This window comes from Nicotiana tomentosiformis, chromosome 8 (genome assembly GCF_000390325.3).
Source record: "Nicotiana tomentosiformis chromosome 8, ASM39032v3, whole genome shotgun sequence".
NCBI lineage: Eukaryota > Viridiplantae > Streptophyta > Magnoliopsida > Solanales > Solanaceae > Nicotiana > Nicotiana tomentosiformis.
Window position 1 is genome coordinate 74,662,744 of NC_090819.1, and position 72,089 is coordinate 74,734,832.

At 38.6% G+C, this 72,089-nt stretch overlaps 1 protein-coding gene and 1 long non-coding RNA gene across 2 annotated transcripts; one reads left to right on the forward strand and one right to left on the reverse strand.

The window, feature by feature from the left end:
* Positions 1–32,745: 32,745 nt before the first annotated feature.
* On the reverse strand, positions 32,746–34,246 carry LOC138897683 (uncharacterized). Its single transcript, XM_070183686.1, has 2 exons — positions 34,070–34,246; positions 32,746–33,069 (listed from the first exon to the last, which is right to left on the reverse strand). The coding sequence occupies exons 1-2, from the start codon at positions 34,244–34,246 to the stop codon at positions 32,746–32,748; spliced, it is 501 nt and encodes a 166-aa protein (XP_070039787.1).
* Positions 34,247–66,689: 32,443 nt separating this feature from the next.
* Positions 66,690–69,416, forward strand: LOC138896887 (uncharacterized). Its single transcript, XR_011410407.1, has 3 exons — positions 66,690–66,989; positions 67,247–67,340; positions 69,046–69,416. It is a non-coding gene; the product is annotated as an uncharacterized lncRNA (long non-coding RNA).
* Positions 69,417–72,089: the final 2,673 nt, after the last annotated feature.

Genomic DNA, 72,089 nt, shown 5'->3' on the forward strand with positions numbered 1-72,089 from the left:
CAAGTCAATCTTAGAGAAATACTTGGCACCCTGGAGTTGGTCAAACAGGTCATCAATCCTTGGAAGTGGATACTTGTTCTTTATAATAAACTTAACGACCCATCTTTCTTTCGCACGAACAAGACTGGCGCACCCCAAGGTGAAGTGCTAGGCCTAATGAAACCCTTATCCAGCAAGTCCTTCAACTGCGCCTTCAACTCTTGCAACTCTACCAGGGCCATCCTGTATGGAGGGATAGAGATCGGTTGAGTGTCAGGCAACGCATCAATGCTAAACTCAATCTCCCTTTCAGGAGGAAGGCCTGGGAGTTCATCTGGGAAAACATCTGGAAATTCATTGACCACGGGAATTGATTGTAGAGTAGGCGGCTTCGCCTCCGCATCCCTAACGCGAACAAGATGATAAATGTAACCTTTTGAGATCATCTTTCTTGCCTTAAGATAGGAAATAAACCTACCTTTCGGCATAGCAATGTTCCCTTTCCATTCAATGGCGGCTTCACCAGGAAACTGAAACCTAACCATCTTCGTACGACAGTCAACATTTGCATAGCATGAGGCCAACCAGTCCATTCCCATTATCACATCGAAATCAAACATTTCTAACTCAAATAAATTTGTTGAGGTTTGACGACTACAAATCATCACAGTGCAACCTCTATATACCCTTCTAGCAATCACAGAATCTCCTATCGGAGTGGATACCGCAAGTGGTTTACTTATCAATTCAGGTTCAACGCCAAACGTATTAGCCACAATGGGTGTGACATATAATAATGTAGATCCTGGATCAATTAGCGCATATAAATCATAAGAAAACACAGACAATATACCTGTAACAACATCCGGAGACGACTCGAGATCTTGTCGACCTACTAGAGCATAGATTCGATTTTGAGCACCACTCGAACTCGGCACTGCACCTCTACCTCTACCACGACCTGTCGACTATTGAAATCCTTGTGTTGGAGGTCGAATTGATGAGGAAGAACCAGACACAGATCCAATCAGCTGAGCCATACCACCACCACCTCTGTTAGGACAATCCAGCATCATATGGCCAAGCTGTCTGCAAGAATAGCACGCATCGGAACCTCGACGACACAGTCCAAAGTGGGCCTTGCCGCACTGATCACAATGAGGTGTTGGGGGTCTTGTCTGACTAGTATCCCTATGATATTGTGAGTCTGATGCCCTCAAACTCTGACCTAAACTAGAATAGGTAAATCGATCATACCGAGGCCTCTGAAACTGTGGAGGAGCACTAGCTACAGGTGACGTCGAACTCCTTGAAGATTAGGGCCTGATAGTGCCTCTGAACTCATCAGAATACCCTGAAAATCTCGCCCTCTTATATTGGCCCCTATCCTGCTCCCTATCTGCCTTTTGCTGGCGTTTACGATCCTCTAGGGTCTGGACATAAGCCTGAATATGGGAAATATCCATGCCCTCTACCAAGGAGGCTATTGTGCACTCATTTATCAGATGTGGTCCCAACCCATTCACAAACAGGTGCACCCTATCACTCATCTCAGCCACCATATGGGGAGCATACCTTGCTAAAGAATCAAACTATACACTATACTCTCGTACACTCATATTACCTTGTCGAAGGTTCAAGAACTTATCAACTCTAGCTCGTCGTATCTCAACTGGCAAGTAATGACGAAGAAAGGCCTCAGAAAATTCCTTCCACATGGCTGGAGGAGCGTTCGGACCCCTAGATCTCTCCCAACTATCATACCAGAAAACCTCTAAATCCCGTAACCGATAAGAAGCCAACTCTACTGCCTCTGTATCACTAGAATGCATAACTCGCAATGTACGATGAACCTGGTCAATAAAAGTCTGCGGGTCCTCTTTGGGGTCTAATCCGGTAAACATTGGAGGGTCTAGATTAATAAAATCACGAACTCTCGCACTAACCGATTTATCAGCAGCACCAGTATTCTGCCTTTGAGCCTGAGGAGCTACCAAGCTAGTCAAAAAATGCACCGCACTACGCATATCGGTGTCTATAGTGCCAGACGGAGGAACTAGATGTACTAGGTGCCTCCTAATATCCTCTAGAGGAGACGGAGAGGTGTGAGATGGCATCTCACTATAAGCCTCACTTTCGCCTGCTTTGGCTGGAGGCACCTAACTGGTACCCTCTCCCACAGTTGTATCAAGCCATTTACTAATTACTTGCTTCCTAGTCAAAGGCATCACTAAAAGAAAACAAGGTGAATATTAGATATGAACACTTATGACTCAACCCTACGCACGATCTAGATTCAGGAAGAAGGTAACAATCCTAGATGTCATGTAGCCTCCTGATTATAAATGTGGCACGCTACACATCCATAATCAAGACTCTACTAGACACGGCTCATATACAACCCCTAGGATAGACCTTGCTCTGATACCAAGTTTGTCACGACCCAATTGGAGGGTCATGACTAGCACCCGTACCATACTTGCTGAGCACCAATGTACATTTTATCTAACCTTCCTTATTATCTTTAAGGGCCGACAAGATCAATATAAATGGTAGACATGGATCATGAACATCCAACAATGAAAGATAATGGCATGAACATACATAACATGTGACGATAAGACTGTCAAGAAATTATATATAAGGTACGGGCTACCATGCTGCCATGAAAGACTATACAACAAAAATGAGCCGACAAGGCATTCCAAACCATACATGAGTCGACACCTATCTATGAGCCTCTAAAAGAACATAAGTGCTGCAACATTACCGGAATAGGGCCTCGGCATACCCATAATGTCTATAACAAAAGTTCATACCAACACCATGACATGTCCGGAGAAGGGATCTCGCTAATAACCACTGAGCTGGATAGCCTACTGTGGTGGGGGAGCTGCGTCAACCCGTCTATCAGGACCTGCAGCATGACATGCAGCATCCATAAATAAAAAGGACGTCACTATGAATAAAGTACTAAGTATGTAAGGCAGGAAAGCATAAGTAAGAATAGTAATGTAAACAGGGATAGAGAATATACAACCTGTGACATCTGGGTACCTCTGAGGGCTACTGACATGGAATACATGATACATACATATATATACATAAACTTTTAAAACATACGCCTCTGTGGGCATCACCATCATCATATCGTACCCGACTTTGGTATACTCATACTACACTTCTGTACATTTTTTGTGTAGGGCCAAGTATTGGAGATATCATACTCGGACAGAGTTAAAGTGTGATCACGAGGATTCAAGATATAGCTGCTTCGTCGTCACAGTCTGTCACGACCCAAAATCCAACTAGTCGTGATGGCACCTAACCCAACCCATTAGGTAAGCCAATTACCAACTATCCAATTTCAATAATAATTATTAAAGCAATTTAAGTGAATAAAGGTCTAAGAATATAGTATACAAGGCGGAAATGAAATAAATACATAGTCTGTTTGAATAATACATAAACAGAGCTTTTATAAATCTAAGGCTACCCTGAACAAAATGCAGCTACAACAGGAACGCATGTACATCTTCAAGTCCCGCAACCATCCAGCGCAGCAACAACAACAGCCAACATTGCACGCAATGTGCAGGAGTGTAGTATCAGTACAACCGGCCCCATGTACTGAGTTAGTAACAAACCTAGTCGTAGGTTGAAAGTAGTGATGGGCTTCCACCAAGGTCGGGTCCAAAACCAATAGTCCACAACAATCCATAACAACAATAAGCAAATAATACCAGAAGTAACTCAGATATAAAATGCTCAGCCAAATCATGTTTCAAAATAATAGTTCTTCCTTTCAAATCCATCAATGAAAACTCAAATCTTTTGCCGGAGTTGCCAAAAATGTGAATAGTTTGAAAACATTAAATTCCTCCCAAAATATTTTCAAAATTAAACAAGATGTTTCATTTTCCTTCCAGATAACCCGTGTAAAAACAAATGCATCACTATGCCCATCTATCAAAAATGTGTGAAAAAATCATGAATGATGTGATGTTGTACAACATGAGGAAAAATACATCTCTATGCTTGTATGTCATGTGTGCATGCTAATGCAATGCAACTCAATGATAAAATCATAAACAGAACCTCGTGCAAACCTCACAGTCACTCGTGCCACTCGGGCATACCTCATAATCACTCTTGCCACTCGAGCATACCTCACAATCACTCTTGGCACTCGGGCATACCTCACAATCACTCATGCCTCCCAGTCACTCAGCACTCGGCACTCGGCACTCGCACTCAGTAGGTACTTGCGCTCACTGGGCGTTTGTACAGACTTCGGAGGGGCTCCTACAGCCCAAGCGCTATAATCTGCACTGAAAACTCACGTGTTGCACGGACAACTCACGTGCTATAATAATAAAGTATGCTGCAGGCGGGCAGCCCCGATCCACACTCATCCTCACAATCAGGCCCTCGGCCGATATCAACATGCTGTGGCGTGCAGCCCGATCCCATAAATATCCTCACAAATCATGCCCTCGACCTCACTCAGTCATAAACCCCTCAAGCCACTCGGGCATTTCAGTAAAACACGACATTCGGCCCAAAACATTTATATGCATCAAAATAGAGTCATAAAACTGAGTTATGATATGCAATGAAATGAATATAACTGAGTATGAGTGTTCAATTTAACACAATAATTCACAGCAATATGACCTTTGTGTGTCCCAATAATACTGGCACATAGCCTCAACATGATTTTTAATATGCTTTTCAGCTCAATTTCTTTAACACATAAAACCACATGGAAAATGCCAAGGTTATTTAATTATAAAATTCCACAGAAGCAATTCTGTCACAATTTCAATAGTGGATGCCCACACGCTCGTCACCTAGCATGTGCGTTACCTCCCAACAATTCACAAAATACATATATTCAGGGTTCATACCCTCAACTCCAAGATTAGAAGAGTTACTTACCTCGAACAAGCCGAATCCAATGTCGAGCAAGCTAAACAATGCTCCCGAATGGATCGAATCTACCACAATTAATTTGATTCAGCCCACACAATTCATAGGAATTAGTTACATATCAAAATGCTAATATTTTCCACAAAATCCGAAATTACGCCCCAAAAATAACCCGTGGGGCCCACATCTCGAAATCTGACAAAACTCACAAAATACGACAGCCCATCCAATTACAAGTTCAACCATACTAATTTCGCTCAAATTCGACCTCAAATCGGTATTCAAACTTGAAAATTTTGTTTTGTGACATTATTGAAATTTCCTTCTATTTCTCTTGAAGATTCAGTAATCTTATACCAAAAATGAAGATGAATTCATGAAATATAATCACAAGAGAGTGAAGAACACTTACCCCAAGTTGTGTGGAAAATTTACTCTGCAAAATTGCCCAACCCGAGCTCCAAAATCTGAAAATGGGTGAAAATGTTGAACCCTCGAATTTTAAGGTTCTGCCCCGGCGATTTCCGCATCTACGGACAAAATTTGCGCACCTGCGCATCCACTTGTGCGAGCAAAACGCCACATTTACGGACTCCACTCGCCTGCCCAGTTTCCTCTCCTGCGTGCATTTGTCCACATCTGCGCTCACGCAGGTGCGGAATTTTCCATCGCACCTGCAACCAATGCCTCACAGCCCTCTGCCCGCATCTGCGCTCCTTCTCGCGCAGGTGTGATTCCGCACCTGCGAAGCATCTTCCGCACATGCGCACCTCGCTTTAGCGCACCCCTTCTTGCACTTGTGAGCTCGCACCTGCGACTACTTTTTCACAGGTGCGATTACACCAGAAGGCTTCAGTTCCAGCAGTCTTCCAAATTCATAAATCAGTCCATTAACCATTCAAAACTCACCCTGAGGCCCTCGGGTCCCCGTCCGAACATACCAACAAGTTCTATAACATAACACGGACCTACTTGAGGCCTCAAATCATACCTAGCAACTTCAAAAATACGAACTACACACGTAATTAAGCCTAATAAATTTCCAAATTTCCAAATTCTACAAACGACGCCGAAACCTATCAAATCACATCCGATTAACCTCAATTTTGCACAGAAGTCACATTTCACATTACATACTTATTCAAATTTCCGGAATCAGATTCTAACCCCGATATCAAAAAGTCAAACCCCCGGTCAAACTTTCCAAAAATTCAACTTTCGGCAATTCAAGCCAAATTCCACTACGGACCTCCAAATAATTTTCCGGACACGATCCTAAGTCCAAAATCACAATACAGAGCTAATTAAATCATCAAAATTTGAATCCGAGGTCGTTTACACATAAGTCTGCATCCGGTCACTATTTTAACTTAAGCTTTAAACCTTAGAACTAAGTGTTCCAATTCCTTCCAAAACCTCACTGGACCCGAACCAATTACCCCGGTAATTCACACAACAACTGTAAAGTACAATTTGAGCAGTAAAAGAGGAAGCAAGGTTGTAATATTCAAAACGATCGGTCGGGTCGTTACACATTCCCTTGGAGTCTTTTTATTTTATTGTACTGTTAAATATTAATCAAACAGTATTGATTATTTGATCCTTGAGATCATTTCATGTATTCAGTTAGAGTTCGTGACTCGGTATTACCAGTCTTGGGAGGTTGTTTGTAATTATTTTCGCTGTTAGTTTCTACTAAACAAATGGCTTGGATTGTACTTATAATCGGCTTACTTAGTCTTAGAGACTAAATGCCATCATGACACCTATGGTGGAATTTTGGGTCGTGACAAGTTGGTATCAGAGCTCTAGGTTCATAGGTTCTACGAGTAATGAACAAGCTTAGTAGAGTCTTTCGGATCGGTACGATGACATTTGTACTTATCGTTCGAGAGGCAACCGAACAATTAGGAAAATTTCCACTTCTTTCATTCTTATCGTGGGATTTGATGATTTTGGAATTTGAGCCTTTGTATCTCTATTCTCTCACAAATGGTGAGGACACGCGTTGCCATGTTAGCTGAGAAAACTCCACGCATACTGCTAGGGTCGCAAGAGGTCGGGGTCGAGGTAGAAGCCGAGGTAGAGGCCGAGAAAGGGCACGTGTCGCAGGTAGAGCACCTGTCAGAGTAACAATTGAGGATCCGCCAGTAGCTCCGGTTGGGGAACAGGTACCATAGACACATGTTGTTACCCCACGGACTTCAGGAGACTTTAGCATAGTTCCTAAACATGTTTGGTACATTAACTCAATCAGGATTGATCTCCATTTCACCAAATATTTCATCAGGATTAACTCAATCAGGATTGATCTCTTACCGCCCTACTCCAGAGCAACATATTCACATTGGTCAGGTTCCGGGTGTGGTGCTGGTACAGCCTGTTATTCCGGTTGAGCCTGAGGTCAGGCCAGAGGCATCAGAAGAAGAACAAAAAAGACTTAAGAGATTTAAGAGGTATATTCCACCTACCTTCAATAGCACAACTACCGAGGATGCCCAGGGATTTCTAGAAAAGTGTTACCGTATTCTCCGCACCATGGGTAGTGTGGAATTGAGTGGAGTTGCCCTTACTATATTTCAGCTGTCAGGAGCAGCATATCAATGGTGGCAAGTTTATGAATAAGGTAGACCAGTCGGTGAAATTCCACTAACTTGGGCTCAAGTTTCAGAGATATGTTTGAAAGTGTTTGTTCCCCAAACTCTCCGAGATGCATGGGCACAGAGTTTGAACGGTTGCGTTAGGGAACTGTGATAGTGTCAGAATATGCTATCAGGTTCAGTGAGTTGGCCTGTCATGCACCTATCTTGATACCTACAGTTAGAGAGAGGGTTCGCATATTCATTGAGGGGCTCGATTATGATCTTAAAATATGCATGGCTCGAGAACTGCAAACTTATACTCTATTTCAACAAGTAGTGGAGCTTCCGAGGAGGATTGAGGGAATTCTAGGTGAGGAACGGGAGTCTAAGGAGGCCAAAAGGTCTCGAAGCTCTGGAGGGTTCAGTGGATTCTACTCTGGAGCTATGATTCATCATGGCCAATGCTCGGGCAGTCGGTCAGCCCAGTCCACAATTCAGAGTACTCGTAGTGCTCCAATAATACTTTTAGTGCACCACCAGCACGAGGTTCTTATAGTGGTTATTTTAATTATCCGGTACAAACTCAGTATGAGGAGTCGCGACCTCAGAGGGATTGTTATGAGTGTGGTGATACTAGGAACATCATGAGAGATTGTCCCATACTTGGGAGAGGCAAATTTTATCAGAACACTCAAGCTATGGGCCCCAATGCAGTTACTACCCCACGTGCATAGCGAGTTAGGGGTGGAGGATAGGCATGCAGAGGGCGCCATAGAGTGGGAGACCCAGCTCGTTGATATATTTGCTATGGTATGGCTGAGGCCACTACACCAGATGGTGTCGTTATAGGTACGATCCCGATTTGTTATAAAAGAATGTTTTTTTTTCTTAATTTGATTCGGTTCTGAGTATTGAGGCGAGTCCTCCTATTATGCTCTGCTTATGAGTGAGCTTCATAATTTTGTGACCCACTTATATGTTTATCACTGTTGGGATATTCGATGATGTTAACCTGTGTCTATCATTTTTATGTTTGTATATTATTGAGGACTATAAGTCTAAAAGTGACTTTCTATTACTCTCTACAGTGGGTTTTGATGTGATTTCGGAATAATTGATTTGAATTTTACGAATTATATGCCTTATTGGTATGGGGGTTCATTATTTATTTTGAAACTTATTTACGAAATTTATTGAAAAGAAGAAAGAAAGGAAATTTAAAATTTCAGTTGGCACAATGTGCAAACTAGTTATGATTCAGAGTTGAGGACGAGATCCTCACAATTTTTATATGATGTCAAGTATTTAAATTGTGCTACAAGACACGGTAGACGTTATATAAGGATGAGCTCCTTGTGGTGAAAATTTATGTGTTTAAATTCTCCCTTTGTAAAATTTAAATTTGTACTATAGTGTTAATTGGAAGTCATGTCGGTTAGGCTTATTTGATAATTCTTTTATATGTTTCTGTACATATTTAGCCATATTCGTGCTGCAAACATTGAGTTTTAGCCTATAAGGTGAGTGCCCAGGTGACGTTAAATGCGACTCGTTAATTCGGATAAATAATTATGAGGTCTTCACGCCTCGCGTGTTGCTGTCAGTATTGCAAAATATTTGATTTTAGATTTTGGTTAATATGAGATTAATTGAGGATGATGAAATTAATTATAAACAACTATTATGACCAGAGATATGATTATGGACATATATATGATGTGTGCGTAGGCACGAGTTGCTACAGGTGGTTGAGAATAATACCGTATGTTAATGTGAAAAATCAGGCATTTAAAATTGATTGGAGTGTAAGAAATTTGCTTTAAAACTTATAAGTGTGGATAAAAGAAATAACCTCCATTGAGATGGTGTTGTCGGACCCCTATTAAATTTACGGTGACGTAGAACCACCCGTGAGTATGTGTGTAAGAATACACTCAGTAATTTAATATCCTACGAATAATTCTTGGCACGTTCGAGGACGAACGTATGATTAAGAGGGGGAGAATGTAACGACCCGACTTGTCGTTTTAAGAATTTACTCCTTGTTCAGGGACTTAATATCACGAGAAACTTCATAATACGTACTATGACTTGAATGTGTGATAGAGTTTGGTTTTTGGAAGGTTAAAAATTAAATTGGAAGAACAATCCTTATTTTTGAGTCTTAAATTAAAAGAGTTGACCGGAGTTGGACTTTTGAGTAAACGACCATGGAATAGAGTTTTGATTATTTCAATAGATTCATATGGTGATTTTGGACTTAGGAGTGTGTCCGAAAAATTATTTGGATGCCCGTAGTTAAATTAGGCTTGAAATGGCGAAAATAGGAAGTTTAAGTTGCAAGTTTGATCGGGGAGTTGACTTTTTGATATCGGGGTCGGAATCTAGTACTGAAAATTTTCATAGGTCTGTTATGTCATTTATGACTTGTGTGCAATATTTGAGGTCAATCTGATTGATTTGATATGTTTCGGCATGAGTTTTGGAAGTTGGAGGTTTTGACAATTCTCACTTTCCAGAGCGACAGTCTAGGAGATGACAATGAATACAAGGAGGAAAGTCACAGTAACACCGAATACACTAGATAATCCCCAATTCTTCATTTCAATATTCTAATACCATTTCCAGTAACCCCACGTTTCTCCCCAAATCCCTTTTCCCTTCCTTTCTGCAATTCAAGTTTCTTTTACTGAATTCTGCTGGTATATCTTATTCTCGAGATTATTTTTTTTTGCTTTTTCCCATTTTCTCGAGAAAGATTACGATGAAAGAAATTTTGTTAAGATTGTGGATTATCTCCTTAATAATGTTTTTGTCATGTAATTATTGGGTCATCGGAGCTTCCAAATCTCAATCAACTGAAGAAGCTTACGTTACTCTTCTATACGGAGATGAGTTCTTGTTGGGTGTTAGAGTGCTTGGAAAGTCAATAAGGGAAAGTGAGTCCACTAAAGATAGGGTTGTTTTGGTCTCTGATGGGGTTTTTCTACGCCAACGACCTCCTTCGAGTTGATGGGTGGATTGTGAAAAAGATTAGTTTATTGTCAAACCTGAATCAAGTGAGGCCGACTAGGTTTTGGGGCGTCTACACAAAGCTAAAACTATTTAACATGACCAAGTACAAGAAAGTAATATATCTTGATGCTGATACTATTGTAGTAAAGAGCATTGAAGATCTATTTAAATGTGGGAAGTTTTGTGCAAACTTAAAACATTCTGAGAGACTAAATTCTAGAGTAATGGTGATTGAGCCTTCAAAAGAGGTTTTTATGGATATGATGAGCAAGGTGACCACTCTGCCTTCTTACACCGGAGATTTGAGCTGTCCGGAGATCAATTCAAGCAAGAAGTCTATTTTAGAATATCGGCATAATTTTAAAAAAAGTAAGTATCTTGCCTAACCTTGAGTGGGAGAATTTCCCCTTAGGCATTGAGTCTTATGTGGAAATTGTGTGATTGGAAGCCGTGTACGCGGGGTGACGAAATTTGTCGAAATTATATTTTATATAATAATTTGGTGTGATTATCACTCAAAATTTTATGTGAATTCCGTGTGTTTGTTAATTGATATTTCCTGAGATTAATTATATTATAAATTTTTCATCTGCAAATATGTAATTAAATAAGTTTAAATTGGGGTATTAATATGTTTATCAAAAGCTTGGACTAAAGAAGGTGTTGTTTTATGTTGATTTAATTTTCTTCCGTGTTGTAGTTTTCGAGGTGTCATATACGTTGTGTGGAGCTTTGGGTTATTTGCTGTGAAATTAATTGATTTTGTTGTATTTTTTGAATTGGTTGTGGCCTATGGGAAATTTTTAATTTGAAATGTGGTTTTGTGTTATCATGGTAATATCCGCGTTAATTGTTGTGTGATTCGGGTTACTGTTATGCGGCGGACAAGGGTGGCATTCCACTGTGATTATGTTTGTTGGGATATTGTCTGGGCGGAGAGATAAGGGTGGCTATAGGAGCGATAAGGGTGGCTATTGATATTGTCAGGGCGGAGGTATGAGGGAGGCTATTGTAGGAGTGATAAGGGTGTCTATAAGAGAGATAAGGGTGACTATTGTCAGGGACGATATGTGATGATGTGGAGTTATTATATTGGTAATTGTTATGTGATGATATGAGATTATTGCGTTGGTAATTTTCATGTGATGTTGTGATTTTCCTTGTGTTTAGTTTTATATCGTGTACAACTTGTCTTGTTGTTTCGGTAAATTTGATAATAGTCAGATATATGTTAAAATTATGGGCCTGTGGATATTGCCGGGTGGATTATGATATGGGCACGAGGTACCGGGGAAATATGATGAATTTATTATTGGCATATGAATTGTTCGTGCAGTTATGATATGTAATATGGGCACGAGGTGCCGTGGTTTTATAATGAAAATGATATTGGCACGCTGTGTAGTTGTGATATGAAATGTGGGCACGAGGTGCCGTGAGTAAATGATGATGATATTGGCACGTGAGTTTTCCATGCGGCTGTGATAGAGATATTGGCACGAGGTGCCTTGGAAATATGAAAGTGGGTTGAGACCCATATTTTTTTATTATGAAATGAGGTGTCACAGGGTGACTTTTATTTGATAGAATTATATTCGAAAGATATTTATTTGAAAGAATTATATTCGAAAGATATTTATTTGAAAGATATTTATTCGAAAGAATTATATTGGAAAGATATTTATTTGAAGGAAGTACATTCGAAATATATTTATTGGAAAGGATTATATTCTAAAGATTTTGATTTGAAAAACTTATAGGTGAAAAATTTATATTTGAAGGACTTAATTAATTGGTTGTACTTGTATTCATTATTTGTTGGGCAATATTTATGTTGTTCTTGTTGCCCTACTGTGTATATCACTGATTGATTATTGTTGCCATCATTGTTATTTATTTACTATTATTTTTGTATACTATATTGCAAAGGTTATTAGACTAGTGAGTGTATTGACTGTACCTCATCATTACTCATACTACACTTCTGCACATTTTTGTGCAGAGCCAGGAATTGGAGATATCGGACTCAGACCGAGTTAAAGTGTCATCGCAAGGATTCAAGGTAGAGTTGCTTCGCCGTCGCAGTCCCTTGGAGTCTTTCCATTTTATTGTACTGTTAATTATTAATCAAACAGTATTGAGTATTCGATCCTTGAAATCATTTTATGTATTCAGTTAGAGTTCCTGACTCAGTATTACCAGTCTTGGAAGGTTGTTTTTAACTATTTCCGCTGTTAGTTTCTATTAAACAAATGTCTTGGATTATAATTATAATCGGCTTACTGAGTCTTAGAGACTAAGTGCCATCACAACGCCTATGGTGGGATTTTTGGTCGTGACATCTGCGGCCGCATAATGCATCGCAGAACCTCTCTCACCAAAATTCCAAGGTTGATTGTGCGACAAAAGTGCGGCCGGCGAAATAGTTGTGCGGTCGCATAGCTGGCCGCAAAATTGACATAAACAATGGCCCAAACAGCTGCCTCACTCTGAGGCCATTCTGTGGTTCGCAAAGTGATTATGCGGTCGTATAATGGGCCGTAGAAATGCCTATTTCTGTCAAATAATTTCCTTCAACTCCCCAGCGCACTCTTCAATCCAAAAAGTCCGAACCGCGGCGAGCATGCTTTCCGCGATGAATTTCTACTATTATTAACTCTACACCTACCCCGGCATCACGGAACCTCGATTTTTAGGAAATATTTCACGGGACCTTACTGATAATAAAACTGCTTTTATATAGGAATTCCCAAGGAATGGTAGTACAAATCATGAGCTTCTAAGATTAGAATTTACAATGGTGGTATAAAATAAATACATCATCTGTCTGAAATGTACATAAACAAATTTTTATAATCTAAGGCTACCATGAATAAGAGGTAACTACAACCGGAATGCGGGTGCGTCTTCAAATCCAGCTCCCATCAATCACAACAACACCAGCATCCAATATCTGCACGCAAAGTGCAGAAGTATAGTATGAGTACAACCGGACGCATTTACTCAATAAGCAACAAACCTAACCTTAGGTTGAAAGTAGTGATGAGCTGGGACAGAGGTCGGGGTCCAACACCAATAGCCAACAATAGTTCATAACACTTTAATAGAATTAATAAAAGAAGTAGCTCTAAGATAAAATGCTCAACTCATTCACAGTTCTAGAAAATAGGTCTGTTTTCAAGTATATTAGTGAAAACCCAAATCTTTTACCAAAATCGCCAAAATATGAGTACATTTATAAAACTATGGTTTTTCCCAAAAAAATATTTCAACAACATATAAGATGTTTCATTATCAAATAGCATGAGGAAAATACATCTTTATGCCTACATGTCAATGAGTATGTGAAGTCATGAATGACGCAGTATCGCACAACATGAGGAAATGCATCTCTATGTCTCCCAGTAACTCAGTCCTCCCAGTCACTCAATACTCCCAATCACTCAGCACTTGCACTCAATAGGTACCTGCACTCACTGGGGGTGTGTACAGACTCCGGAGGGGCTCCTTCAGCCCAAGCGCTATAATAAGCCAATCATGGCATAAATCAATAAAATATGTTGTGGCGTGCAGCTCGATCCCATAAACATTCTCACCATCATGCCATCGGCCTTACTCAATCATTAATCTCTCCAGTCTCTCGGGCTCATAATGTCATGAAATCAGCCCCAAAATGATGATGTGATGAATCAATAAATGGTGACAGAGATTGAGATATGATATGCAAATGAATGCGTATGACTGGGTATGTAATTGCAATATAAGCAAATAAATCAACAACAACAATGACCTCAGTGGGTCCCAACAGAATAAGCATATATCCTAGACATAGTTTCTAACATGGATCACAACTCAATAGATCTAGTACGTAGAGATTTCATGGTCACAGATAAGATCAGGTAACTAAACAGTACCACGAAAATTACATAGTCACATTTCAAATGGTGCACGCCCAAACGCCTGTCACCTAGCATGTGCGTCACCTCAACATAAAACACATAACACGTAAAATCAGGGTTCATACCCTCAGCTCAAAGTTTAGATGTGTTACTTACCTCGAACAAGCCAAATCCAATACCGAGCAGGCCTAGAAATGCTCGAAAAATGCCATCCCGTACGTACCGACCCCCGACGGCTCGAAACTAGCCAAAAGAAACTCAAATACATCAATTAATGCCTAAGGAAACAATTTCAAGTTATAAAGGCCGAATCTTTAATCAGAAGCCCAAAATCGATCCAAACTCCCAACCCGGTCCCACACCTCGTAACCCAATGAAGCTCACACAATTCGACAACCCATTCAATTACGAGTCCAACCATACTAATGTAACTCAAATCCAACCCCGAATCGACATCAGAAACACAAAAATTCTCTTTATAAAGTTTTAAATAAAAATCCTCATTTTCTCTTTAAAATTCATCAACCAATTGCCAAAAATAAAGATGGATTCATGAAATAAAATCAAAACCATGTGTAGAACACCTACCCCAATCCTTATGATGAAACTAGCTTCAAACATCGCCTCAATCCGAGTCCCAAATCTCAAATTATGATAAAAGAACCAAACCTCGATTATTTATAGCTTCTGCCCAGCAGTTTTCACATATGCATTCCCAATGTCGCATCTACGACCACCGCTTCTGCGGTAAATACCTCGAACCTGCGAGAATTCACTGAACACAAGCCCATTGCACATGCGGAATTTCTTCACTTCTGCGCACACACAGGTGCAATGACCACGTGCGCTTTTGCGCCCCATGACACTTCTGCGGCTGAAACCTTGCATTTGCGCGTACGCATGTGCACTACCAAACTCCGCTTTTGCGATCTTCCTCACCATTATCTCCCTCGCTTCTGCGACCAATTTTGCGCATCTTCGTCCATTCTTCCGCAGATGCGGAAGCACCAGAACCAACATAACTTCAACAATACAACATGAAACGAAAATGATCTGAACCTCGTCAGAAACTTACTCGTGCCACTCGGGACCCTGTCCAAATAAGCCAACAAGTCCCATGACGCAACACGAAGCTACTCGATGTCTCAAATCACACATAACAATATAGAAACGATTAATCGCACCTCCAATCGACTTGAATGAACTTTGAATTTTCAACTTCTGAAACATGCGTCGAAACATATCAAATGAACTCTGAATAGACTCGAATTTTGCACACAGGTCCTAAATGACGTAACAAAACTATTCCAATTCCCGGAACCACAATCTAAATCTAATATCATCAAAGTCATCTCCCGGTCAATCTTATGCACTTTCCAAACCTTCAATTTTTCCACTTTCGCCAATTAGTATCGAATCCTTCTAGAAATATCCAAATGCAAATCCGGGCATACGCCCGAGTCCAAAATCACCATCCGTACCTAACGGAACAATCAAAACTCCATTTCGGGATTAAATTCACAGAAGTCAAACTTGGTCAACTCTTCCAACTTAAAGCTTAAACCATGAAATTTATTCTTCCTAATCGATTCCAAATAACCTGAAAACCAAAACCGACGATTAGCATAAGTCATAATACATCATACTAATCTACTCATGCTCCCAAACCTTAGAGCGAAGTGCAAATGTTCGAAATGACTGGTCGGGTCATTACAGTTACATTCTCCCCCTCTTAAACAAATGTTCTTCCTCGAACGGGTCTAGAGTCATACCTGAAATGCCAAAAAGATGAGGATATCTGCTCCACATATTATGCTCCTTCTCCTAAGTCACGTCCTAAATCGTTTGACCTCTCCATTGAACTTTCACTAATGCGATATCTTTCGACCCCAGCTTCCGAATCTGCATGTCCAAAATGACCATCGACTCTTCTTTACAAGCCAAATTATCATCCAACTAAACCAAGCTGTATTTCAACACAAGTGGTTGATGACATAGGCCTTAGTTCCTACAGAACTCATCATGCCCAAATAATTATACATTTCCTATAATACTTCCAGAGCATGAAGACATGAATCACCGGTAGAACTCCCGACAAGCCGGGTGGTAAAGCAAGTCTGTAAGACACCTCACCAACACTCTTTAATAACTCAAATGGACTGATATACCGAAGACTCAACTTGCCCTTTCTCCTGAACCTCATCATGCCCTTCATAGGCTAAACTCTGAGAAGATTCTTCTCACACTCCACGAAAACCGCATCACGAACCTTCCTATCAACATAATATTTTGCATAGAATGTGCTGTACGAAGTAGCTCCTGAATCAATTTCACTTTTACCACGGTGTCGCGGACCGAACTAGTACCTTAGAACTTAGCCTCCCCACACTTAAATCAACTAACCAAAGAATGATATCGTCTCCCATATACGGCCTTATACGGATCTATCTGGATACTAGACTAGTAGTTGTTGTTGTATGCAATCTCTGCTAAGGGTAGAAACTGATCCTACTAGCTTCCGAGATCAATAATGCATGCCCTAAACATACATCTTGGTAGCATCTAGGTGAATAGAATTCCACGAGTTATGAGCTTCCCCGAGAATCAACTCCCCCAAATCATCCATATTAAGAACACAAATCTGACCCTGAAGCCATAATACACTGTCATCACTAATAACTACCTCCTTAGCACCACACCATAATATCGTGTCCTTGAGGACAATCAAATGAGTATTATCATACTAGAGAGCCTTAAGGTGCTCAAACAAGGACAACAATGCACCAACACAAGAAAGAACTCTATGAGGCTTAGATATATCCAACCTCATGAATCGGTTGGCCAAAGACTGAACATCCATAGCCAAAGGCCTCCCTACAGCCGAAATAAATACCAAACTCCCCATACGCTCTGCCTTCCTACTCAAGGCATCCGCTGCTACATTACCCATCTCGGGATGACATAAGATAGTGATATCATAGTCCTTCAACAACTCTACCCATCTCCGCTGCCTCAAATTTAAGTTCTTTTGCTTGAACAAATGCTGAAGACTCAGTTGATCCATGTAAACCTAACAAGACAAGCCATACAAATAATGCCTCAAAATCTTGAGCGCCGGCATAATAGATGCTAACTCCAAATCATGCATTGGATAGTCCTTCTCGTGGGTCTTTATTTTGTGTGATGGCGTAGGTGAATCACCCTACCATCCTGCATTAACACATAACCAAGACCAACACGCAAAGCATCACAATAAATAGTATAGACCCCCCAATACTGAAGGCAATACCAAAACTGGAGCCGTATTCAAAATAGTCTTGAGCTTTTGAAAGCTCACCTCACACTCATCAAACTAATTGAAAGGAGAGCCCTTGTGAGTCAACTTAGTCAATGGGGCTACAATAGATGAAAATCTATCTATGAAGCGACAATAGTAACCAGTCAAACCTAAGAAACTCGTGATCTGTGTAGCAGTAGAAGTTCTAGTCCAATATTAACTGCCTCAATCTTATTTTTGTCCACCTAGATCCCATAATTATACACCTCATGAACAAGGACTGGCACCAAGTCCAACCAAAACTCACTCTTGGAGAACTTACCATACAACTGCTTCCCCCTCAATAACTGAAGCATAATCCTCAAATGCAGCTCGTGCTCCTCAGCACTACGAGAATATAAAAAGAAATCATCAATGAAGATAATGACAAAAGAATCCAAACAAGGTCGAAACACACTGTTCATCGGATGGAAGAAAGTTGTTGGGGTATTAATCAAACCAAAAGACATCACCAAAAAATCATAATGGCCATCTAGTCCTGGAAGCCTTATTAGGGATGTCAGAATCCCTAATCTTCAACTGGTGATACCTCGATCTCAAGTCAATCTTCGAGAAAACATTGGCGCCCTTAAGTTGATAAAATAAACCATAAATACACGGCAACAGATATTTATTCTTGATGATAACCTTGTTCAACTATCGATAATCAATACACATCCTCATGGACCCATCCTTCTTCTTTACAAACAACACTGGTGCAACCCATGGTGATACACTAGGCCTCATGAACCCCTTATCCAACAACTCTTGCAATTGTTCTTTGAATTCCTTTAACTCAGTTGAAGCCATTTGATACAGAGGATTAGACATAGGTTGCGTGACCATCAACAAATCAATACCAAAATCAATATCCCTATCCGGTGGCATACCCGGTAGATCTGCAGGGAACACATCTGAAAACTAACTCACTGATGGAGCTGAATCAATAGTAGGAGTATCTACACTAATATCTCGAACAAAATCTAGATACGCCAAACATCCCTTCTCAACCATCTATTAAGCCTTTAGAAATGAAATCACTCTACTAGGAGTGTGACCAGGAGAACCTTTCCATTCCAACCTCGGCATAGCCAACGTCATGATCTTAGTGTGAAAATCAAGCATAGCATGGTACAGAGATAATGAATCCATACCCAAAATCAAATCAAAATACACCCTACTAAGAAATATAAGGTCAACACTACTCTTATAACCCCCACGATCCACCACAATTAAATCATAAATAGGGGTAGACACATGCACAGGAATATCATGAGAAAATTGAGGCATATCAAAATAAGGAGCAAGGTATTGTTGCACCCTATTTTCCACTAGTCAAAACAAGATTCAACTTGTTGTTTCTCTGTTGTTGGTGAAAGTGAATCACCACCTAATATTTAAAGGTATACTAGGCTACCTATTTAATTACTATAAGTCATATTCTTTATTAGTTTGCTAACCAGTGAGATTATGGGTAAGGGTTCTTATTCTTATAAGGGGAAGGTGTTAGGCACCTCTTAGAATCTACCCGAGGTAGCTCATAGGACTTAGACTAGATTTTGGACTAATTATTTGTACTATGCCTTGACTAGTGTTCAAAGAGTGTAGCTTAACATATATTAGGGGATAATATCTATAAGGGAAAAGCATGGTTTAAAGAGGATGAATTTTGAAGAAAGAGTTTTAAGAAAATAATGTTAGCATATATATGCTTAAAATGGACTTTGAAAGTGTTTAAAAGAAGCTAAGTGAATGCACTTGTTTCCTAAAGCATAGAAGTTCATATTACCTTAATATGGTTAAAGTGTTAGGAAAATAATCCTAAGATGTACATTGGTTTGCAACAACAATTTATTCTTCTCGAAATGGTTGGTCCCTTCTAGAAAATTTAAACTCGCGACGATTCTGATTTTCCTTTTTGAAAGAGGGACTGTTGCCTTTATGAAGCTTTTAGGCTTCAAACATCTTTAAGGAAAAAGTTAGTAAGACACAATGAATTGATAACAAGCTTGCGATTAGTGGTTATAGAATTAATTGCTAACTAATACTTCTTTTAATCCTACATTTTTAAAGGCATGCCTAAGTTATTTTAGGTGAGTTAAAAGATAAACAAAGCATTCAACATATAATTGTCATATACATATGAGATAAACCAACATGAAATATATGAAAGAATAACGACATAGAGCAACTAGAGAATAACGACAAAAGTAAACAAAGAAGCGAAGGGAAAGAAGTGACTCTGGGATATTTGGGCCTCAAAAGGCAGGCCCATTAGTAACGAGGATGGGAGATTGCAGACTCTTGGGCCATAGCAGGGCTGGACATGGGCCTTAGTTCCTACTGAACTGATCAAGCCCAAATCATTGTACATTTCCAAAAAAGAGAGATCATTGGAATGACAACACTATATACATAATCATATATGAAATTCGTAAGCAGATAATAAAATTAAAGATCACTAACAGTATTTAAATACAAAGAAAAGTCATACTAATGTGGAGGTTATGCAGAGGAATTGCAATCGTGGCCTTTTAATTTTTTAACCCCTTTCAAAAATAATTTAAATAAACGTAATTATTTTAAATAAAATGTATTAGAAATTACTATCATCAAATATACTAGTAATTATTATAATTAATTATTTATAAAATACTTTATCTTTCTGAATGATACTTTATCTTTCCGAATGATAACACTAATTTTGAGCTGTTAACAATCTAATTAACCAGAATTTCAGAAGTAATTTATGAAATTAATTATAAAGTTTAGATGGTGTTTTTTAGAAATTATTTTAATGATATTTAAAGTAGTATGTATATTTATAATTACATAATATTAATACTAGGTTATTAATTTCAAAACTAATACTTAATCAATTTTTGTAAAATAGGTATTTATTGATAGAAAATACTTTCAAAATATTCATTATAAATAGTTAAGTATAAAATAATTATTTTTAAAGCAAGGTAAAAATTAGCCGTCAACAGCTGCCCCTCTTTGACCGAAGACGATGAAAGAGTTTTCGGGCAAAGAAATTGAACCAAAGCCAATTTTGTCCCGACTTTAGGCATGCATTGTAGGAGTGGTAGGATGCTTATGAATTGCAAGATTTAGAGAATTCCTAGGAGGAAATTTAGGTAATCGGGACGAACTCTGGCTTTGAATTGCTTACATACCTCGGGCTTAATGAGGATCAGGCCTCATGTACTTCTGGAGTGAGGATTTCGAAGGAAGTGGTGCTCGCAGGAACTGCCCCAATATTGTATTATATCGATACGATGAGACGGGGGATTTGGCACTTATTATAGCTTGAATTTTACGGCTTGATTTGAAGGATTTGAAGATTTAGAGTTTCACTGGTCATTTTGTGCCTGAACTTGGTTCCTTCAAAAACCAAATACACACATACCCATATATTCCAATGTAGAATATACAATGATATGATGTAAATGATGCAGGACTGATGTTGCATGGTTGTCGGAAAGCCGTTATTTGGGATCTAGATGATGGGATACTTGAACTTGACTCGATCTGTTATCCAGGTTGTTTACTTTTCTGCAACTGTTGGAGCATTGAATAGTGTCTCCGCTTGTTGGGAGAGCTTGACTTATAGGGTGCGTCTCTTCTTATTGGGAGAGCATGTTTTGTAGAGCGTCTCTGCTTGTTGGGAGAGCTTTGCACTAAGAAAATGTAAAATAACCTCCGCTTTGGAGTGATTGACTTAAACCGTAATCATGCCTGAAGCTATATGAGCAAAATGTCAAAACATTAAAGGTAATAGCAAATGAAAGAAAAACATGCCCAAGAAATACTCTTAAATGCGAAACTAATTTGCGGCCATCGATTGGTAGAACGTCAGTGGCGAGGTTTGCGACTATATATTTTGGCCTTCGTTGCGACGGAGCGGTGGTGTGGAATGTTCCGTTGGTGGAATGAACAATTTGATATATACAAGGCTTTGATTGGCAAAGTCGGCGTTTGATTTGTATAGGGCACTCCGATTGATTGAGCTGACGGTTTGCTATATACATAACTTTAATTGGTGAAGCCAATGAATCATTTTGTACAAGGTGCTACGATTGTCTAAGCAATCGATTTTCTATATACAGGGCTTCAGTTGGTAAAGCCAGTAGTTCATTTTGTACATGGTGCTCCGATTAGTTGAGCAGACGGTTTGCTATATACAGTGTGCCCTTTCCGTATCAGCGGTCTGACTCCGATGAACATGCAAAAGAATTCACGGATTAGCTTTAGTTGTACTGGAAAAATTTAAGTAATGGAGTAAAAGGAGATAATCATGGGAAAGTGGAGGATCCATCATTTTCCCCAGTATGGTCTCAACATTGCTTGCTCCCGGTTGATCCTGCACTCAAAGAAAACTTCTTAGTGGGAAGGGTAAGTTGGTTTATGTCGACCACAGTGTTGGTTTTCCCCCGTCTTTTGATACGGTTGTGTTGTGAAGTTCGGTAGGTGGAACAAATTATTGTTTTTTAGAAAAGAAATTTTTAAAAGCTTTGTTTTAAGACAAGTGTCGTTGTTTCATATTATGAAATGCTACAAAACGTTCTCCACACGAGAGCATTTTCTTTAGAAAACTTTATCCCATTGATGTCGATCCTTCGCGGTGCTTGTCGACGTGTCTTCTTGCCGTTGTGACTGTGTCCTAACTTGAACTAATACATAACAAAGGTTTTTTCCTAAGGTTATGACCGAACCCTTTCAGTTTGCCTACGTATCCAAAATGAAATCAGGTCTAAACGTAGTTCATGGATGATGATAAAATATGATGAAGATGATTGAGCCTGACTCAGGCAGCCTACGTATCCAAATGAAAATAGGTCAAGACATAGTTCATTATAGTAGATGAAAAATGATGGGATTAAAAAATTAAATGAAATGAAATGGCCGAGTCTGACTCAGACTGTCTACGTATCTAAATGGAATTAGTCCAGAACATAGTTCAATTATAAAAGATGGCAGAATCCGTTGAGGAATGCCTACGTATTCCTTCCTAAGGAAATAAAGTTGGCGTAGTTCCAGAGCAACATAAAAAAATGATATTTGGTTTTTCCATTACAAATAAGGGAGGGAGAGAAATCGAACCCTATGTGGGTTGCCAACGTATCCCTCCGTGGGAAGTTAGGTTGAACGTAGTTTTGTTATATAAAAAACCTAGCTCTATTTGTCTTCAAACATAGTATCTCTTGATTGCGTCTAAGTTGATGGACTTCATGTTGATTCTTCCATCCATTTCTACCAATATTAGAGCTCCACCTGACAATACTCGGTGAACCACGTAAGGACCTTGCCAGTCTGGTGCGAACTTTCCTTTGGCTTCCTCCTGGTGGGGAAAGATCTTCTTCAGGACCAACTACCCCGGTGTGAACTGGTGAGGCTTCACCCTCTTGTTAAATCCACCGGCCACCCTGTTCTCATATAGTTGATCGTGGCATACCGCATCCATTCTCTTCTCGTCGATGAGCATGAGTTACTCTTGTCTGACCCATATCCACTCTACATCGATCAACTTGGCCTCTTGAATGACCCTTAAAAATGGTATCTCGACCTCTGCGGGTATCATAGCTTCAGTGACATATACGAACATGTACGACGTTTCCCCAATGGATGTTCTCATGGTTTTACAATAACCCGGTAAGGCGAAGGATAGTTTCTCGTGCTATTACCTGTGATTGTCCACTATCTTTCACAGAATCCTCTTGATATTCTTGATGGCTGCCTCGACTGCCCCATTCATTTGTGCTCTATAGGCTGTGGAGTTGTAGTGGACGATTCTAAACTTCTCGTAGATTTCTCTCATGAGGTTAGTGACATTGTCAGTGATGATAGACTCCAGTACTCCAAATCGGCAGACGATGTTGTTTCCGACGAAATCTGCTACTACCTTCTTCATGAAGGCCTTGCAGGAAGATACTTCAACCCATTTAGTGAAGTAGTCGATGGCTACCAAGATGAAGCGATGCTCATTTGATGCAACGGGCTCTATAAGTCCAATCACATCCATGCCCAAGGGGCGAACTACCAGGGTGAACCCATCATATTCAACTCACTCGGCGGAACCCTAATGAAATCTCTATTCATGTGGGATCCACACGTTCCTGCATGTATTTCTTCCAGTAACCTGGTTGCCTCGGCGGAATCTACACATCTCAACAAACCTAAGTCTGGGGTCCTCCTGTACAGGACTTCCCCGTTGAGGAAAAAGTGATTCCCCAACCTCCTAAGGGCTCGTTTCTAACTAAGTGTCTCAAATCCTTCATAAACTTTCCCAAAACCAAACCAACTATCTCCGCAAGTCAAACAACAACAAACAAAGATACAAGAATTATCAAATGGGGGAATGGGTCTCAAATACACAAAATGACCGACTTAGGCCTTACATTCTCTCCATCTTAAACAATTGTCCATCCTCGAACGGGTATAGAGTCATATCTGAAATGCCAAAAAGATGACAGTATCTACTCTGCATATCATGCTCGATCTCCTAAGTTGCGTCATAAACTTGTTGACCTCAACCTCAAAATCCGCCTGTCCAAAATGGACATCGGCTCTTCTTTATAAGCCAAATGCCCATCCAACTACACCGAGGTGAAACCCAACACATGGGACTGATCCTCATTGTACTTCTGGAGCATGAATACATAAAACACTAGATAAACTCACGACAAGATGGATGGCAAAGCAAGTTTGTAAGCCATCTCACCAACCATCTTTAATACCTCAAATGGACTGATATACCGAGGACTCAACTTGTTCTTTATCCCAACTCTCATCAGGCCCTTCATAGGCGAAACACTCAGAAAAACCTTCTTGACCTCCATGAAAGTCACATCACGAACCTTCCTATCAGAATAACTCTTTTGCCTGGATTGCGTAATATGAAGTGGCTCCTGAGTCAATTTAACCTTTTAAAAAGCGTCATGAACCAAACCGATAGCTTAGAACCTAGCCTCCCTATGCTTAAACCAACTAACCGGAGAACGATAGTGCCTCCCATTTAAGACCTTATACGGAGCCATATGGATACTAGACTGGTATTTGTTGTTGTATGCAAACTATGCTAACGGTAGAATTTGATCCTACTGACTGTGAAAATAAATAATTCATGCTCTCAACATATCCACCAAGATCTAAATGGTCTTCTCAGGCTATCCATCTGTCTGAGGGTGAAATGCATTACTCAACTCCACCTAAGTTCCCTACACACACTGCATGGCTCTCTAAATGTGCAATTTAAACTAAGTGAAATGATCCGAGATGATAGAATCAAGTACACCATGCAAGAGGAAAATCTCTCTAATGTAGATCTTAGCCAATTGCTCTGATATGTAGGAAGTCATGACCGGAATGAAATGCTTAGACTTGGTCAGTCTGTCCAAAGTGACCAAGCAACATCAAATCTCTTCCAGATCTGTGGCAATCCTACAACAAATTCCATAGTGATGTGATCCTACTTCCACTCTGGTATCTCTAGCTCTGAAGTAAACCACACGGTCTCAGATGATCATACTTGACCTGTTGATAGTTCAAACACCGTGGCGACATGTCCAACAATGTCCTTCTTCATCCTCCACCAATAATGCTGCTTCAAATCGCGATACATCTTCGTAGCATCTAGGTGAATAGAATATCATAAGCTATGAGCCTCCCCAAGAATCAATTCCTTCATACCAGCCTAGACAATCGTGAGTTGAGCTTGCATCGGAGACTTCAAGGTATACGTGTTGGCGTTCACAGGCCTTGGAGTCACCCTTTATCTATTTTCTATTTCATTCTCCTTTTATCGATACTATGGTATAGGGATGTTTTAGTATACTTGTGTAGAGCTTGTGACTCAGTCTCACTAGATTTGGGAGTTATATTTGGTTGTATTGTGGAGTCTTTTTTATGATAGCTATTGGTTTAAATTGGAAGTTTTATTACTATTTCCGTTAATTCATCATGTATGTTAGGCTTACCTAGTATTAGAGACTAGCTGCCATCATGACATCCTACAAAGGGAGGTTAAGGTCATGACAAAATCAATCAAGGAAGTCAACCAATGCCATAGGAAGTAGTCCCTATCAATAAAGCTTTGATCTTTGATGATTTTTCAAAAAGGTCAACAAACGTCAACTTGGGCTCGCTGCCCGAATTTCGAAACCAACACCAATTCTCGATGACCCGTAATCTGTCGAGTCCAAACATGTTATTACTTTCCATATCTGCGTCCAAATTAGTGTTCAAAACAATAAAATACTCTCTCTTAAAGTGTAGACAAAAACCCCAAATTTTCTTTCAAAATTCCAAGTTTTAGGTGTATAAATCCATAGATATAGAAGCTGCCTCTAACCAAAATCCACCTTCGTAAACTTGAAACCCAGCTCGCTAACATGATGACCAACTGCCCAACATATCACGAATGCGTACGTGCCCCATGAATGTAGTGCACACAGCTCTCAGTTCCCAATCGCCCTATGTAAACATGGTCCAATACACGCGAACGCGAGGAACTTCATGCACAGACCCTTCGCGAATGCAATCATTCGTTGTGAACACGATTCATAAAGCCTTCTAACTCACCTACCTCTTAGCGAACGCGATACATGGCTCGCGATGCATTCATTACTTGACACCGGTAAACCACCAATACAAACATCTTTCGAAATGGTCTGAAGTCACCTGAAAGCCATCCAAACACCTCGGGATTCCAACCAATCATACCAATAAGTCCATATACATTATTCAATCTTATCCAATAGCTCGAAGCATTGTAAATGACATCATAGTAGTGAATCAAAGTCAAATTGTTTCTTAACTATTTTTCAAACCTTTAAACTTTGCCAACCATGTCTAAATCACACTTATATATTCCGAATCACAATCAAATTTTACACACAAGTAACAGTCATCATAATGAACCTCTACATGGTCTCGAAACCATAATTGAAGTCCAATAACACCAATGTTAACTCCTGGTCAAAACTATGAGCTCTCTAATTGTTCAAATTTCCAACTTTTGACAAATAGAGTTGAAACCTTCTACCATATCCAAATTTAAATCCGAACATATGCCCAAGCTCAAAATCACCATACAGACCAATTAAAGCCATCAAATCTTGATTTCGAGGTCGTTTACTCAAAAGTCAAACCTTGGTCAAGTCATTAAAGCTTTCAAAGTGACTCGGAAATCAAAACCAACCCTACATGCAAGTAATAATACATTATATGAAGCTTCTCGAAGTCTCAAATCATAGAATGTAAGGGTAAAAGTCAAAACGACTGGTCAAGTTGTTACATTCTCCCCACTTAAATATATATTCGTCCTCGAACGTGCTAAGAGTCACTATAAAGTTATCCATTTACAGTATAAATTCATAATGCCCATACTCATGGGTGATCCCACATCATCACAATCCATATAAGTCCATTATCATAATATCGACTAAAGCTCCTTTCTTAAACCTTAGCCCATAGACGTTGGAACAAACTTCTAACACCCGAAATGCTTTGTAAGATGCGATTCATGCATACGAACACCATACAGGTCTCAACAAGCTACATCAAGCCGTAACCATATTTCCAAGATATAACCACACGATGTGCCACATAACTCATGTACCCATAATAACATATTAATATCGCGATAGCTGCTCATTAAAATATTTGTGTCGGCACCTTACCTTATATCAAATAAAACTTTGTTCCAGCTCTCGAAACACTACCATGATGGAAGAAATAGGTAGAAACTGGTAACCACCCATCAATTCAACAAGTAATGGGGCACTCGCCCGACAAGAGCCATAACAATATTCAAAGCCGACTAATGACATTATCCTTCCAACCATACCTTATCCTTATCTGATTTGCACTAATTCCCAGTCCAATAACTTCATCTCACCGAGTACAAGCTGCTCGCCTGATAAGCCATGCCAAATGCGAAGTAAAACCACATACGCAATCCGTGCATCCAACGAGCATTAACTCGAATATAACGAAATATGGAAGAATAACAAAATATACAACCCCAAGGCACAATGCTATGATTCCATCCCACAAGGGAGAAACAAAACACACAAATTAAGCGAAAAGGATTACATCCTAACATAACTCTGTTGCGGCGCGTAAGCTGATCCAATACACCAATCCACGTGGAACCCATCGAGCCATGATGCCCATAATCAACAACCACATGTGTAACAACAGCAAGAACAAGAAGTGCATGACTATAACCATAGACAGGTAAAGCACATTAAGGTGAGACAAGCAACCTAACACCATAGGAGCCATCTCACTCAAATCACGCTATAATTCCTAAATAGAAACACATCTTGTGTGTGAATAGTCAAACAATCTCTCAACCCATCGTATCATAAGAGAGAAGCTCATGAAACAAATCAGGACACGAATAACATCCATTTCACCCGATGACACATCCATAGTATATAATGAGCAAGTATGAGCAAACCCAATCCGAAGTAGAATATACATTCTCATCAGGCCTACAATGGCCCACCAAATTATTTCCAATCATCCCGAAATAGGTAAATAACCTTCCAAAATTAAATAGTAACCTATCCATAAAACATACCATCAACAGTCTAACTCTTAACATATCTTCATAGTCCACTGTCGTTGTACCCACTCATCATCTTGCGGACACGACCTTCACATACCATAATTAACAAAAAAACAACACCAGTCCTAAGGGGTAATTCCCCTACGCAAAGTGAGGCAATACACTTACCACAAAACATGCTAACTCAATCTGTTAGTAAGACGTTTCTGTGAATATCCAACTCCGAACGACTTGAATCTAGCCATAAAGACTTTATACCATAAATACAAACCATAGCTAAATATTCCGGACAATAAATTTACAATCTTTAAAAAAAACCAAACGTCACCTCTGAGTTCACATCTCTGAACCTGACCAAACTTACATTATCTGAACACCCATTCCATAACGAGTCCAACCATACTAAAATTATTTAAATCTGACCTCAAATCTCCTTTCAAATCCTCAAAATATGGTAAAAATATTAATTAAATATTAAAACTAATGATGGGTTCATCTAAAGCAATAAAAACCGAGTTAGAATCACTTACCCCACTCAACTCCTTGAAACTCTCTTCAAATATCACCCAAAATCGAGGTCTCTAGCTCAAAAGATGAAAAGTGGAACAAAACCCTCGATTTTGAAATAATATAATGCTACCCAGTTATTGCCTTTCACGATCGCGAAAACACACTCGCGATCACAGAGAACAAATTCTCACTGCTCATAAAACCTACTTCGCGATCGCTTGAACTCAGTCACAAACGCAGAGAACAACCTTCCTAAGCTACGTCAATCATGTTCCATGCCATGCGAAGGCGAAGAACAACGCGTTCCTCGGCTCTTTTCTCCTTTCTTATACGTGAACGCATTCCCATGTATGCGTCCGCGTTGCACAAGCTCTTCAAACATCGCAATCGCATCCCTGACTCGTTAACGTGAAGAGTAAAACTCCATCAGTCTCTAAGGATTCTACTCGATCGCAGGAAAACCTTTGCGAACGCATAAAAGGAAACCAAAACAGAAAAACCTATTTCAAGAACAAATTGTCCGAACTCAATTCGAAACACACCCGGAGCCTCCGAGACCCTATCCGAACATACCAACAAGTTGTAAAACATGATATGAACTCGCTTGAAGACTAAAATCACATAGAACATCACTAAAACCATGAATCGCGCATTGATTAAATCCAAATAAACTTATGAACTTCTAACTTCTAAAACTAATGCCGAAACCTACCAAACCAACCCCAATTGACTCAAAGTTTGCACACAATGACACAACAGACCTGTTTCAACTTCCAGGACCAAAATCCGGACCCGATATCAATAAGGTCAACTCCCGGTCAAAGTTCACAGCCTTCCAACCCTTCAACTTTCTAACTTTCACCAATTCAAGCTGAAACATTCATACGGGCCTCCAAATCAATATCTGGACACACTCCTAAGTCCAAAATCCCCATACGGAGCCATCAAAATTGCCAAGACTCCATTTCGGAGTCGTGCACACAAAAGTCAAACTCCGATAAACTCTTTCATATTAAGCTTCCAACTTTGGGACTAAGTGTCCCATATCACTCTGGAACTCACCCGAAACCAAAACCAACCGCCCCAGCAAGTCACATAGCCATAATATAACATAGAGAAGATAATAAATAGGGGAAGGTGCTAAAATTCTCAAAATGACCAACCGAGTCATTACATCCTCCCCCTCTTAAAACAAATGTTCTTCCTCGAACGAGTATAGAGACTTATTGAAATGGTGAAAATATAAGGATAACGTCTACGCATATCATACTTGGTCCCCCAAGTTGCCTCCTCGACTGGTTGACCTCTCCGTTGAACCTTTACTGAAGCAATGCTCTTTGACCTCAACTTTCGAACCTGCCTGTCCAAGATAGACACCGGTTCCTCAACATAAGACAAATCCTTGTCCAATTGGACTAAGATAAAATCTAACACCTGGGACGGATCAACGTTATACTTTCGGAGCATAGAAACATGGAATACTGAATGAACTGTAGATAGACTAAGTGCCAATGTATGATTGTAAGACACCTCACCAATCCTCTTATGAATCTTAAAAGGTCCAATATACCTAGAGCTCAACTTTCCTTACTTCCTAAACCTCATAACACCCTTCATGGGTGAAACCCGCAGCAAGACCTGCTCTCCAACCATGAATGCGACATCACGAACCTTCCGATCCACATAACCCTTCAGTCTATATTGGGTTGTACGAAGCCGGTCCTATATCAACTTAACTTTCTCCAAGGCATCTCGAACCAAATTTGTGCATAATAACATCGCCTCTCCTGGCTTAAACCAACCAACTGGGAAATGACATTGTCTCCCATGTAGGGCCTTATAAGGAGTTGTCTGAATAGTCCATTATTAGTTGTTGTTGTGGGCAAACTCTGCAAGCAACAGGAACGGATCCCAAGAATCCCTAAACTCCATAACACAGGTACGAAGCATATCCTCCGATATTTGAATGGTGTGCTCGGACTGTTCATCCGTCTGTGGGTGGAATGTTGCACTCAACTCAACCCGTGTTCCTAACTCACGTTGTACGGCTCTCCAGAAGCTTGGTGTAAACTGTATACCTCAGTCAGATATGATGGATACCAGCATGCCATGAAGTCGGACAATCTCGCAAATATAGACCTTTGCCAGCTACTCTAAATAATAGCTAGTCACCACCGGAATGAAATTAGACAACTTGGTCAACCTATGAACAATCAACCATAAAGCGTTAAATTTCATTTTGTGGGAGCCTAACAACAAAGTCCATGGAAACTTGCTCCCGTTTCCATTCAGGAATGTCAAATCTATGAAGTATTCCACATGGCCTCTGGTGCTCATACTTCACCTACTAAAAATTTAGTCGCCGAGCTAAATACTTCTTTATAGCCTTCTTCATTCTTCTCCACCAATAGTGCTACCTCAAATCCTATATATCTTAGCGGCACCCAAATGAATGGAGTATCTAAAACTATGGGCCTTCTGAAGAATCAACTCACGTAACCCATCCACATTGGGCACACATAATTGGACCTGCATCTGCAACATACCATCATCTCTGATAGAAACCTCCTTGGCATCGTTGTGATGTACCGTGTCCTTAAGGACAAGAAAATAGGGGTCATCATACTCACGCCCTCTAATGCGATCATATAAAGAAGACCAAGCAACTCGATTTGACAAGGCCTAAACAAACCGATTTGACATCTAATCTAACAAATCGATTTGACAAGGCCTGAACATTCAATGTTAATGCCTCTCCATTTCTTGTAGATATGCTAAACTACCCAAACTCTCCGCCTTTTGACTCAAGGCATAGGCCACCACTTTGGCCTTTCCGGAATGATATATACAAGTGATATCATATTCCTTAAGCAACTCTAACTATCTCTGTTGCCGCAAGTTTTGATCTTTCTGTTTGAGCAGATGATGTAGGCTCCAGTAGTCTATATAGAACTTACAAGGGACACTGCACAAGTAGTTCCGCTAAATCTTCAAGGCATGAATAATAGCTTCTAATTCCAAGTGGTGGACAGGATAATTATCCTCATGAACCTTCAGCTGTCTAGACGCATAGGCAATTACCCTACCGTCTTTCATCAATACAATACACAGTGTAAGACCCCAAACCCGTAGGCAACAACAATACTGGGGTTGTAGTCAAAGTAGTCTTGAGATTTTGAAAGCTCTCCTCACACCCATTGGTCCATCTAAAAGGAGCACCCAACTGTGTCAATCTGGTCATTAGTGTAGTAATAGATGCGAAACCCTCTACGCAATGATGGTAACAGCCGGCCAAACCAAGAAATTTTGGATCTCAGTAGCTGATGATAGTCTTGGCCAACTCTGCACTGCTTCAATCTTCTTCGGATCTACCTTTATCCCCTCACTAGACACCACATGACCCAAAAATGCCACCAAATCAAGACAGAATTCACACTTTGAGAATTTCGCAAACAACTTCTTTTCTCTCAAGTTCTAGAGCACAATCCTCAAATGTTGCTCATGATCTTCCAGACTGCGGGAGTACACTAAGATGTCGTCAATAAACATAATGAAAAATGAATCAAGATAGGGTTGGAATACAATGTTAATCAGGTGCATGAATGTTGCTGGAGTGTTGGTCATCCCAAATGACATCACAAGGAACTAGTAGTGACTATACCAAGTCATAAAAGCAGTCATCAGAATATCTAGAACCCGAATCTTTAGATGATGATAGCTTGACCATAAATCAATCTTTGAGAACACTCTGGCACCCTGTAGTTGATCAAATAAGTGATCAATGCATGGCAATGGATTTCTGTTCTTCACTATAACCTTGTTCAACTACCGATAGTCAATAAACATGGTCATAGAACCATCATTTTTGTTCACAAACAAAACCAGGGTAACCTAAGGCGACCCACTAGGCCGAATGAAATGCTTATCAATTAACTATTGCAACTTCTCCTTTAACTCCTTCAACTCCACCAGGGCCATATGATATGGTGGAATAGAAATGGGTTGAGTGACCAGTAACAAGTCAATACCAAAATCAATATCTTTATCGGGCGACATGCCTTGAAGATCTGCCGGAAATGCATCTGGATAGTCTCTCACTACCGAAATTGACTCAATGGTAAGAGTATCATCACTGACAACTCGCACAAAGGATATATATGCATCACACTCCTTCTCAACAATCAGTTGTGCCTTGAGGAGGGACAACCCTGGTACGAACATAATCCAAAGTATCCCTCCACTCCAACCACGGTAAACCTGTCATAACCAATGTCACCATCTTAGAGTGAAAATAAAGAATGGTCTGATAGGGCAACAACCAGTCCATGCCCGAGATAACATAAAAGTCTACCATACTGAGCAACAATAGATCAACTCTTGTCTCAAAACAACCAATAACAACTAAACACGACCAATACACCCGGTCAACAACAATAGAATCTCCTATAGGCATGTACACATAAATAGGAGAACTTAATGAAGCATGATATTTACCCAAATACAAAAGCAAAGTAAGCTGATACATATGAATAAGTGGAACCTGATGAAATAAGACTGATGCATCTCTTTGACAAATCGGAACAATACCTGTGATAACTATGTCTGATGCAACTGCCTCCGTCCTACTCGAAAAATCATAACATCTGGCATGGCCTCCCCCTCCAAGGCGACCTCTACCTGCCTGACCTCTGCCCTCAACTGACGGTGCAGGTGGAATGGCAACTAGAGCGGTAACCACGATTTGAGAAGTATGGGGACCTTGTGGAGCACGTGGAGCCTGAGTAATAGGCAGAGGTGCATCCCTCCTGAGTCTGGGGCATCCCCTCACCATATGACGAGGATCACCACACTCAAAATAATCTCTCAGAGGATCCAATTGCTGAAACTAGTTCAGGCCTGGTCGGCTGGACTGACTGCTGAAAGCACCCTGTGCAGGAGGTGAGCTAGATAGTAGCAGTGCATAATGGGAAACCTAAGACGTGGGAGTAGTCGGAGTAGCACTAGAATCTGGCAGTTCTAAATGAACTTGACGGATCACATAGCCTCTACCATGATGGGCTACAACTGGGGCACGAGCACCATTATATCCGCTAGGATCTCGAGGTCTCTTGGCCTCCTTGTCATCTCTCTCTTGGCCCCACATACCTTCTAATTTCCGTGCAATCTATATCACCTACTAATATGGGATATCTATCTCTAACTCTCGAGCCATGCTGAATCTAATACCATAGTTCAGCCCCTCGATAAATCGACAGACTCGCTCTCTAGCAGTGGAAACCAAGGTAGGTGCATATCTGGAAACCTTACTGAATCTAACAGTGTACTTTGACACGGTCATAGTACTCTGGTGTAGCTGCTTAAACTCCACGCGCAATGCATCCCAAAGGCTCTGGGAACAAACTCTCTCAAGAACATCTCTGAAAACTAAGCCCATGTGAGTGAAGCTGCACCGGCTGGGCTACCCTCCTCATAAGCCCGCCACCACTGGTTCACTGGTCCTGATAGCTGGAATATAGTAAAAGTAACCTCACTTGTCTCCACAATACCTATGGTACAGAGAATACTATGGCACTTCTCAAGAAAACAATGTGCATCATCTATAGCTAGGCTGCTAAAAGTACGAGGATGGTACTTCTTGTACCTCTCAAGTCTATGCTACTCCTCCTCAGATGCTGCTAGCCCAACATCCGGATGAACTAGGACAATTGGTTGCATTGGTATAAGCTCTATGACCTGGTCAACATGGACCCACTAGGGTACGGGCCGCGGGAGTCTAAGCTCCTCCCCCAGCCTGAGATGTGGCTGGTGTAAGTGGAGTTAACCCCGCCTAAGCTAGAGTACCTGCTCAAGAACTGTTCAAAGGTCTCTTGATATGCAGGGGTGGCAATAGGTGCCTCAAGTGCTTTCCCCTCAACTAGAGTTACCGGTGGATCCCTTGTCGTAGGTCGCGCAGGTGCTCTGGCTGCACTACCTACCCCTCATCGGCCTCTGCCTCAACCGCTGCCTCTTGCGGCTCTAGCAGAGGGTGTTGGTGTCTGATCGTCGGACCCAGCAGTGCGTGTCCTCACCATTTGTGAGTGAATAGAAAGATAATGATTCAGAATTTGAAAGTCAACAAATTCGCAAAATAAGGAATCAAAGAAGTTAAGTTTCCTAACAGTTCCATAGCGTCTCGAAGAAAGTACAGACGTCTTTGTACCGTTGCGCGAGACTCTACTAAACCTACTTATGACTCGTAACACCTATGAACCTAGAGCTCTGAGACCAACTCATCACGAGCCCAATCTCCCTCTATAGGATGTCGTGATGGCATCTAGTGTCAGACTAACATACATGAAGAATTAAGGGAACTAATAATAAAATTCCCTTTTAAACCAGCATCTATCCTAAAAAGTACTCCACTATATAACTAAATATAACACCCAAAATGTGGTGAGACCGAGTCATAAGATCTACATGAGTATACTAAAACATCCCTATACAACAGTAGCTATAAGAAGAAAATAAAATAGAAACTAGATATAGGGTGACTCTGTGGCCTGCGAATGTCGGCAGGTATACCTTGAAGTCTCTGATCCAAGCGTAACTCACGAATGCCTAGGCTGGTATGAAGTACTTGAATCTTTACAAAAGGATGTGCCAAAGAGTAGTATAAGTACACTACAACGGTACCCAGTAAGTATCAAGCCTAACCTCGGTAAAGTAGTGACGAGGTTCGGTCAAGACACCTACTAAAATAAACAAAGAAAACTGAACAAGTATGGTATAGTATAATAATGGAAACAATGGAAATGATACAATGAAGAAATACAACAAGAATAGCTACACTGAAATTAAGGCAATAAAGACATCATGGAAGAAGCACAAAATAAGAATGTCAAGGAAACGATGCAGACCAAACACAAGTGATTTAATGAAAGTGAGAAATATGAATCAATACCTAGGTACCGCCTCGTAGTCTCATTTCACAATTAAAATCACAATCTTTCCTTATACCACCGTGGGAGTCTTACATGTAGTTTTTTGAAAATAATTTTCCTAAATAGCTACCCGCATTTTAGCCCACCTTATCACACCATGAGGCTTCAAGGATTTCCCCTCTAGCAACACGCGTATCAAGCCCATCTTATCTCACCATATATGTATCAACCCATATCCTTATACCATCGCATGTGTATCAATATCACAACATATCACAAATGGCACCTCAAGTGCCTAATATCAGAACTTGCCAAAGAAGTCAACAATAATAGTGTTTCTACAATAAATAGCCCATGGATCAACAACAATATGTAGAAGAGTCTCAACTATAGCAACTGAATGTGAATAACTCAACAAGAATGGTATTTCTACAATTTACAACTTTGCCTAAATGTAATCACAACTTTCACAACTTCAACACCAAACTCAACAATAAGATATTTATAGAAATAACAACTTTAGGTAAGGTAACTAACAGTTAAATATTTAATAAGGCAATGAGAAAACAGTAACTTCAACTAAGCATATAAGGGAAAATAACATGTAATAGATGAGACAAGTATTTAAAATGTCAAGTACATCATGTAAGGATAGATTAACGATGATGAAGATAACATGTTATGACAATTCAATTAAACACATGAAAAGAAGCTACATAACTTTAACCGGTCAATTACCACATTTAGACCGTGTACCGACTCGTCATCTTGCGTACACAGCCTTCACATTGCACAATTAGCAAAAAGAAAACACCAATCATAAGGGGTAATTCCCCTATGAAATGTTAGGCAAGACACTTACCTCAAAGAAAGCTAACTAAACCAGCTAGTAAGCCCTTTCAGCGAATATCCAACTTCGAACGGCTCGAATCCAGCACAAATAACTTTATACCATAAATACAAACCATAGGAAACTATTCTGAACCATAAGGTTGTAATTTTTAAAGAAAAACAAAAGGTGAACCCCGGGCTCCCATCTCGGAGCAAGACAAAAATTACAAAATCCAAACATCCATTCCATAAGGAGTCCAACCATACTAAAATTATTTAAATCCGAACTCAAATCGCCTTTCAAATCCTCAAAATATAGCTTATGAAGTTTTCACAAATTTCCCCAATTTGTTTAACCCAAAACACTAATTAAATGGTAAAAACAATGATGGGTTCGTGCAAAATAATCAAATCAGAGTTAGAATCACTTACCCTAATCAAATCTTTGAAAATCTCTTCAAATATCTCCCAAAACTGAGATCTTTACCTCAAAAGATGAAAAAGGAAACAAAACCCTTGATTTTGAAATAACTTACTGCTGCCCAGTTATTTCGTTTCGCGATCACAAAAGCACACGCGCAATCGCGGAGAGCAAATTCTCCCTGCTCACAAAATCTCCTTCACGATCGCGTGAACATAGTTGCGAACGCGGATAACAGCTTTCCTAATCTACGCGATTGCGTGCCTCACCTTAGTCTCTCCTTCCTTATACGCGAACACAGTCCCACGCACGTGTTCACGATGAAACATCTCGTCAACCTTCGCGATCGCATCCCTAACTTTGTGAACGCAAAAAGTAAAACTCCATCAATCCCTAAGGACTCTAAGCGATCGTGTGAGAACCTTCGCGAACGCATAGAAGGAAACCAGAATAGAAAAACCAGCAGCCATATTTCAAGAACAAATGGTTCGAACACAATCTGAAACACGCATGGAGCCCCAGGGCCCTGTCTGAACATACCAACAAGTTCTAAAACACGATACGAACTCGCTCGAAGCCTCAAATCACATTAAACAATAATAAACCACGAATTGCATATCGATTAAAGCCTAATACACTTATGAACTTCTAACTTCTAAAATTAATGTCGAAACGTACCAAACCAACTCCAATTGACCTCAAATTTTTAACATAATGACACAACGGTCCTATTCCAACTTTTGCGACAAAAATCTGGACCCGATATTAATAAGGTCAACTCCCGGGTAAACTTCTCAACCTTATAAAATTTTAACTTTCTAACTTTCGCCAATTCAAGCCAAAATAACCTACGGACCTGCAAATCAATATCTGGACAAGCTCTTAAGTCAAAAATCACCATATATTGCTATTGGAACAGTCAAAACTCTATTTAAAAGTCGTCTACATAAAAGTCAAACTCCGGTCAACTCTTTCAACTTAAGCTTCCAAATTTGGGACTAAGTGTCTCATTTCACTCTGAAACTTATCCAAAACCAAAACCAATCACCCCGGCAAGTTACATAACCATAATATAATATAGAGAAGACAATAAATAGGGGAACATAACTAAAATACTCAAAACATTTGGCCAAGTCGTTACAACCTCAAAAGGACCAATATAAATAGGGCTCAACTTGCTCTTCTTCTCAAACCTCGTCACACCCTTCATGCGAGAAACTTTGAAAAGACCTTTCTCACCCACTATATATGCCACATCACGAGCCTTCCTATCAGCATAACTCTTCTACTTGGAGTGTGTTGTACGAAGCTGCTCCTGAATAAATTCACCTTCTCCAAAGCATCACGAGCCAGGAGGTAAGTATCATACCTAAACTTGGTTGAGATACTAGTTGCCTGAGTTATTTGTGATAGCTATGCGTTCTGGGTAGCGCACATGTGTGGGGTTGAGCCCATATACGAGCATCATGGTATTTGTGATGCTCGGGGTAGTGTTTTGGCTAGGATATGCCATGGATTTATTGCTAAGCTTCATGGTGTGATAGTTCTTATATTGTTACCCTTGTTGTGAGATATTTGAGCCATGTTTGAGGTTACATAAAGGTTAAATCTCATAATTGCACCTTAAAATTGCTACTTTCGTGATGTATTTGCCTGATTTGAGCTATGATATGCACCTACATACACCTTAGCATGTCACTTATACTAGTTCAGGAGTATGAAATTTGATGTTCATTTATCATGTTCATGTATTCTTGTATATCTGATTTATCTGTGATATATGGATTAGACTGGTAGCATGTGACCACACTGGGTGAATTATGATATTAAACTCGTAACTACACTGGACTGATTGTGATAATGAGCCTCTGACCATACCCGGCGGATTGTGATGGCCTGTGACCACGTTGGGCGGATTGTGATATTGGCATGTGAGTTGTCTATGCAATATGTGAGTTGTCTGTATGGATCAGAGATATTGATATTATTAGCTTGTGAGTTGTCGGTGAAGTTGATATTGTTAGCATGTGAGTTATCTGTGCAGCGTGTGGATATGGATCCATTCCCCTAGGGTCACCATCTCATGTTCCTTCTTGATGGTGTACACATATTGTGAGAAACCGGCGGGTTTTTGGTTGATGTGGACTTTCAAAAAAAATGATAAGTAGTTTGGTTCGGTTATGGTATCTCCGAGGAAAGACAAGTCAATGTTTCATTTGGTTATTGCATTTAATCTTTACTTGAAATTTTCCTTGGTTTTTACCTGATTTATTTCCATATCTTCTTTATATGTTGGATTGTTGATTGGGCATAGTACGTTAATGTCACGACCCAAAATCCAACTGGTCGTGATGGCACCTAACCCCAACCCGCTAGGTAAGCCAATTAACAATAAACCAATTCCAATGAGATTCATTAAGAGAAGTAATGATAATACCACTGTACATTTATACAAAGAATTCCCAAGGACTGGTAGTACAAATCATAAACTTCTAAGATTAATAATTCTAAAGCTACCAAGAACAAAAGGCAACAATAACTGGAACACAAGTACGTCTCTAATGCCAGACCCCACCACACACAGCAACATCAACATAAAAAATCTGCACGCAAGATGCAGAAGTGTAGTATGAGTACAACCGACTACATGTACTCAATAAGTAACAAACCTAACCTTAGGTTGAAAGTAGTGACGAGTTGGGATAAAGGTCGGAGTCCAACACCAATAGCCAATAATAGTCCATAACAATATAATAAAAGTGGTAAAGGAAATAACTCAAAGATATGATGCTCAGCTCATTCACAGTTATGAAAATAGTCATGATTCTGAGGTATAACAGTAAAACCCAAATCTTTCATCGAAAACACCAAAGTATGATTAAGTTAGAAAAACTGTGATTTTTCTGCAAAACCTTTCAACAATAAATAAGGTTTTTCATTATCAGATAGCATAAGGAAAGTACTTCTCTATACCTACATGTCATTGTGCACGGGAAACCATGAATGTCACAAAAATAGGGTAGCATGAGGAAATGCATCTCTATTCTTGTATGTCAGGTATTCATGTCAAATACAATGCATCACATTGATGAACTCATGTACTCACACTCTTAGAGTACTAAATCTCACAGTCTCACACTCCCACTCATCACACTCAATCATTCAACACACTAAGTCATTCAGCACAATACATGGCAGATCTAGCCCAAACGCTTACAAATTATGTTGCGGCGTGCAGCCCAATCCTATCATGAATCAATAGCAACTGCACTTATTGTGGGTGTGCAGACTCCGGAGGGGCAGATGTAGCCCAGTCGTTATAATAAGCCAGCGAATCATGGCATGAATCAATTAAGCCTGCTAAGGCGTGCAGCCTGATCCCATAAATATCACTCACAAACAGGCCCTCGACCTCACTCAGTCATCAATATCTCCAGACTCTTGGGCTCACAGTGTCATGAAAATCAGCCCAAAAATGATGATATGATGTATCAATAAATAGAAACAGAGACTGAGATATGATATGAAAATGAATGAGTATGACTGAGTATGTAACTTCAATTTAAGCAAATTACTCAATAGTAGATTTTACCTCAGTGGGTCCCAACATAATAAGCATATAGCCTAAACATGGTTTTTAACATGGATCATAGCTCAATTACTCTAACATATAGAAATCTCATAGATAAAAACAACATTAGGTACCAACACAGTACCACAAAAACAATCGAGCCATAATTCACACGGTGCAAGCCCGCGCGCCCGTCACCTAGCATGTGCATCACCTCAACACCAAGCACATATCACGTATATTCTGGGGTTCATACCCTCAACACCAAATTAGAAGTGTTACTTACCTCGAACAAGCAAAATTCATTATCGATCAAGACAAACGATACTCCATAAATTCCATCCCGTGCAACCTACGAACGACTCGAAACTAGCCAAAGCCAACTCAAATACATCAAATAATGCCTAAGAAAATAAACATTATTGATAAAGATCGAATTTTTAATCAAAAGCCCCAAAGTCAACCAAAACGTCAAACCTATGCCCGCACCTCAGAACTCAACCAAACTTACCAAATCCTATAACCCATTCGATTATGAGTCCAACCACACTAATTTCACTCAAATCCGACTCCGAAACGATGTTCAAAACTCAAATTTTTACTCTATGTAACTTTGGACCCCCCCCCCCCAATTTTCTCTTTCAAATTCACTATCCAATTACTACAAATGAATATAGATTCATGAAATATAACCAAAATCAAGTATATAACGTTTACCCCAAAGCATCACGAGCCAGGAGGTAAGTATCATACCTAAACTTGGTTGAGATACTAGTTGCCTGAGTTATTTGTGATAGCTATGCATTCTGGGTAGCGCACATGTGTGGGGTTGAGCCCATATACGAGCATCATGGTATTTGTGATGGTCGGGGTAGTGTTTTGGCTAGGATATGCCATGGATTTATTGCTAAGCTTCATGGTATGATAGTTCTTATATTGTTACCCTTGTTGTGAGATATTTGAGCCATGTTTGAGGTTACATAAAGGTTAAATCTCATAATTGCACCTTAAAATTGCTACTTTCGTGATGTATTTGCCTGATTTGAGCTATGATATGTACCTACATACACCTTAGCATGTCACTTATACTAGTTCAGGAGTATGAAATTTGATGTTCATTTATCATGTTCATGTATTCTTGTATATCTGATTTATCTGTGATATATGGATTAGACTGGTAGCCTGTGACCACACTGGGTGAATTATGATATTAAACTCGTAACTACACTGGACTGATTGTGATAATGAGCCTCTGACCATACCCGGCGGATTGTGATGGCCTGTGACCACGTTGGGCGGATTGTGATATTGGCATGTGAGTTGTCTATGCAATATGTGAGTTGTCTGTATGGATCAGAGATATTGATATTATTAGCTTGTGAGTTGTCGGTGAAGTTGATATTGTTAGCATGTGAGTTATCTGTGCAGCGTGTGGATATGGATCCATCCCCCTAGGGTCACCATCTCATGTTCCTTCTTGATGGTGTACACATATTGTGAGAAACCGGCGGGTTTTTGGTTGATGTGGACTTTCAAAAAAGATGATAAGTAGTTTGGTTCGGTTATGGTATCTCCGAGGAAAGACAAGCCAATGTTTCATTTGGTTATTGCATTTAATCTTTACTTGCAATTTTCCTTGGTTTTTACCTGATTTATTTCCATATCTTCTTTATATGTTGGATTGTTGACTGGGCATAGTACGTTAATGTCACGACCCAAAATCCAACTGGTCGTAATGGCACCTAACCCCAACCCGCTAGGTAAGCCAATTAACAATAAACCAATTCCAATGAGATTCATTAAGAGAAGTAATGATAATACCACTGTACTTTTATACAAAGAATTCCCAAGGACTGGTAGTACAAATCATGAGCTTCTAAGATTAATAATTCTAAAGCTACCAAGAACAAAAGGCAACAATAACTGGAACACAAGTACGTCTCTAATGCCAGATCCCACCACACACAGCAACATCAACATAAAAAATCTGCACGCAAGATGCAGAAGTGTAGTATGAGTACAACCGACTACATGTACTCAATAAGTAACAAACCTAACCTTAGGTTGAAAGTAGTGACGAGTTGGGACAAAGGTTAGAGTCCAACACCAATAGCCAATAATAGTCCATAACAATATAATAAAAGTGGTAAAGGAAATAACTCAAAGATATGATGCTCAGCTCATTCACAGTTATGAAAATAGTCATGATTCTGAGGTATAACAGTAAAACCCAAATCTTTCATCGAAAACACCAAAGTATGATTAAGTTAGAAAAACTGTGATTTTTCGCAAAACCTTTCAACAATAAATAAGGTTTTTCATTATCAGATAGCATAAGGAAAGTACTTCTCTATACCTACATGTCATTGTGCACGGGAAACCATGAATGTCACAAAAATAGGGTAGCATGAGGAAATGCATCTCTATTCTTGTATGTCAGGTATTCATGTCAAATGCAATGCATCACATTGATGAACTCATGTACTCACACTCTTAGAGTACTAAATCTCACAGTCTCACACTCCCACTCATCACACTCAATCATTCAACACACTAAGTCATTCAGCACAATACATGGCAGATCTAGCCCAAACGCTTACAAATTATGTTGCGGCGTGCAGCCCAATCCTATCATGAATCAATAGCAACTGCACTTATTATGGGTGTGCAGACTCCGGAGGGGCAGATGTAGCCCAGTCGTTATAATAAGCCAGCGAATCATGGCATGAATCAATAAAGCCTGCTAAGGCGTGCAGCCTGATCCCATAAATATCACTCACAAACAGGCCCTCGACCTCACTCAGTCATCAATATCTCCAGACTCTTGGGCTCACAGTGTCATGAAAATCAGCCCAAAAATGATGATATGATGTATCAATAAATAGAAACAGAGACTGAGATACGATATGAAAATGAATGAGTATGACTGAGTATGTAACTGTAATTTAAGCAAATTACTCAATAGTAGATTTTACCTCAGTGGGTCCCAACATAATAAGCATATAGCCTAAACATGATTTTTAACATGGATCATAGCTCAATTACTCTAACATATAGAAATCTCATAGATAAAAACAACATTAGGTAGCAACACAGTACCACAAAAACAATCGAGCCATAATTCACACGGTGCAAGCCCACGCGCCCATCACCTAGCATGTGCATCACCTCAACACCAAGCACATATCACGTATATTCTGGGGTTCATACCCTCAACACCAGATTAGAAGTGTTACTTACCTCGAACAAGCAAAATTCATTATCGATCAAGATAAACGATACTCCATAAATTCCATCCCGTGCGACCTACGAACGACTCGAAACTAGCCAAAGCCAACTCAAATACATCAAATAATGCCTAAGGAAATAAACATTATTGATAAAGATCGAATTTTTAATCAAAAGCCCCAAAGTCAACCAAAACTTCAAACCTATGCCCGCACCTCAGAACTCAACCAAACTTACCAAATCCTATAACCCATTCGATTATGAGTCCAACCACACTAGTTTCACTCAAATCCGACTCCGAAACGATGTTCAAAACTCAAATTTTTACTCTATGTAACTTTAGACCCCCCCCCCCCCCCAATTTTCTCTTTCAAATTCACTATCCAATTACTACAAATGAATATAGATTCATGAAATATAACCAAAATCAAGTATATAACGTTTACCCCAAAGCATCACGTGCCAGGAGGTAAGTATCATACCTAAACTTGGTTGAGATACTAGTTGCCTGAGTTATTTGTGATAGCTATGCGTTCTGGGTAGCGCACATGTGTGGGGTTGAGCCCATATATGAGCATCATGGTATTTGTGATGCTCGGGGTAGTGTTTTGGCTAGGATATGCCATGGATTTATTGCTAAGCTTCATGGTATGATAGTTCTTATATTGTTACCCTTGTTGTGAGATATTTGAGCCATGTTTGAGGTTACATAAAGGTTAAATCTCATAATTGCACCTTAAAATTGCTACTTTCGTGATGTATTTGCCTGATTTGAGCTATGATATGTACCTACATACACCTTAGCATGTCACTTATACTAGTTCAGGAGTATGAAATTTGATGTTCATTTATCATGTTCATGTATTCTTGTATATCTGATTTATCTGTGATATATGGATTAGACTGGTAGCCTGTGACCACACTGGGTGAATTATGATATTAAACTCGTAACTACACTGGACTGATTGTGATAATGAGCCTCTGACCATACCCGGCGGATTGTGATGGCCTGTGACCACGTTGGGCGGATTGTGATATTGGCATGTGAGTTGTCTATGCAATATGTGAGTTGTCTGTATGGATCAGAGATATTGATATTATTAGCTTGTGAGTTGTCGGTGAAGTTGATATTGTTAGCATGTGAGTTATCTGTGCAGCGTGTGGATATGGATCCATCCCCCTAGGGTCACCATCTCATGTTCCTTCTTGATGGTGTACACATATTGTGAGAAACCGGCGGGTTTTTGGTTGATGTGGACTTTCAAAAAAGATGATAAGTAGTTTGGTTCGGTTATGGTATCTCCGAGGAAAGACAAGCCAATGTTTCATTTGGTTATTGCATTTAATCTTTACTTGCAATTTTCCTTGGTTTTTACCTGATTTATTTCCATATCTTCTTTATATGTTGGATTGTTGACTGGGCATAGTACGTTAATGTCACTACCCAAAATCCAACTGATCGTGATGGCACCTAACCCCAACCCGCTAGGTAAGCCAATTAACAATAAACCAATTCCAATGAGATTCATTAAGAGAAGTAATGATAATACCACTGTACTTTTATACAAAGAATTCCCAAGGACTGGTAGTACAAATCATGAGCTTCTAAGATTAATAATTCTAAAGCTACCAAGAACAAAAGGCAACAATAACTGGAACACAAGTACGTCTCTAATGCCAGATCCCACCACACACAGCAACATCAACATAAAAAATCTGCACGCAAGATGCAGAAGTGTAGTATGAGTACAACCGACTACATGTACTCAATAAGTAACAAACCTAACCTTAGGTTGAAAGTAGTGACGAGTTGGGACAAAGGTTGGAGTCCAACACCAATAGCCAATAATAGTCCATAACAATATAATAAAAGTGGTAAAGGAAATAACTCAAAGATATGATGCTCAGCTCATTCACAGTTATGAAAATAGTCATGATTCTGAGGTATAACAGTAAAACCCAAATCTTTCATCGAAAACACCAAAGTATGATTAAGTTAGAAAAACTATGATTTTTCTGCAAAACCTTTCAACAATAAATAAGGTTTTTCATTATCAGATAGCATAAGGAAAGTACTTCTCTATACCTACATGTCATTGTGCACGGGAAACCATGAATGTCACAAAAATAGGGTAGCATGAGGAAATGCATCTCTATTCTTGTATGTCAGGTATTCATGTCAAATGCAATGCATCACATTGATGAACTCATGTACTCACACTCTTAGAGTACTAAATCTCACAGTCTCACACTCCCACTCATCACACTCAATCATTCAACACACTAAGTCATTCAGCACAATACATGGCAGATCTAGCCCAAACGCTTACAAATTATGTTGCGGCGTGCAGCCCAATCCTATCATGAATCAATAGCAACTGCACTTATTGTGGGTGTGCAAACTCCGGAGGGGCAGATGTAGCCCAGTCGCTATAATAAGCCAGCGAATCATGGCATGAATCAATAAAGCCTGCTAAGGCGTGCAGCCTGATCCCATAAATATCACTCACAAACAGGCCCTCGACCTCACTCAGTCATCAATATCTCCAGACTCTTGGGCTCACAGTGTCATGAAAATCAGCCCAAAAATGATGATATGATGTATCAATAAATAGAAACAGAGACTGAGATATGATATGAAAATGAATGAGTATGACTGAGTATGTAACTGCAATTTAAGCAAATTACTCAATAGTAGATTTTACCTCAGTGGGTCCCAACATAATAAGCATATATCCTAAACATGGTTTTTAACATGGATCATAGCTCAATTACTCTAACATATAGAAATCTCATAGATAAAAACAACATTAGGTAGCAACACAGTACCACAAAAACAATCGAGCCATAATTCACACGGTGCAAGCCCACGCGCCCGTCACCTAGCATGTGCATCACCTCAACACCAAGCACATGTCACGTATATTCTGGGGTTCATACCCTCAACACCAAATTAGAAGTGTTACTTACCTCGAACAAGAAAAATTCATTATCGATCAAGACAAACAATACTCCATAAATTCCATCCCGTGCGACCTACGAACGACTCGAAACTAGCCAAAGCCAACTCAAATACATCAAATAATGCCTAAGGAAATAAACATTATTGATAAAGATCGAATTTTTAATCAAAAGCCCCAAAGTCAACCAAAACGTCAAACCTATGCCCGCACCTCAGAACTCAACCAAACTTACCAAATCCTATAACCCATTCGATTATGGGTCCAACCACACTAGTTTCACTCAAATCCGACTCCGAAACAATGTTCAAAACTCAAATTTTTACTCTATGTAACTTTGGACCCCCCCCCCCCCCCCCCCAATTTTCTCTTTCAAATTCACTATCCAATTACTACAAATGAATATAGATTCATGAAATATAACCAAAATCAAGTATATAACATTTACCCCAATCCATAAGGTGGAAATCGCTTAAAATATCGCTTCAATCCGAGTTCCATAGCTCCAAATATGTTAAAATGAACTCAAAATCTCAAAATTTGATGTTTTATAGCACTGCCAAGGGCCCCTCTTCGCGATCGCGGTCCCAACATCATGATCACGATTGAAAACAAATTCCAGCTCAATTTTTACCCTCCGCGATCGCGAACATTCCCCCGCAATCGCGATGAACAAACTCCAACAAGCTTGCCCAACCCTTCGAGATAGCCTCTAGTATAATAGCCATAACATTTCCGAAACATCTCCAAATTACAAATAGTTTGAAGTTCCAAAAACTAGACATCAAGAGCTACAACTTCCGTTTTTTGATCATCTCCAAATTCCTTATAAATTGCAAGATATAAGCTTCCAAATTCGGCTCAGTGACAACAGAAATTCTACTTGGCGAATACGATTCACATGCCCCTTTTTCCATTTTTATCTTCTCGAACGCGACCCAAAGTCCGCGATCACGAACCAAAGTCTGCGATCGCGATGCACACTACGGTAGCAAAAAACCAACAGCTAAAATGGCCTACAAATGGTCTGAAACCACCCTGTAACTCACCCGAGCCCTTCGGGACCCCATCCGAACATGCCAACAAGTCCCATAACATAACACATACTTACTCGAGGCCTCAAATCACACATAACAACATCGAAACGACGAATCGAACCTCAAATCAGACTTAATGAACTTTGAATTTTTAACTTCCAAAACTCGTGTCGAAATATATCAAATCAACTCGGAATGAACTCAAATTTTGCGCACAAGTCCCAAATGACATAACGAAGCTATTCATATTTCCGAAACCACAATCTGGATCCGATATCCTCAAAGTCAACTCTCGGTCAAACTTATGAACTTTCCAAACCTTCAAATTTTCAACTTTCGCCAATTTGCGCCGAAACCTTCTAGAAATATCCAAATAAAATTTTGGGCATACGCCCAATCCAAAATCACCATCCGAACCTAACGGATCCATCAAAACTTCGGTCCGGGGTCAAATACATAAAGGTTAAACTTGTCAGCTATTACAACTTAAAACTTCAAACATGAAATTCATTCTTTCAAACTAATTCTGAAATACCTGAAAACTGAAACTGACGGTACATCAAGTCGTAATACATTATACGGAGCTACTCATGCCCTCAAACTACCGAGTGAAGTGCAATTGCTCAAAACGACCGATCGGGTTACATTCTCCCCCACTTAAACATATGTTCGTCCTCGAACGTGTCAAGAGTTATTCCTAAGCCATCAAATCAATGTGCAATCTTATCATGCATATTCCCGGGAGTGATCCTACGTTACCCTATACCATGTAAGCCTGATAACACAACATAACTGTAGATCATTGCTTCAACCTTGGAATCAAAGGTCCAACATCCGGAATTTCCTATAAGACCCGAATCTTGCATCTACACATTTTATAAGTCTGAACAAGCTGTATCGAGCCATAACCATAACCCAGGATGTAATCACATGCTATACCGCATAACTTGCATACTCGTAGCAATATTTTACGACCACAATAACTGCTCAAAACAAACCCAATACTGGTAATAAACCTCATATCAAGCAAAATCCCATTCTAAAACCCTCGTACACTACCGATGATGAAAGAAACATATAGAAACTCATAACCACTCATTAGATCAATAAGTCACGGAGCTCTCTCGCCTAAGCAGAATCATAGCCAAATTTCTAAGCTAACTTCCGATATTATCCTCCCAAACATACTGTAATCAAATTTGATAGCAATCACTTTAGGCCCAAAGACTCCATCTCATTAAATACAAGCTACCCTACTGACACGTCACACCAACACTACCTAGAATCACAAATTGTGCAATCCGTGCACCCATAAGCAAAAATTCAAATGCATCCAAAAATGGAAAATGACTCAAATAAGAGAACCGTCCCGCAAGCTCAACAAGTACCACCACAATGCAATGCTAAGAACCCATAACATCGTGGAACCAAAACACACGAATCTATCACAAAGGATCATATCCTATCATAACCTAGCTGCAATATGTGACCCATCCAAATACCGATCCATATGAAATACCTCGAGCCCCCAGTGCTTGAAATCAACAACCATAAGCAATTCGATACCAAGTATATCAGTGCATGACCATAACCATGGAGAAGTAAATAACACAATATACCACAGCTCAGAAAGACCATAATCAAGGCGCAATCAACCATTCAACACCCCAGTAACCATTTCGCTCGAATTTCGCTTCAAGGCCCAAATAGAACTGCATCACGTGTGCATATAACTAACAAATCACGACTCCTCGTACCATAGAAGAGTTACACATAGAACATATCAGAACACGCTCAAGTTCAAATCTAACCAAATGACACACCTTCCAACAATAACGATAACGATGCCAAGTCAACAAATCTAACCCGATATAAAATACACATCCTCCTCGGGCCTACCAATGGGCCCCCAAATCAACCCTGGTCATCCCGAAATTGGTAAATGGCCCTCCAAAATTCCATAATGACCTAACCATAGCACGTACCACCATCTAGATAACTTTGGCCACATCTTCACAGTCCGCAACCCAAAAATAATCTTCTTCTGAGACCTCTCAGTCTCCAAATCCATAGAACACATGAATCACCATAGCAGATCCAACTCCGCCACTCGAATGAATAATACATCCATCATATATAATCATCCCCACAAGAAATACTTCTATAATTCTTCCATGCCATATAGCAAAATCTGAAAATCAATAGTCGATCAACCAGGCGAGTATCACAATACCAACGAAGCATCCGTAAGTCAAAACACATTGCACCTTCTGAAATGCGCACCCTCACATGCATTACCAAGTAGTTATAGCATTTATCGAGTCATCTAAAACTGTCCATGTTGCCTAAGAATTCATTACCTTCCTTTCAAATTGAGTCGTGACCTTGCACATACAAATCTCAATCTCACACAACACACCGCATCTATCATGCCATCATATGAAAAGTATGAGAATCTCATAATAAACTTTGAGTCATCAACATAATATATACCCGGTCTGTTCGAAACCTTCTATTTGATCCCATCTAGGAGAAAATCACAATACGCAACATGGTCCTCACGCCAGTAGGAAATATCCATCTTAAACAGTGATAGAAACCATTGAAAACTCTTCGAAATCCATTTGTACATAACCAAACCATCAGAACTGAATTTCTCTAACTTAACCAAGCCATGCAGGTCGCCAAACCTAAGAGTATTGCCACAAAACACCTGTAGAGACTCACCACATCATAAGTACCCCAAAGAACCGATCATATCCATTACCGTGCAGATCCAACCTACTATCAAGTTGTCCTATTCCTCCGAGTTCCTTATTTATTACCCTCAAGGAGACACTTCTCCTTGCCAGAACACCACGATCGTTACCCAAAGTTCACCCCAGGAGATCTTAGCATAAAACCACATCGCCCTAAGGCCTATAAGCCGTTGTATTCCCTCTTAAGCACCCCAAAAAGACCACACCCGAGACACCCCTCTGAAGAGAGCTTAAGTGAATTTAAAAGCATTTCCTTCACCTTCCTAATACTGAAATGTAGAATCCATAATGATATAGAAATACCACAAGTCTCGACACCATCTAATGTAAATCGCAAATTCTAGCCATATACAAATCCAAAGAATTCTCAATTGCACCCGACCCAACGGGCCGAACGACATGTGCCTCATTAGTGCACCAACACCCTAAGAAGTAATCCACACCTCTAAGCAACCGAGTAAATCCCTACTCCATGCACACTACATCCGTCACGAATAACAAACTCAAATCATCCCGTGATTTCCATGTACCCATAAAGTGTAATATACTCCGTATCTAGAAATTCCATTACTCGAGTCATCCTCGATCACAACCTCCGCAAGTCATATCTAATTCACAAGTATGCCTCAAACCGAAACCAATACATCATGTTACCATGCAATCCAATCGTCGATAGCAGACTCTTTCACTTGGCTCAAAGCCATAGATCAAAACACTTGATAACTCACAATGCCCGTACTCTATTACTGTCATAATACCGCAGTGAGATTCAACTAAATCATTCACAAGCTCTTATAACACAAGCCATATAGTACCTTAAATTATCTGTTAAGCTCGCATTCATCCTCGTAATGGTCAAGTCAACTTTCTCAACCAATCCAAACTCAAATCACAACACCTATAACCTACTAGTAGAAAAATAAACCCTCCACACAACATCATAAGGATCACACATCTGTAAATTACCCTGTAGGTGATACCCACCTGCTTATCCTCAAACTAACATCTCTCTATACCATTTCATAGCCATAACTGCTACGCAATTACTTAATCTCCATCGGTCTAAACTCATCAACAAGACATGAGAATATACTTCGTTTTCACAAATGAAATAACATGAAAGAATCCCTCAAAATCCTCATAACTCCAGACCGTATAACACATCCACAGAAATCGAGCACCCAATAGTCTTTTCCACATCCCAAGCAAAGTCTTCCCGTCATACCAAAAACCATCTAAGCGCTTATCATCATCACATCATACATATCACATAGCCATCCATCCACTCATCGAGCCATAAATTTCACTTATAGGGACACTACCAGACATATAAGTCCAAAAACATACAGCTGCAACTATTGAGCCTAAGCTACAGTCTAAACCTTGCCTCAAGTCCTCCAGACTGGCCCATCACCAAAACACAAAAGACACATCCCGCACCTCATCCATGAAATTCTACAAGTCATCGATGTACAACTGATACCGAGATCTCACATGTGCATATGAGTAAGTGAAAGTAAGTCAAAGAGATACGCTTCAAGTTGAATCATTGTCGCACGATAAGGAAATAAAGATGGAAAATTTATCCTAAATGCCTTGTAGCCTCTCGAAGATAGGTATGGACGTTATCATATCGATCCGCAAGACTCTACTAGACACTTGCTCATGACTCGTAGAACCTATGAACCTAGAGCTCTGATACCAACTTATCACTACCCAAAAGCCAACTAGTCGTAATGGCACCTAACCTAACCCGCTAGGTAAGCCAATTAATAATAAATCAATTCCAATAAGATTCATTAAGAGAAGTAATGATAATACCACTATGCTGTTATAAAAGAATTTCCAAGGACATATAGTACAAATTATGAGCTTCTAAGATTTAGAGTTTACAAAACTGGTATGAAATAAATACATCATCTGTCTAAAATATACATGAATAGATTAATAATTCTAAAGCTACCGAGAACAAAAGGCAGCAATGATCGGAATGCAGGTACATCTCTAATGCCAACTCCCGCCATACACAGCAACATCAATATCAAATAGCTGCACGCAAGGTGCAGAAGTGTAGTATGAGTACAACCGACCCCATGTGCTCAATAAGTAACAAACCTAACCTTAGGTTGAAAGTAGTGACGAGTTGGGAAAAAGGTCGGAGTCCAACGCCAATAGCCAACAACAGTCCATAACAATATAATAAAAGTGGTAAAGGAAATAACTCAGAGATATGATGCTCAGCTCGTTCACAGTTACAGAAAATAGTCATACTTCTCAGGTATAACAGTAAAACCCAAATCTTTCACCGAAAACACCAAAGTACGAGTAAGTTAGAAAAACTGTGATTTTTCCCAAAACATTTCAACAATAAATAAGATGTTTATATATCAAGTATGCATGTCAAATGTGCACGAGAACACATGAATGTCACCAAAACCTGGTAGCATGAGGAAATACATCTATATGTTTATATATCAAGTATGCATGCCAAATGCAATGCATCACAGTGATGAATGCATGTACTCACACTCTCAGAGTACTCAATCTCACTGTCTCACACTCCACTCATCTTGCTCAATCATTCAACACACTCAGTCACTTAGTAGTGTACAGGGAAGATCCAGCCCAAGGAAGATACAACGTAAATGCTAACAAATCCTGTTGGGCGCGGAGCACGATCCCATCGTGAATCAATAGCAATCGATCTCATTGTGGGTGTGCAGACTCCGGAGGGGCAGATCTAGCTCAAGCGCTATAATAAGCCAATCATGGCATGAATAAATAATGCATGATGCGGCGTGCAGCACGATCCCATATATATCACTCACAAACAGGCCCTTGACCTCGCTTAGTCATCAATCTCTCCATTCTCATGGGCTCAAAATGTCATGAAAATCAGGCCAAAAATGAAAATATGATGTATTAATAAATAGAAACAGAGATTGAGATGTGATATGCAAATGAATGAGTATGACTGAGTATGTAACTGCAATTTAAGCAAATAACTCAAAAACAGATATGACCTCAGTTTGTCCCAACAGAATAAGCATATAGCCTAAACATGGTTTCTAACATGGATCACAACTCAATTACTCTAACACGTAGAAATCTAATGGATAAAAACAAGATTAGATAACCATGTAGTACCACAGAAACAACCGAGTCATAATTCACACGGTGCATGCCCACACACTAGTCACTTAGCTTGTGTGTCACCTCAACACCAAACACATATCACGTATATTCAGGGGTACATACCCTTAACGTCAAGTTTAGAAGTGATACTTACCTCGAATAAGCCAAATCCAATACGGAGCAAGCCAAACGATACTCCAAAAATGTCATCTCGCGCGTACCGACCTTCGAACGGCTCGAAACTAGCCAAAAGAAACTCAAATACATCAAATAATGCCTAAGGAAACAGACCCAATTGATAAAGGTCGAATCTTTAATCAAAAATCCCAAAGTTAACAAAAAAGGCAAACCCACGCCCGCACCTTGAAACTCGACCAAACTTACAAAATCTGCCAACCTATTCGATGACGAGTCCAACCATACTAGTTTCACTCAAATCCGACTCTGAATTGATGTTCAAATCTAAAAAATTCACTCAATGAAACTTTGGACAAAACCCCCCAATTTCCTCTTTAAAATTCACAATCAAATTACCAAAAATAAAGATAGATTCATGAAATATAACCAAAGCCGAGTAGAGAATACTTTCCTCAATCCATAACGTGAAAATAACTTCAGAAATTGCTCCAATCCAAGCTCCATAGCTCCAAATATGTTAAAATAAACTCAAAATCCAGAAATTTGATGTTTTATTGCACTGCCAGGGGTCCCTCTTTGCGATCGCGATTCAAAAAACATTCTTGTTCAATTTTTACACTCCGCGATCGCGAATATTCCCCTCGATCGCGATGAACATACTCTGACAAGCTTTCCCAACTCTTCCATATATCATATAGTATAATAGCCGTAAAGTTTTATACAAAATTCCAAATGACAAGTGGTTTTATTTTCGGAAAACTAGACATCAAGGACTACAACTTTCATTTTTGGATCATCTCCAAATTCCTTATCAATTTCAAGGTATAAGCTTCCAAATTCGGCTAAGTGACAACGGAAATTCTTCTTTGCGAACGCGAAGCTCTCTCCACAAACGCGATTCACATGCCCCTTTTTTCCATTTTGCTTTCGAGAACACGACCCAAAGTCAGCGATTGTGATGCACACTGTTGTAGCAAAAAAATAGCAACTAAATGATCCGAAACCACCCCGGAACTCACCTGAGTGCCTCAGGACCCCATAATATAACACAGACCTACTCGAGACCTCAAATCATACCTAACAAAATCGAAACGATGAATTGCACCTCAAATCGAACTTAATGAATTTTGAACTTTCAACTTCCAAAACTCATGCCGAAACATATCAAATCAACTCGGAATGAACTCAAATTTTGTGCACAAGTTCCAAATGACATAATGAAGCTATTCCAATTCTCGAAACCACAATCTGATTCTGATATCCTCAAAGTCAACTCTCGGTCAAACTTATGAACTTTTCAAACCTTCAAATTTCTTACTTTCGCCAATTAGTGCCGAAACCTTCTAGAAATATCCAAATGAAATTTCGGGCATACGCCCAAGTCCGAAATCACTGTACGGACCTAACGGAACCATCAAAACTCTGATCAGAGGTCAAATACATAAAAGTCAAACTTGGTCAACTCTTCCAACTTAAAGCTTCAAACATGAAATTCATTCTTCCAAACTAATTCCGAAATACCTGAAATCATAACCGATAATACACGCAAGTCGTAATACACCATACTGAGCTACTCATGCCCTCGAACTACTAAGCGAAGTACAATTGCTCAAAACGACCGGTCGGGTCGTTACAGTTAAGTTATCATGTGCACCAAGGTGGTTTTATCTGTGATTCATAACATGTTCATATTATTGTTCTATACTTGTTGGAGTTATGAACTATGCAGGTGATAGCGAGTATCATTCATTATTCTTTCTTCTATTACCTCATCGTGGTTAGTTATGATACTTGTTGAGTACATAGGGTCAATTATACTCATACTAGACTTCTTCACCTTGTGTGCATCTTGGAGCTGTGAGGCTGTGGATGACGGGAGATAGCATTGAAGAAGTACCTACCTTCCGGATATATCTACCACTTGTCCTTGATAGTTTTAGATTCGAATTTTGTTTATGTACATTTCAAACAGATGTTGCATTTATTTGTATACCAACTTTGTAAATCTAAGTTTTAGTGGCTCATGACTTGTACTACTAATGTCACGATCCACTTTCACCTATAAGTCGTGATGGAGCCCAACACTACAGTTACGCAAGCCAACTTAATAAATTAAGCATATATTGATAAAATTTAAAATCAAGAAAAATAATAAAATACCAAATTCTACCAATGTGTGTGCCAAGACATGGTGTCACAAGTGTATGAGCATCTAGTAGATTATACAAAACCTCAAATACTGTCTGAAATAAAAATAGACATAATGAAAAAGACAAGGAGAGACACTAGTAGCTGTAGAATGGCTCAGAAAGGCAGCTCACCACTATGCCCCTGGATAGCGTGGGTGTAAGACGATAGGTCCCCCACTAGTACTTGCCTCAGGTCCTGCACAAAAAGTGCAGCAAGTGTAGTATGAGTACGTAAACAACGTGTACCTAGTAAGTATCAAGCCTAATCTCGAAGTGGTAGAGACAAGATGGCCGACTTTGACACTCACTATGGGTCAATAATAATAATTGAAATACAACTAGGATATTTAAATCAACATGATTTACAGAATTTACAATAATTTATTTAATCAGCGAAAATAATCAAATTCTTTCAAATGCAACAATTTTCAATATATTAATTAAATTCTTTAAATTCAAATAATTTCTAATTTATCAATTAAATCTCATTTACAGGAATAACAATTAATTCCATAACAAGCAGGCATAATAATTCATCAAATTCCAAGGATTATCAAATTTATCAATTGGCTTCGCAACTTGAAATAAGCTATTAAGGTATCGTGTGATTATTATTATTAAGCACAATTTCTTCTGAGGACGTGCGGCCCGATCCAGAGTGTCGTGTACACTGCCGAGGGACATGCGGCACGATCCATAGATGCATATATCCTGCTGAGGCGTTCGGCCTGCTCCACAAGAAAGGATGACATTTTCTTATGTACCTCCGGAAGGAGAGTATTTATTATAAGATAAATTCGGGAGAAGGAATAATTTTTTTTTAACAATTAATTAATTTAAACAAAAAATCAAGCATATGAGATTTCCACCCTTTAATATTTTTATCTAACAATTCACAATATATTCATGTATATCAATTAAATACTAATTAAATAAAGAATACAATTTACACCAGTAATTCATGCTTTGAGTCCTAAACTACCTGGACTTTATCATTAATAGTAGCTACGCACAGATTCTCGTCACCCCGTGCGTACGTAGCCCCCGCAATTAGCAACAATTATTCAATTTAATCCCTATACGGTAATTTTTCCCTCACAAGATTAGACAAGAGGCTTACCTCGTCTCAAAGTCCACTTTTCGATTACCACGTCGCGTTGAATTCTCGATTCGATGCCGAAAAATCCGAAACTATCCAAATATTTTACAAAATAATTAATATATGCTAAATGATTCGAAATTTATCTATTAAATAAATTACCTTATCTAAAATGGTAAAATTCCTAAAATTCACCCCGGACTCACGTGCCCGGATTCTGGAAATTTTCGGATGGAAATGTTACCCATAATCTCAAGAACTTAAATATATAATTTCTACCCAATTCCATAACTATTTTCATGGTTAAAATCTCACTTTTATAAAAATCTAGATTTTTCATCTAAATCTTTGATTTCTAAGATTTACTTGTTATAATCTACCTATAATCTATGTATTTAACTCAAAGTGTATAGAATTAACTTACCTCCAAGTTGATAGTTGAAAACTCCTCACAAAGAGCTCTGAAATCGCCTAACAATGGATGAAAAATAGAAAGAAATGGACGGAATTTTCGTCCGTTTTAAGGATCTGCCTAGACAGGTTTTTCGCACCTGCGGAGGTTGGAACGCACCTGCGGAAAATCCTCGCAGGTGCGAGTTCCACTCGCCTGGACAATTCTCGCATCTGAGCGTCTAGCCTCGCACCTGCGCGTTCGCAGGTGCATCCATTATTCTGCACCTGCGATGGCAGGTCTCCCATTCTTTTTCCGCTCCTACGAAGAAATCTCACATCTGCGAGTGTCACGCCTGCGAACTTCTGTCGCACCTGCGATTCCAACTTCACGACTTTCACAAAAATTATTATTTCACCTCAATTCTTGAGTTTTAACTCCAATTCACCCATTTAGCGTATTATAGAACTTAGTCCATTCATTAGATACTCAAAAAAATATCATTCAAGCCAATCTAACACTATTCGTCTTCCCTACCAACAAACTCTTCAATCTTCAAAACTAACTTTCTACGATTTTATGAATAGATATTTAAATATAATTCTTTTTTCGTAAATGTACTCTACTATGTCCATGGAATATAATACAAGATTGAAGTGAAAGAAATATAATCTTTGTTAAACATTAGAATTTCAAGACTTGTGTTCTTGAAATATTGTTAAAGATTTAGAGATTCTTCAAAAATCTATGAATTTCATGTAGCTAGAGTACTAGTAGATGACATTGATGAATCAAATCTACTAAACAAAGCATCAAATATTCACCTCAAGGTAGCATCTATTGTGGAGAGCTCTCCCTTGTTTCTAAACCTTCAAGACCTTACCCATAGCAAATAGCATCTCTATCTCCAAGAACTCGACTTTATAAGGCTTCAACTGTAGGCTCGCAACAGGGGGATGTGTAGCATAATCCATCATGTGCAACCATGCGTTCTAGAGTACTGAACGTCATGGGGTTGCCTTGGGCATGCTTCACTACCTCACTTCCGAGAAACTGAGGTTTCGGAGGCATTGGGAGACACGATGTCTTAACCTAAAACGTCCATATCTTGAAGCTTAATTCTTGTTCCTTTGTTTATCAATCCCATTTCTTGAGATCCATATAATTTTCAGCACTTATTTTATTTCTTAAAATTAAATTCAAGTGTTCCTATGAATTATTTATACTTGAATTAGTCTTGTATAGCACGGGTTAATTGAATTGCATTCTTAAACTCGCAAATTAGCCTGAATTAATTATAAAAATTAATAGAGCTTTACAAATGGTCATTGTAGTTGTTGTTGATAAGCGGTTGCTATATTTGATTGAGAGAAATTTTATTATTAAGACTGACCATCAGAGTCTTAAATACATTTTAGAGCAAAGAGTGGAAACTTTTAGAGCAAAGAATCTCCACTCTTTGCTAGCAAAAGTGAGTTGCAAAACTCATGGGATATTGACTATACTATTATATATAAGAAGGGGAGGAAAATATAATAGCAGATGAGCTGTCCAGATTTTCATTTGTTGATGCCTAGATGCAAATATTGTCCACTATTACAGCTCTTTGTTTTATATAGAATCAAGTCTTTCTATGCAAGAAATGACAACTACAATAGCTGCTAACTCAATGTCACGATCTAAAATTCACCTAGTCGTGATGGCATCTAACGCAATCCTCTAGGTAAGACAAATGTTATTCAACACAATTACAATGAAAATAATAAAAAATCAATAGGTGAAATAACTATTTTTCATACAATAACCCAAGGATTAGTTGTAATGACCAAACCGGTCATTTTAACTTTTAGAAACCCGTTTCCTAAAACAAAACTTTCCAAATATGCTTTTATTAATTTATGACTCGCTAGGATGGTTGGTTCGGGATTTGGAAGTGTGTGGGTTGAAATCGGAACACTTGGTTCCTTAAGTTAGCTTTAAATGGACAAGTTTGACTTCGGTCAACATTTTGAGAAAACGACCCCAGAATCGGGATTTAACGGTTCCAATAAGTTCGTATTATGATTTTGGACTTGGGCGTATGTCCGAATCGGGTTTTGGATAACTCGGGAGCATTTTGACGCTTTATAGTAAAAATCAACTATTTGAAGGTTTAAAATTCTTTAAATTTGTTTTGGAGTAGGTTTTTGAGTAATTGAAGTCCGTTTGGAATTTTGAGTTTGGGAATAGTTCCGTATAGTGATTTAAGACTTGCACGCAAAATTTCGTGTCATTCCGAGTAGTATAAATATATTTTGGCACATTGGAAGTAAATTAAAAAACTTGAAATTCTTAAGTTTGAATCAATTTAGTTTAGGGTATGATTCTTAGATTTGATATTATTTTACGCGTTCCGATAGTTCGAGCGAGTCCGTTTTATGATTTTAAACTTTTTGGTATGTCCGGACGGGGTCCTGGGGGCCCCGAGTGTCAATCGGACGAGGCACAGACCAAGTTGGAAGTTGGGAGCCAAAACTGAAGCTCCCTGCTACTGTCATAATTGCACCTGCGCTTGGCCAGTCCTAATGCCAGATATTTATTTGGTTTAGTTTGGTATTATTGTGATGCATTATTGATATTTGTGAACTCGTAAAAATATCAACTTGTTGGAAAGATTTGAGCATTTTAAACAAATTGGACCTGTCGTAGTATTGTTTCGGAGCTTGGACCTAAGATAAGTTGATTAAAACGTATTCTTTTTAAGAGATTTCCTCTAGAGTCATATTTTGAGTTAATACGTGAGATTTTTTATTAATGTGCATCTGTACTTGTGGGGACAAGCCAGGAAGGATGTCACCATATATTTTGAGTTGTGTTGCTTATAAAATGTCTTGTTATTTTATAAAAGAAAATTCTTTTGAAACTTGATAAGGAGATAACATTCTTTGTATCTCTTAAAGATTATTGTTAAACTCTTAAAGGCTTTGACATAAAAAAAAAGTTATTCATTGATTTTGTTCAAATGATTTAATTTGTTTAAAAACATCATGATTGATAAAATAGATCTTTTGAGGCTATTAGGCTATGAATCTATTTTTGAAATATCAAATATCTTTAGAGTTACTAGTAGAGACCATTGAGATTGGTTCGAATATTATATTTCATACCATGAAACTGCATATACCGGTGTAGGAACATATTCCAAATCTAAAATGAGGTTTGTAAGATAAGTCCCCCAAGAGAGGTAAATGTGCTATATCAGCAAAGCTGAGTCAATTCGTGCGACACTATAATGAGACAAGCTGAGAAAGTGGGGTATATGATACTTGCCACTAGATTGATCACCTAATTGACTTTGTTTTGATATCGGTATTGGTATTATGCTCCTGCTGAAAGGTAAAAAATAATTTTTATTATATTTAGACCTTAGGAGCCGAAAATGATTTTAATAATTTAATTCCATCGAAAGGGTTTTGTATGTTTTTTATTAAAATCATGAATCGATATAAATGTTTTAAAGGTTAATATCATGGTTTACATTTCACAGGTCTTTTTATTTAAAGTGATGAAGAGTATGAATTGATGTAATTATTTACTATTTTATATCAAATATTGGTTGTATTGTTTTCATAAAGCCTTGTCCCAGGAACTTATTGAGTAATGTGACGATGTACTCAGCCCTCGCGGGCCCCTCTTCAAGGCTCTGCCTACTTTATATATTTTAGGATAAGGTGTGGTATATGATGTATGAAAAAGTGTAGGATGATTCTCTTTTTGAGGTGTACGATAAGATACCACTTTTATTTCATGATAACTGTCATGTAGTTCTTGGTTTCTTTTAGTCGGGCATCGTCCCTGTAATGACCCGACCGGTCAATTTGAGTATTTGCATTCCGTTCAGTCGTTTGAAATCTTGATAAGCTTCATATGATGTATTATGACTTGTGTGAATCGTCGGTTTTAGTTTGTAGGTTATTCAGAATTGATTTGGAAGAATGATTCTCAACTATGAAGCTTTAAGTTGGAAGAGTTGACCAAATTTGACTTTTTAGTACTTGACCTCGGATCGGAATTTTGATGGTTTCGCTAAGTCCGGATGGTGATTTTGGACTTGGGCGTATACCTGGATTTGTATTTGGATATTTCTAGAAGATTTCGGCACTATTTGGTGAAAGTTGGAAATTTGAAGGTTTGGAATATTCATAAGTTTGACCGGGAGTTGACTTTGATGATAACGGGTTTGAATTATGGTTCTGGGAATTATAATAGCTTCTTTATATCATTTGGGACTTTTGTAAAAAATTTGAGATCATCCCGGGTTGATTTGATAAGGTTCGGCACGAGTTTTGGAAGTTGAAAGATTCAAAGTTCATTAAGTTTGATTTGAGGTGCGATTCGTAGTTTTGATATTGTTATGTGTGATTTGAGGCCTTGAGTAAGTCTGTGTTATATTATGGGACTTTTTAGTATATTCGGACGGGGTCCCGAGTGGCTCAGGTGACTTTCAGATAGGTTTGGATTGTGTTGCGCTCGTTTTTTATGTTTCAACGTCGTTTTTTCAAGCATAAATGGTACCACGTTAATCCAATGAGCTCCAATTTCTATTTTGATTGATGAATAAGATCCATATCATAATTGTGAAATCATATCATCTGGAATCATCAAGTTTCGACACCGTATGAAGAATTTATGGTCATTTTACTAAGATTTGGGTTGCAAGATGTTTTTCAGATTAATTGCGAAATTGCCACTGAATTCGTATTAAAAATCTGCACTATTTCCAAATATTAAAACCAACATATCTCCTTCATTACAAGATCAAATGTAGTGATTCAAAAGCCTAACTTGACTGAAATTTCACAAAAAATCTATTGGAGACTTCAAAAATGAGTTTTGGGATCGTTTTTCGTGATAAAAGTGGCAAAACCGCTGGGGAGAAACATATAATATCGAGGGTTTGTTCATTTGGTCATATTTTGAGTTGGGAGCTAGGATCTGGACGATTTTGGATGCGATGCTTTACCACATGGATTGGGGTAAGTATTCTATACTTGGTTTTTGTTATATTTTATGAATACATCTTTGTTTTTTGATATTTGATTGATGATTTCAAAGTGAAATTTGGAGGTTTTGTCTAAAAAGTTTTAAAGTGAATTTTTGAGTTTTGAACATCGATTCGGAATCGGATTTGAGTGAAATTAGTATGGTTGGACTCTTAATTGAATGGGTTGTCGCATTTTGTGAGTTTTGTCGAGTTCTGAGGTGCGAGCCCGGATTTGACTTTTTAGTTGACTTTATTTTCTTTGACATTATTTGGTGTTCTAGAGTTGCTTTTGGCTGGTTTTGAGCCGTTCGGAGGTTGATACGCGCGGGATGGCATTTCTATAGTGTATCATTGTTATGAACTATTTAAGCTATGTTTGAGGTTATGAAGAGGCTAATTCCATGAATAAACTTGGTAATTGCTATTTCTATGATAAATTGTCGATTTATGCTACGATATTATACATGCCTACACTTTAGCATGTTATTATACCAGTCCAAGAGCATAAAATCTGATTTTTATCTTTCATGTATATGTGTTCTTGTATACTTGGTTATGTGTGATATGATTTGGACTGGAAGCCTATGACCACGTCGAGCAGATTGCGTTAATATGTACGTGACCACGCCGGTCGAATTGTGATATTAGCACATGAGTTGTCTGTGCAGCACGTGAGTTGTCCATGCGAATTAATATTATAGCACGTAAGTTATCCGTGCGGATCCAGATATTGATATTATGAAATGTGAGTTATCCGTGCAACACGTGAGTTGTTCATGCAATACGTGAGTTGCCCATGTGGTTGATATTATTAGCACGTGAGTTTTTCGTGCAGCACATGAGTTATTCGTGCAGTGTGTAAATACGGATCCATCCCCTAGGGTCACCCCCTCGTGCTTCTCTCTTGATGGTGTACACGTGGATTGTGAGAAACCGACAGGTTTCTAATTGATGTGAGATCTGGGATAGCTGGTTACTATGTTTGGATCAGGTTGCGTGTCGCAACAGACTGATATTTGATTATTATATTTTATCTTTACTTGCAATTTCCTTGACTGTTTACCTGATTTATTTGCATAACTTCCTTATATGCTGGATTGTTGACCGAGAAAAAATAGTTTAAACAAAGAATTGTGAGCCTCAAAGTGGTTTTACTTGCGATTTTCCTGATTAATCATATATTTATTCTATACTTGTTGAAATTATGAACTATACAAGTGTTAGTGAGTATCATTTATAGTTCTTACTTCTTGTACCTCGCCGAGGTTAGTTAGGATAATTATTGAGTGCATGTGATCGGTTATACTCATACTACACTTCTGCACCTTGCGTGCAGATCTTTGTGTCGGTGCTGCTATATATGGCGAGGGCTGGCATTGAACATGTACATGCGCTCCAGTTATGGCTATCACTTGTCCTTGGTAGCTTTAGATTCGAATTCTGTTCATATACATTTCAACCATATATTGTATTTATTTCATTTCAGTTTTGTAAATCTAAGTCTTAGTGGCTCATGACTTGTACTACCAGTCCTTGGGAAGTTGTATAAATATTCAGCTATTTCATTTTCTACTCTTATCATTATCACTATATTGTGTTTTACTATTATTTGACGTACCTAGTGGGTCGGGTTAGGTTCCATCACGATGGGTTAAATTTTGGGTCGTGACAGTCCCATGTAATTATTTTACTCTCGTGTCTTAAAGATTTCATAGATGTTTGTTATTATTTTGGGGCTATAATCTAAATACCACATGCATGAGAGAAATATTAGTATTTTTAATTATTAAAAAATATTGGTTCAAAGATTTTGTTTCATGCGTGATTTTTATTATTTAATATGATTGTATTTGGAAAAGGCTTTCGCATGCATCTATTAGGCATATAGATGAGTATTCTTATATGAGTTTGTTCACCTGTGTCGAGTAGTGTGCTCGAGTGTTGATCACATGATTTTAGCTCGTGGCAAACTTGGTATCAAAGCAGTAGATTCTAATTCAAGTTCTTGGAAGTCTATAAAATTGTATCTAGTAGACTTTTCCTTACTGGTGTGTTGTGTAACACATCTACATCGATAAGGATAAATGAGCATCATAGGATTTAATTTTTCCTTTTTTTATCGTAGGATTGTCTCATTCCTTTCTTCTCACTCTACATCGTGCATTAAAGCTTGAATCAACAAGTAAAATTCCAATCATATCTAGTTTTTGATGAGATTAGCAAAGAAAAGTGATGAACATAAGTCTTGAGATTTATGTAAGACACTAGATACTGAAGGAGTAGCCAAGAAGGTGTTGATGGCTCATTATGCGAATATAAAGGCTAAGGACGATAATAATAAGAAATGGGTAAATCCCAAATAGGGAAACACTAGATTGAAATTGTTTGAGCTTATAACATGTACAAAGAAAGATGAAATGAGATATTGTTGAATGTTGTCATAGTGGCATCGAGAAATACGAAAAGGTTGTGGTATCAAAACAAATAAGGGAACCTTAAGACTACATGACCGTTTGATGTGTTTGAAATTGCTCGAGGTAAAGGATGATTAGCCATTGTGACTGCCACTAATTGTGAAAGTGAATAAAGTATGAACAGATAAAGTTTAGATGAGGGAAAAGATAATCCCAAGCTGAATAAAGAAGTTTGTATCTCATGATTTTTATAATAAGATATCAAAGATCATACAGACCTAGTTGGTAAAGGAATAAGAGTCATCCAAGCCCATAACAAGCATTAGCATGACTCATAGGAATGAGGCATGGTTGGAATAATGAACGTATAATTGTGAGCATGTTGTGATTATAACAATTTAAGGCCACTTGATATAAAGATTGTAGTCATTATCATATTACATGAGTTAGCAAACGACACTTGTGGAATTTTAAAGCACGTTACCAAATGAATAAGGCAACCTAAACGACATCCATTATCAGTGATGAGTATGAATACATATGGAACAATGTAAAGATACTCAAATGGGTAAGTGAAAGACGTGCTAAGGCACGAGGTGTACAACAGGCATAACCGTGGAGGTTAACGGAGTAGCATGGATTGTATAGGAAGGCAAGTCGACATGAAAGGACAACATTAAACTTGTCTAGGCGCAGTATTTATTATTTTAACATTTCTAAATTTATGGAAGACAAAGTTTCCAAGAATATGCTATAAAATTCTATTAAGTGGTCCACTATAGAAGTTGAGTGCGGATTGATTAAAAATGTTATAAGGGTTGAATGTTTTGAATGGCATATGGGGCTAAGTTAATACATCTAATGAGTTGTAAATATTAAATGAGCGACTTAAAGCTAAAGAGATGGAGAACAGTAAAGATACAATTTGGAAGTCGAAGGGTGTCAAGTGTTCTAATGACAGTGATTTCTTGTACATCCTAAACATATTGTGGTGGGAATGAGGCTAAGTTGTACCATATGGGATACGAAAGTATTTAATGTGTACCCACATGTTATAATCCCATGGGTAGTGGGGATATACCCCAGAAATTTACATATGTGGACATGATTTGAAAAGCTATGGCATATGAAGGTTAGATCGTGAGTTACTTTCATTTATTATTGTGAAAATAGGGTTTACTGTAAAAAACTGCACGAAAAAGATACACAAATTTCTCATAAAAGAGTTGTACTTATTCAAAATTATTGAGCATCGATTCAATGACAGAAAGGAGTCGTAGTTGCCGATGATGTATTCAAGCTTGGATTTTGAGGCCAAATACAATCGTACGTGGGTAAATGCCACTCCAGCATTACTTGGACCTTGAAGTATGCTGATACACCTTTCTGAGTAATAATATGTCCCAAATAACTAACTTCTATTATAATAAATGTACCCTTGTTGAGTTTAACAAATAAAATGTAATGCCTTTACAATTTGAAAGCATGTTTTAATCGCATTAAGTAGTCCAAGAAAGGCTATATGCCAATATGTCATCAAAGGAAACTAGGGTAAACTTTCTGAAATAAGGTTAGAAAATTTTATTTATCAAACTCTAAAATGTGGAGGGTACATTAGTGAGCAAACTCATAATGGCTATTATGAGACTTGAATACTACCTTTTCAGCGTCTCTCATCCATCCTAATCTGGTGATATCCAGATCTAAGGTCCAATCTATATAAATATATAAAGCAGGGCAATACAAATCTGACGTGGCATCTCTCAAATACCAGGGTTTCTATTTATCTCTTTTCTTAGAGCATTGCCTTTTAAAATGAAGAAAAAATAGTTTTCTACTGAGAAATAAACAGTCCCGTATTTTTGTAAATTCCATCGGTTACAGTCATGTGTCAAAAGGCAGAAACCCCCAACAGTCCCTTCTCCTTAAATGCCTTGCGCAACAGTCGCTCACTCTCCCTCTCTTAATTACCATACTTGCTTTCTCTTCAATCCTTTGTGTTTTATTACTCATTCTGTTTTTCCAATCGCCACTGAGGAGTTGTTTCTCTCGATTCTCAAGGTAAATCTCTTCTTTATGATTTTGGAACATAGTTATTTTCTTTCATGTTTAGTTTGTTTTCTCCGCGTTCTACCTGCAAGATGAAGGTATCTCTATTATTATCTATTCTCAATTTTAATATTTTAATATTTTGTTTTTTATTATTCAATAAATATTCTTGGATTGTTGTTAACTCTTGGAATATTTCACAAAATTTTTAACGGTTGCTTATTGCAAGTGCTTACTAAGTTTATTCTGTGAAAAAATCAAATTAACAGGGCATGTTACGGTGATGCCCATGAAGTGTTCGACAAAAAACCCTATAGAGGTATATTTTCCATGGCTGCAGGACAAACCACTCAACAGATGCAGGTCAGTAATTCTTTTACACTCTTGTATAGTGTGAAAAAAAGAAACAAACGGCCTTGAATAATTGTGATCGTTCAATTATACGGTGTCTCTAAATGTTCATTATAGTTTAAAACTTATTAAAATGAAGGTGACAATTAAAGTTGCAAAACCAGTAGTTTCTATTCACACCCCATTTTAACCTTAGCTTTCAATCAACCCACTATAATTGCCCACCACAATGCGGTAATATCAATCTAACGGGGACAAAATTGATTTGTGATGCTCTTAAAATTGAGAGAATGAAGCTTGTGAAGAGAACACTCAATGGCGCGATGATATAAGCTACATGCACTTACTCTTGCAAAAGATGCAGTATCAATATTTGGCAAATTTGAAGCAACAACTTGCTTTTCCTACAAATTTGGAGATGCCTTCTTATCTTTTATCATACAAGATTTGACCATACTTGTCTTTCTCTTCATCCTCTGTTTTTTAGTACTCTTCTTTTATTCAGATCGCCACAGAGAAGTTGTTTCTCTCATTCTCAAGGTAAATCTCTTCTTTGTGATTTTGGAACATAGTTATTCTCTTTCATGTTTAGTTTGTTTACCCTACCTGCAAGATGAAGGTATCTCTATTGTTATCTATTCCCAATTTTAATATTTAAGATTTTGTTTTTTGTTATTCAGCTTCTGAAAAATTTCAAAAAATCTATAACTGTTGCTTTTGATTCTTTTTGAGTATTGGACTTTTTAGTTTCCATTGTCTCCGACATTCTTTTTCTACATAAACTTTGTGGTGGTTGATAACTTTTTCATTTGATTAGTGTTAATAGATATATAAATCTGTTATATCAGTCGCCATGCTATGTTTGATTGTTCCTACTGTTTTTTACCTTCTATTTCGCGAAAATTTGATTTTTTGGGGGTTTTCCCACTTTGTTCTATTGAAAATAAAAATTTATCTTGACTTGGAGTCCTAAGATGTCAGCGACAAGCGTAAGGCCTTGAAGACAATCTCTGCTATTCTAGATATTGAAATAGTTAAAATTTCCTTTGTTTTCCATCAATCAATATTTCATAATTACAAAATGTTAATGCTTCAGCTCCAATTTTCTTGCTTTTCTTTTTCCATATGAGTATGTGAATAACCTTGCAGTATAGTCAATCTAGAGCATGATTGACTCAATAGTATATTTTACTCCTTCCATAGTTTGCTAATCATTCATTTATAGAATATTCTGTGAAATTGAATTCACTATTTGTTAGTATTATGTGAAATTGAAGTCATAGTTATTTTTCTACCTCCAGGCAACAGACTTTTGCATAATTGCGTCGCCCAAAGAGAAGTAGAGAATCAAACATCTATTCTTTTTCTCTGAGTTTTCATTCTCAAGTTTATTCTTCCTCTGGTCTATAGCCGCTCAATCTAGAGTAGTTGTCATTCTTCTCAACTTGACATTTTAGCTTTCATCACTTTAAATGACCACATTTAGAGGCTAAAATACTAGAACAAATGAAGTTGGCAACAATTGTGTGGGAACCCCTTTGCTAAAGGGGTTGAGTCTGAGAATAGCTAGAAATCACATAATCTCTAAGGATCAACTATAGTTAGTTGGCTTGTGGTTAGTTTTCTACATGTTACGTTTATTCATTGAGGTATATCACAGTCTAATAATTTGTGTTTGTGATGTACCAAAATCTTTCAACAATGACATCTTTGGAAGAATTCAGTTTGCTAATTATTGAAAGAAGCCAGCATTCGTCTATTCCTTATGGAAAGAGGATAGAAGCTCATATTTTTTATACATAAAAGAACTAGGTAAGCCTGGCAATGAGGGAGCAAGAGTCGTGCTTACCCTTTGAGATGGAAACAGAGATGGAGGTTCAATGCAAATGGAGCTTTGCAAGGTCATAAATGTCTTCTACGTAGTTGAATGTATCTTAGCAGTAGGATTTACACAAAACTAAGTTTGGTTCTTCTCTTCTTTAAAGTCTATTTGTAACCTGATAGGACTATCTTATAAGAATTAGTGCAGTTCACGATTATCTATCACACGATTATCACATTTTTACTAAATTAATTTAACAGACTCAATTACTGTAGTTTTGATGCCGTTATTTATTTTGGGTCTATTTTTAACTGGTTATTTTATTTTGAATGTGATGTGGATACTTGATGATTTTTATTCCTTAATTAACTTGTGTGTAAATACCTTTAATGCTGAAGTTACTCAATAATGTGTGAATCATCAAAGAATATTTTAAATGGCAGTATAATACATTAAATAACATTCCAACTGCAAAAGGGTGTTATAAACAAAGGGTAAATGGCAGGAACTTGAGTTTTTAATCAAACCAATAGGTGCAACACCGCGTGTTGGGTAAATTCTTACCAGGGAGGTAATTAAATTGTTGATGCTTAGGAATTAGATAACATAATAGAGCTACTCCTTCATATCCATGGTTTTGTTTTATAGAGCTACTCCTTCATATCCATGGTTTTGTTATATATATATATATATATGAACTTTTTTGCTCTACATATATCTACCTTCCTAGAACAAGACTTCAATACCAAATTTTTTATATTGTTGACGTTAGTCTTTTCGAACGATTCTTTGATGCTAATTGGAAAGTTTGTACGTCATTTATATAAATCTGATCTTCTAATGTACGATCAATAATACTTCATTTATTTGTTTCATTAATAGTCTTAAGATGAATTTTCCGTAACTTCAAGGAGTATTAAATTGAATTTTTTAATTTTGTTTTAATACGTTTTAAAAAATTTCATATATAGATAAATCTTAAAATACTTCAGAGGTATAAATTATATAGAAGTATATGCTCAAACTTCAAACTAAACCAAAGTTATGGACTAACGCATAAGTTAACCCAAATATGTATTGTTTCTAAAAAAGATTCACTAATGTCTTTTATAACCGCGCGAAGCACGATAAATCCACTAGTATAAAATAAAAATGGAACCTCCCAACTCATCATAAGCTCTTCTATAATAGGAATGAGAAATGTATCTTCAATAATATAGCTATTAAGCTATTTATAACCAATACACAATCTCTAGGAGCCATCATTTTTCTTAACTATAATTATGAAAGAAGAGTAAGGAGTTACACTTGGTCTAATGGCCCCTGAATCTAACATCTCTTGAATCATCTTTCTAATCCCATCCTATTAGCTGGCAGCGTACCTGTAGGGTCTAACATTTACCTATGGAACCCCCACTTTAAGTTTCGCATCTTCTGATTGCAATTTGGAATCACTAGATGGACTTCCCAATTGTGAAATTTTCTTTGCATTATTCTGGAACTCCATCTTCAATTGCTTGAGGTTTCATTTGATTTCCCCCGATTCAACAACTCATCGAATTTATTCAAGAACTCCTGAACATTCCCATTTTGCTTTAGTTCCATCAATTTTGCCATATGATCATTGTAACGACCAGACCGATTATTTTATGTGTTGTAGCTCCGTTTCCCCATTTACTACTTATTCTATATCCAATTAATATTATGTGACTTGTCGGGGTAGTTGGTTTGGTTATGAAAATGTTTCTGAATAAATCGGGACACTTAGTCCCAAGGTTGGATGTCTAAGTTGAAAGAGTTGACCGGATATTGACTTATATGTAAATGGCTCCATAATAGAATATTGATTTTTTTGATAGCTCTGTATGATGATTTTGGACTTAGGAGTATGTCCGGATAGTGATTTGGAGGTCTGTAGTTGATTTTGGCTTGAATTGGCGAAAGTTGGGAAATTAGAAGTTTGGAGAGTTGAGAAGTTTGACCAAGAGTTGACTTTGTAGTTAACGGACTCGGATTTTGATTTCAGAAGCTGGGCCATTCATGAATTGTGTGCACAATTTGAGGTCAATCGAAGTTGATTTGATAGGTTTCGGCATCGATTATAGAAGTTAGAATTCCTTAGTTTTTATTAGGCTTGAATTGGGGTACGATTCATATTTTTGATGTTGTTAGATGTGATTTAAGGCCTCGACTAAGTTTGTATTATATTTTAGAACTTGTTGTTATGTTTGGTTGAGGTCCCGGGGGCCTCGGGTGGATTCCAGATGGGTAACGGATCAAAAGTTGGACTTGATGTATTGCTGAGATTTTTGTCTTCTGGTGTGATCGTACCTGCGAGGAGATTAGCCGCAAGTGCGAAGCCGTAGGTGCGGCTGAAGTAGTGCAGTGGGGCTGGCCTGGGGTGTGTTTCAGGTGCGAGGAATATTCTGCATCTGCGAGCCCGCAGATGCAAACAATGCTCAGCAGATACGGAGAATGGGTAAGTGAAGCTAGCTTCGCAAAAGCGGACGGTTGGGCGCAAAGGCGCTTCCTTAGGTGCTGATCTTGGATCGCAGGTGCGAACCTTGTGGACTTAAGTGAATTCCACAGAATTGGAGTTTTTATTGCAAAAGCGACTTCGCAGGTGCGGAGTTTGGGGCCACATAAGCGAAAGGACTTGGACAGTGTATAAATTCAAGGGTTCCGAGATTTTAATCATTTTGGACTTTGCAAGTTCGGATTAAGGCGATTTTTGAGAGGGGTTTCGAGTGATTTCTTGAGGTAAGCCACTTTTGATCATTTTTATTCAATAATATTAATTACCCATTGAATTTCCCACCTAGTTTATGTATTTTTAAGGTGGAATTTTGGGAGTTTTGGGCTAAGAATTTGAGAGTACATTTTTGGGATTTGAGTGATGATTTGGTATCAGAATTTGGTAAATTTGGTATGGATGGACT

Coding starts and splice junctions, on each gene's coding strand:
- LOC138897683 (XM_070183686.1), bottom strand. CDS start 34,246: ATGGGCTTAGTTTTCAGAGATGTTCTTGAGAGAGTTTGTTCCCAGAGC. Junction 33,070..34,069: donor TTTCCACTGCTAGAGAGCGA/GTCTGTCGATTT, acceptor TGGTTATGACAG/GTTTACCGTGGTTGGAGTGG.